This window comes from Eumetopias jubatus, unplaced genomic scaffold (assembly GCF_037043125.1).
Source record: "Eumetopias jubatus isolate StellerSeaLion01/CBP00866 unplaced genomic scaffold, mEumJub1_p1.0 scaffold_14, whole genome shotgun sequence".
Lineage (NCBI taxonomy): Eukaryota > Metazoa > Chordata > Mammalia > Carnivora > Otariidae > Eumetopias > Eumetopias jubatus.
The window spans coordinates 10,658,620-10,730,216 of NW_028274820.1; the positions used below are offsets into that span (position 1 = coordinate 10,658,620).

Sequence of the window (71,597 nt, forward strand, 5' to 3'; positions counted from 1 at the left end):
CTTGAGTGTGGGTGTGCTTAGTGATTGCTTCCAAAAAGCAGAGTATGGAAAGAGGGGAGAAAGTAGCTTGACAGTGGAGGAACTTGGCAAAAATTACCTCAGCTAGGTATTTTGTTATAGCAGTCTGAAGATAGTAAGCCTAGGTATGTGTATGTGTGTGTGTGCGCACACACTCACACAGGCAGATGCACGTGCGCGCACACACACACACACACACACACGTATATATGAATTAATTATAAAGAATTGGCTCTTGTTATGAAGGCTGGCAAGTCCAAGATATGTAGAGCCAATATATGTACCAGTTCAAGTCCAAAGGCTGGCATGGCAGACTACTGTAGAACCAGGAAGAGCTGATGCCCTAATTCAAAGGTCATCAGGCAAAAGAAATTCTATGTCACTTGGGGGAAGGTCATCTTTTTGGTATATTCAAGCCTTCAACTGATTGGATGAGACCCACCACATTGTGAGGGCAATTTGCTTAACTCAGTCTACTAACTTAAATGTTGTTCTCATGTAAAAACACCCTCACAGAAACACCCAGTTGGTTTGCTCTGGGTTTCAGCACAAACAAACAAACAAACAGAAAAGCAAAAATAAAACCATCCAAACAAACAAAAACACCCAGAATAATGTTTGACCATTAAATTAACCATCACAGAACCTAGGGAAACATGATAAATAACTGTAATGTGGTTTCCTAAATTGGATCTTGGAACAGAAAAGAACATTAGGCAAAAGTAAGGAAATCTGAGTAAAGTACAGACTTTATTTAATAATAATGTATCAATATTGGTTTATTGATTGGGACAAATGCATTACATTAATATAAATTGCTAGTAATAGAGGAAACTGTGTGAGGGGTATATGGGACTCTCTGTACTAATTTTGCGATTTTCCTGGAACTCTAAAACTATTCTAAAATAAAAAATACGTTTAAAAAACTGATAGAGTAGTATGTGTATAGGAAACACCACATCTGAGTAATGGTGTCAAGAAAGGTTTCCTGGACAAGGTAGTTTTTGAGGTATCTATTTCAAATGCAGGTGAGCACCAGAACATGGAAGCCCTTGAATGTCAGGCTGGAAAGTTTTTATCTGAATGTCTTAGTTGGAGCTCTAGATATTAAAAATTAAATCAGAGAAAAAAGTGGGGAAAGGGAAGCCAAACAGATTATTGCTGGGTCCAAGGGAAGGTATGGAGGGATCCAGTATGGTGCTAACAGTGGAAGCAGAAAGAAACTAATGGATTTGAGAGACACCAAGGAGTGAATTGATGGGATTTAGGAGCAGACTGGATATAATGAAAGATCCAAAGGATTTTAAAGGATTTTTCAGGGATTTTTAGCTTGAGAGATCTGAAGAATGGTGGTGACCAAAATTAAGGTAAGACAAGACCAAGAGCAGATTTAGAGAAGAATGAAATTTTACATTTGCGTTATCCTCAAACTATTCTGGACAGGACATCTGGAAAGCCTTGGAAAATATACATGTGGTATCTGGGACGGTGCCTCTGGTATTGGAGTCCTTGCCAGAGGTGGGAAATAGCTGGAGTCCCGGACATAGCAGAGACTGCTCAAAGGAGGTGGAAGGAAGAAGGTAAAGGACACAATGCTGGAGGACATGGATCTATAAGGGGAAATAACATAGAAACCAGAGGACTTTAAGAGGTCAGAGGAGAAATAGTGATGTAACTGAAGCTTAGTATAACCATCTGCCCCCTCCTTGAAGAAATAAAGCAAAAGAAAACCAATAGCCCTGTAAAATATGCTGCAGTTGATCAATCCAAACAAAAAAAAAAAATCAGGAAAGGAGAAGTTATAGCCTATTGGGAAGTCCGTTACTGTTAAGTAAAAATGACCATTGAAGGTGTGTTTAACAAATTGAATGCAAAGGCAAAAAGAAAAAAAAAAGATTTGGGGGAATGGGCAGTTGTTGATATAAAGAAGGGGACATTACAATAATAATCTAGACCTGTAAGTCAGAAATAAAATAGTGAATCATAGAATTAAAGGTACCTTTATAGTTAAAGAATAAGTGGGGCCCCTGAGTGGCTCAGTTGTTAAGCGTCTGCTTTTGGCTTGGGTCATGATCCTGGGGTCCTGGAATCGAGCCCCACATCGGGCTCCCTGCTCAGCGGGGAGTCTGCTCCTCCCTCTGACCCTCACCTCACTTGTGCTCTCTCTCTCTCTCTCTCTCAAATAAATAAAGTTTAAAAAAATAAGAGAAAAAAGAATAAACAAAATTTATCATATTATCCTGATACAGTTTATTATTTACTTTATACTCAAGTGCAAATGGTATTAAGCTGATGGTTTAAAGCATGTTTTTTAATATCTGTTACTTCAAAAGAGAAAATAAATGAAAATATATATCAGATAGAAAACAAATTATACAACAAAGAAGAATAAAGAGGAAACAATGTTTTAATATGCTTTAAGAAGTACCAGAAATATAGAAAATTTACTAATTTGATTGCAAGTGCAACTCAGTTAATAAACACTATTAAAATGCAAAAATATCAGATTAGGCTAAAATGCTAGTTCAAAAGAAAACAAAATATTATAACACAGAAAAGTTAAAAAACAAATAGGCAAAAATGTAAAATGTAAAATGATTTGTACACAAGGTTGTTCATCACGACATTAATAATACCAAAGCAATACAAACACCCGGTGTCTACCACTATGACATTTGTTGGATGAACTGTGGCACATCTACACAGTGCAGAACTATGTGCCCTTCAGGCCTTTACTGGTATAAGGATGATCTCTCTATCCTGCTGCAGAGATGCTTCTGGGACACATGGCTACAGGAGTCATTGAGGTATTCTCTCTCCCCAGACAGTGACAGGAGTGCACTTCCATGCCCACTTGAATTTTGCTATTGCCAATTCAGTGTGAGTGGAAGCATTGTGCCTCACCTCTGCGTGGAGTTGCTGCGAGGCAGTGTGTGACTGGACTCCTTTCTTTTCCTTCTGCTGAGCCCACACAGTGGTTCCAGATGGTAGTTAGTCCTTTAGCTTGGGGTTCCTAGCTGACTGGCAAGGGGCATGTAACATGGGTGAGACACAAACTTTTGCTGCATAAAGCCACTGAGATTTTGTGTCAGTTTGTTGCTGTATCTTAACACAGTATCTTAGCAGATACATAAACTTGTAACCAGAAGTAGGGTGCCTTGGGATAGGATATTGTCTAAGGCCCAGCAGTAGAGGGTTTGGAAACTTAGTGGAAGCTGGAAGGATGGCGATCCATACTATGCAGTGGTAAAACATCTGGTCACATTTGATCAAAGAGGATAATGCATAGAGAAGGACCTTCTCGAGGTCCAAAGAGTCATAAAAACAGTGGCCAGGGAGCCCCTGCAGAGAGCAGAGCAGTCCTGCTCAAGAAACAGCCCCTAGGTAGAGGGTCCTCATGACTGCTGCCCAGTGGGATCTCAGAGTTACTACGGAGATTGCTATGTTCCTCCCATTGGTCCACTTTCCAAATAGGAATGTCCACCATGACAATCTTACTCCATCCCTTCAGGGTATGTTGTTGGGTGTATGAGTGTGTGTGTGGTGGGTAGATGGTCAGATAACTTGTCATTTTGGCTCGTAAGTCTCTGGATCCAGGAAGCATAAAATGTGAATAAATACAACCACCTTAGAGAACTATTTGATAGGTAAACATAAATATGATATGAATTATTAAAAATAAAATATATTTATATCCCATAGCCCAGCAATTTCACTCCTAGATAAAAAACCCAAGAATGCATATAACTACCAAAAGACAGGTACAGCATGTTTATCCAAAATAACCCAAAATAAGAAACAGTCAAAATGTCCATCAATAGTAGAGTGAATAAATAAATTGTGGTAGTTTTACAATAGAATAGTATTGAACAATATACAGGAATGAACACTTACTACATAACAACATCTCACGGATATGATGTTGAGTGAAAGGAGTCAAACATAAAAGATTATATACTGTATGATTCCATTTATATGAAATTGAAGAACAGGCAACTATATTGATAGAAATCAAAATAGTAACTATCTCTGTGTTGGGAAAAGGGCACAAAGAAACCTTCCAGGGTGCTAGAAGTGTTCTGTTATACCTCAGAGACAAAATTTCAAATAAAATAAAATATAAACAAAATAAGAAAAGCCACTTCTGGATCCAGTGTAGAGACATACACTGACTCCCAGTGTAGGGGCTACCACCAATCAACCAAAGAGTCTGGACTTGGAGACTAAGTCCAGGAATGGGTTAGTTAGCATCCTCAGGTTAGACAAGTGTATTTGTATGCAGGAAAGAATTTGAAGCAAATATTTACTGCCAAGAAAAGTGGGCTCTGATAGTTATTATGACTGTTCACAGGTGTGCTGGCTTTCTCTCTTCCCAAGCATATTATAAGGTTGCACTTCTCTGAAAATAGCTATGGCCATATTTTCTACGGCCAGTGAAATGTGAGTGAAATGTGGTGAGTCCTTTGAAAAGCAGAGCAGGATCTGCCACATTCCCTTCCCTCTGCAACTCACCAGGTAGAGCTGCTCCCTCTGCTCGGGGCCAGAGGGAGCGCCTGAGAGGGACGCGGACTCTGAGATGGGAAGGCAACTTGTGTTTCAAACCACTGAGGTCTCGGTATTGTAGGCAGACGTATGCACACAGGCAGACACCAGCCTATCCTGATAGCTAGCAATCTTTAAGTAAAAAAGGCCAGTGGTAAGAAAACTATTTTTTATGTAACCTTATATGAAAGAAGGGGGAGGAATAGGAATAGATATGTATATTTGCTATTTTCAGAAAGAAACAGTGGAAGAATACCACAAAAACTAATTTTTAAAAAAATTATTGATAATGGAAAAGAAGAAAGAGTTAAGAGGACACAGGAGAAGCCAGAATTCTTTGACTATACCTTAACACACAGTTCTCTTGAGAGCGACAAAATTATTTAGAGCTAAATACACACACACACACACACACACACACAGAGTATAAACTGGCAGAACCCACAGAACAAGATCAGTGGGTTGAACAATGTTGATATTCTGGTTGTGATGTTATACTATAGTTTTACAAATGTTACTGTTGGGGGAAACTGAGTGAAACGTGTGCATGATCTCTCTGTATTATTTCTTACAACTGCATGCAAATCTATGAATATTTCATTAAATATCAAAATAAATCAAGAAGAATAAAAAGCATTCCCTATATATGAAAGCAAATTGTATCAAATGATTCAATTGTAGTTCAAGTTAGTGACCTAATCATATGAAGAACAAAATTATTTCAAATAACTTTAAATATTTTGATTGCACATCCTCAGTGAAATATATTACAGAGGTAATTTAAGCTATGAAGAAAACTTTTTTTTTTTTTTTAAGATTTTGCTTTTAAGTAATCTCTACACCCAATAGGGGGTGCGAACTTACAAACCTGAGATCAAGAGTCACACATTCTACTGACTGAGCCAGCCAGATGCTCTGGCTATGAAGAAATCTTAAACTTTATTTAGTAACCTTACCATCCTTAATAATAGTGGTATGACTATGAAATACATTTTTCTAAACTGTAAGTTAAAGCAAATAAATACTTACGTTAATACTGTTAGGAACTAAAATTCTCAGCATTCTGCAACAAAGCTGCAAGTGTAAAAATCAAAGAAATAAGAGTCCTGTAACACTGCATTCAAAATGAAAATAACAGTATGAAGTCATTATTATTTTCTTTTTAAAAACAATATACTTCTGGGCGCCTGGGTGACTCAGTTGTTAAGTGTCTGCTTTCAGCTCAGGTCATGATCCCAGGGTCCTGGGATAGAGCCCCGCATCGGGCTCCCTGCTCCTCGGGAAGCCTGCTTCTCCCTCTCCCACTCCCCCTGCTTGTGTTCCCTCTCTTGCTGTCTCTCTCTCTCTGTCAAATAAATAAATAAAATCTTAAAATATATATATATATATTTCTCAGTTTTTTTCCATTTAAAAATCCTGAAGGCAGTGACAACCTGGGAGCAATCAGCACCCCAAGCAAACAGATCAGAACCTCTAAATATTATTCTCTCTGGTGATAGATTGCTTGCAATAATGGTCACAACCATTCCCCTGGTATTCATATGCTCCAGTGTTTCCCCTGGAGTCTAGACTTGGCCATGTGACTTGCTTTGGCCAATAGGACATTAACAAATGTGATGTAAGCAGAGACTTGAAAGCACTTTCTCCTTCAGATTTATTCTCTTGCTGCCCTTGGTGACTTTGTGACTGTCAACATATGAAGAACCCCCATAAACTGACTGGATGAAAGAAATATAGCCTATTTGCCCCTGGTGTCCTAGCCTACTGCCCACCAAAAGCTTGCCATGTGAGCAAGACAATCTACATAAATTTCAGGATTAGTACAAAATGAAAATGTGGGGCCCTTTGTTTAAAACATATTAAGGAGAGCATTTGTTATGATGAGCATTGGGTGTTGTATGTAAGTGATGAATCCCTGAATCCTACTCCAGAAACCAATATTGCACTGTATGTTAACTACCTAAAATTTAAATAGAAAGAAAGAAAGAAAGAAGAAAGAAAGAAAGAAAGAAAGAAAGAAAGAAAGAAAGAAAGAAAGGAAGGAAGGAAGGACGGAAGGAAGGAAGGAAGGAAGGAAGGAAGGAAGGAAGGAAGGAAGGAAGGAAGGAAGAAAGAAAGAAAGAAAGAAAGGAAAGAAGGAAAGAAGGAAAGAAAGAAAGAAAGAAAGAAAAAAGAAAGAAAGAAAGAAAGAAAAAAGAAAGAAAGAAAGAAAGAAAGAAAGAAAGAAAGAAAGAAAGAAAAAAGAAAGAAAGAAAGAAAGAAAGAAAGAAAGAAAGAAAGAAAGAAAGAAAGAAAGAAAGAAAGAAAGAAAGAAAGAAAGAAAGAAAGAAAGAAACAAGAAAACCAGCAACAGCAGAGCCCTGGGGCCAAGTATGAGTCCTTTCAGAGCATGGGGCTCTGTGTGCCTGAAATGGTCACAAACCTGGCCCTGCATGCAAATAAGACTATCTTAGATCATCTAGTTACCTACATTGTTTATGACAGATGTGTGAAAGAGCTCAGCAGAGACAAGATGAGCAGTCTCAGACAACCCACAGAATCATGAGCTAAAATATTGGTTAGTTTCAGCCACTAGGTTTTGGGACAGTTGCAGCAGAAGCTACCTGACTTAAGCACCAGGGTCTAAAATATTATGAACTACTGTCTAAACAACATCAGAAAAAAACCTATAAATATACATTGAAATCTAATTAATAATATCCTCAATGAAGTACTTAAGGGGAAATGTACTGATTTCTTTTTTTTAAGATTTATTTATCTGACAGAGAGATAGAGAGAGAGCACAAGTAGGCAGAGCAGCAGGTAGAGGGAGAGGGAGAAGCGGGCTCTCCGCTGAGCAGGGAGCCCGATGTGGGGCTTGATCCCAGGGCCCCAGGATCATGACCTGAGCCAAAGGCAGCCACTTAACCGACTGAGCCACCCAGGCGCCCCAAAATGTACTGATTTCTATAAGTTACTTTGAAATTCACTAGAAAAATAGCAAGGATTCATGGATCAATACAGCATGGATAGATGGATACATGTGAAAAAACAAGTATACTGAAATGTTAATGGCTGAATCTAGGAGATGAGTATATCAATGTTCACTGTACAATTCTTCCAAACTGTCTTTATGTTTAAAAATTCTCAAAACAAAATCTTGAATAAGAAGGGATGCAAGAACCAAACACTGATTGAAACACATATTAAATATATAAAACCCTGTGTAGTTACAATGATACTCAAAAAATGACTTAAGACTGGTCACCATTATTGATAACAAGGACACCAACTCCATGTTCTAAAAATTGGCCAGTAAAGGGAAGGAATTCCATATCTATCCTGCTTTTCCTATATGACTAATATTTATCCTCATTGATAAGGCAAAGTTTGTTTATTTACAGGATAAGTCCAACTACTAAAAATGAGTAGGTGATAGAAACCCATCATTTTGCAAGTCCTAATGAACTAATTGATTCAGGCAAAGCTCCACTAATAAATGAAACCCTTAGATGAAAAGTTAATGGGGTACTTGACAGTGGAAGAATCAGACTGTTGCCACCAGAGCCCGCTGATCAGACTTCACATCACTGAGAGTGGGTCAAACACACATTAGGTGCCTTCTGATGTAATATATCAAGGACACAGAACTACCTATGTATTAATTGTGCCAAATACAATTGAATCTGCATCCAATCAATCACTAAGGTTAACTTCCTGTTTACATGGAAGGGGACAGTGGAACAAGCTGAATAACATAAGGCAGTGAACATAAAAATTCAAAATGTGAAACATTCTGCATAACAATAAACCAAGGCATGACAAAGATGGGGGTGGGGACCACACTAGATGAGCAATATGTAAGAGAACTAATGATCAAATGTAGTGTGTGGGTTTGTTTGCTTCCTAACTCAAACAACCTACCTATAAAATGATATTTTTAATTAATTAATTTATTCTTTTTAAGCTGGATGTGGAGCCCAGCGTGGGGCTTGAACTCATGACCCTGAGATCAAGACCAGAGCTGAAATCAAGACTTGGACACTTAACCAACTGAGCCACCCAGGTGCCCCTAAAACGATATCTTTAAGCAGAGAAATTTTCATTTAGATTGGGTATTTGAGGACAACAAGGAATTGGTATATTTTGTTAAGTGTGATAACATTGTAACCATTAATAAAAATATCCATATTTGTAAGGGTAAAATGATAGAATGTCTGGGATTTGCTTGAAAGACTTTAAGAAAAAAGTTAATTCAAAAAAGGAAAAATGAAGTAAGTATAGCAAAATCTTGATACTTGTTGGCATATGGGGGAGTTGTTATAGTCCTTTTTTTAAATTTTATTTTATTATGTTAGTGTTATGTTCCTTTTGAAAAAAAATTTATTTATGTTTGAAAAACTTTTTCAAAATAAAAATAGTAGTCTTCTGGATATTCAGGTGAAAAACAGCATCACAAGAAATTTTTAAATATCCAAAATACAAGGAGAAAACTTCCGAAACTCAATCATCACAGAAAGCTTTAACACATTACTCATAATTTGTGACGAGAGATTAAAAACATAGTTAGATTTGATTCATTTTACTATCCTTTGGATGGATGGTTATTTACAAAATAATGAAGGCAAAATTCGAATTGGACAAACAAAAGAGGGTTACTCTTATAAATGAGTAAAGTTGCTTCTTTCATTTTTAATCTTTTTTTTATTTTTTAAAGATTCTGTTTGTTTATTTGACAGAGAGACACAGTGAGAGAGGGAACACACGGAGGGGCGGAGGGAAGAGGGAGAAGCAGACTTCCTGCAGAGCATGGAGCCCGATGCGGGGCTGGATCCCAGGACCCTGGATCATGACCTGAGCTGAAGGCAGACGCTTAACAACTGAGCCACCCAGGTGCCCCAAGAAGTTGCTTCTTTTAAAGAAAACTTAATAAAACAGAAAAAAGTCTATAAAATATACTCAGGGTTGGTGATGTTAACAATGAGATGGTTTCACATATAAACCGGGGGAATTGTAAGTTAATCATTCATTTAACTACTATTGTCTTATGTATAAAATAGAGAAATGAGTACAAGATGTTTGGACCTCAACATTTTGACACTAAGTACATTTTGAAGATACTTGATAGAGGAGTGTTCAGAATAAACTCCATTAGTTCCACTTAATTCCTTGATCAGTTTCTATCCAGCAGTGCCGACCTATAGAACTTTCTAGATGATGGAAGTATTCTATATCTGCACGATTTAATATGGTAGCCTCTAGCCACACAAAGCTACTGAGGACTTGGAATGTGGCTATGGCAACTGAAAAAGTGAACTGTTCATCTAATTTTATTTGCAGGCATTATTTATTTAGGTGTAAATAGACACATGTGGCTCATTGCTACCAATTGGATAGCAGCTACCAACACAGTCAAATCATTGCCAGTTATTCAAATATTTATTTTTATTTTGCTAAAATAATTTTCACAGAGATGAACTATTTTCCATTAGTGTTTTAGAAAAAATGTTTGATTCATTAGGCTTTATTTGTTTGTTTCTACCAAATTTTACACATTATAGCTTCTACCACCGTGTGTGTTGTTTTCATTTTTGCATTCTTTCTCCCAAGTCCACTTTTCTCAAGTAAAAATGTTAAGATCTATATTTTACCAAGAAGATTTAATTCGTCAACTTTTATTCAAAAACAAAATTTACTTTTGTAGCTTTGTCTATTTTAGTGATGTTTTAGACAGTCACTATGAATTGAATACAAGTTTACGAGTTTATAATTATTTCTTAGACACTAAGAAAATTGTGAAAATTTTTGTGATAGATATAAATAAGGAGATAAATAAAAAGACACAGAATCTGAGAAACAGATGCGCATAGGGTGAGGGGTGACAGAGGAAGACATGGTGACACAGAGTGACAGATACACAGAGGAAAAGCATGAGCTGTAGCATTCTAGGCCTCACATCTGCAAACAAGGTAGGAGAGGAAAGAGATCTCCCTTGCAAGATATCCCAAAGAGCTGGCACTTCTTTCCAGAAGTCTTCTGGAAACCTATCCTTACTCCTCACTGGGTGACATGCAAAATCTCTGTAACCAGGAGATTGCCCTGATCTGACAGGCATTCCCTTTTTTTTTTTAAAGATTTTTAATTTATCTGACAGAGAGAGACACAACGAGAGAGGGAACACAAGCAGGGGGAGCGGGAGAGGGAGAAGCAGTCTTCCTGCCGAGCAGGGAGCCTGACGTGGGGCTCTATCCCAGGACCCTGGGATCATGACCTGAGCCGAAGGCAGACGCTTAATGGCTGAGCCACCCAGGTGCTCCCTGACAGGTATTCCTGAACCAATTTCGCCTGTAAGGATGAGGAGGTAATCTTCAGGCTCTTAAATTAATCAAAGCCCAGCCCTGGCATGGATGTGAATGGAATGGTTGCTCCATCTTGGGGTCATGAGTGCAACGGATGTTTGGAAGGTAAGGTGATAGGTAGGGTTGGCCTGGGGCAGTCCCTGTGTATGCCCATTGCCCTAGTGTAATGATTTATATATCCCTCCATTTCACTTTCAAAAGCAACTTGGTTTAGATGACAAATTATATGGCAATCCTATTAGGAAAAACCCACAAGGTCAATTGCACTTATTACTCTTTGTATAAACTGATACTAACTCTGAGAAAAGCAGTGTTACCTCCAGAAGTTACAATGAGAATGTGTGATTATCTCAATTTTCAATGAATCTTGGTATTTATATTGTTAAAGAATTAACATTTAAGGGAAGCCTGGGTGACTCAGTTGGCTAAGCGTCTGCCTTCGGCTCAGGTCATGATCCCAGGGTCCTGGCATCGAGCCCCGCATCGGGCTCATTGCTCGGTGGGGAGCCTGCTTCTCACTCTCCCTCTGCCTGCCGCTCCCAGTGCTTGTGCTCTCTCTCTCTGACAAGTAAACAAATAAAATCTTAAACAAACAAACAAACAAACAAACATTTTAAAAAGTCAAGCATGGCTGGGATTATGGTCCAAGTAGATAGTCCTAGACCCACCTCTAATATTCACTAGCTTTGTGATCTTTGTTAGGTCTAGGGTTAAATTTCCTGAGCTCCAAAATGAAGCCACTGGACTACATCATTTTCTTTCAAGCTCTAACAACCTATTCTACTATAAATATCCATATGCCATCTGGGAGGCTGGCCAGCATTTGTTCTATAGAATTAAAAAGTATAGCTTTTAGATTAGCACGTGCCAACACCAAGGAGGCAATGAGGCCCATGGGAGAGCCCAGGCTGGCTTTAGCTACCAGCTCCCGTCCAGAAGCTCCAGGCTGGGGGCGAGTTTGTGTCAGGTTTGCCATCTGTAAGTCCCAAGGCAGTCTACCATAGGGAGAAAGCCCCTAGGATTTAGGTTTTAGAATCAGTTTAATCTTAAACCTTAGCCTTTTTGCTCGTCTGACAATGGCAAGGCTTTGCTTGTGTGCCTCAGTCTACCTCACAGCGTGGCTTAATTTCTATTGTGAGGCTCCAGTGCTCCTTCCAGGGGTAGAGTTTGACAGGGGTCTGGGTGGGATGGGCAGGGCACAGACTCCTGCCCACTGTCTCAGACTCCTGCCCTCCTCTTCTCTGGCCTAGGGCTTTTCCATATGGTCCCTGGGGCAGGGCAGCCAACCTACTAAATAAATATGTGCCTTCCCCAATCATTTTCCCTGATTTAATTCTTTGCTTTCTCCCCTAAAGGCCAAGATTTTGAAAAAGCCTCTTTCCCTCTCTTTCTGCTTTTCCTTCCTTGAGAAAGTAAATAAAATGTTCTGGCTCCCCAAATCAGATAAAAACCAAAAGATACAGGAAGTATCACAGAAAAAAAAAATTAAGTTTTTACAGCAATATATGCTATAAAATTTTAATTAGTAGTCTATATAAAACGTTCAACACTGTGCCTCGCGCACTGTACACACGCATCTGTAATTATGAGTATCTGCTCTACAACGTTATTTTAAAGGGTATTTAAAACATATGCAAAATGCTTGACATGTTCAATAAACATCACTCATATTGAAGAAAAATGATTTTGACCTTAATATAAAGACTAAAATTGTTTTTGAAGGAGGAAGTTAACGGACATAATAATTCTTTAAAAGCTTTGAGAATTTGTCTCCTATTGCTCATTTTTATCTCCTATAAACCACATCCTATGCTAACCTCCAAAATGTACAATTAGATGTCCCCGGCCTTCATGTTCTGGAAGCTAGTATCAGCAAAAATAACCATTAAGCCTCCCAAATGATACCTGACTTATAACACCAGCCATTAAATCATCAATACACTGGACTGAATGGAATTATTTGCTTTACCTAAATCTAATGGCAGGAAAATGGGCAAAGCAAAAGCATAGATTAGGCTGTGGTGAGAACAGATTCAGAGACCTAGGCTTCTAGGCATGTTCCAGAAAAGTATGAAAATGAACCAGGCTTCTCAGATTTCTTCCAGCTTCTGGGGCTACTTCAGTAAACAGAACATGTCTGAGGGAGGTGAAAGCCATTCTGGCTAACTCACAGGACACAACCTCTCTCCACTGCCAACGGTTTGAGTCAAGGGCCCTGGGGTGGCCCTTGCAATGAATGTGTGGGACTAAGGGAGGAAAACCAAAGAACCTTCATGAAGGCTAGGAAATAAGATTGGAACACATAAAGAAAAATGCCATGTTGCTATGCAGAAAGACTATGCCGAATTCACTAAGTTTTACGGTTAACATCCCATGCAAAGTCTCAAAGAATACAGAAGTAGACCTCTGTCTGTCTGTCCATCCATCATTTCATCACCAGTCTCCTCTTTTACTGTATAATGCCCATGAGCATAAACATGTTTGAGCTCTAGGTTTGCAGCACTCTAGCTTTTACCTCATTTCTCGACTACCTTGCGGAGGAAAGCTTTTGGAAAGAGCTCTCCGGGAACACTGCTTCCCTCCTCAGTCTACCTATTCTTCAGCCCAGTTCAGTCTGGCTTCTGCCGCCAACACTCAATGATACGGGTTTTGCCAGATCACAGAAGAGATTTGTCATGATCATGGGGCCTCTTCGATCCTCATTCCCCCCGCATTTGACAGAATGGGAACTCCCTCTTCTTGACATGCTTTCCTCTCTTGGGATCTGTGGCTGGACAACCTCCTGATTTCCTCTTCAGTTTAGGGTTCCCTCCTCTCTCTTGAGTACGTGCCCTGGATAACCTCGTTCACTTCCATGCCTTAAATATATGGCTTTGGTAGAAACTGACGAATGTCTCCGGCCTTGCAGGACCTGGCGGGTTGTTATTTCTCTGAAGAGGCAATGCAGCTCACCTGCTGCCCCCTAGTGAGGCGGCTCGGGATGCCTGGTAAATTGTGGCGCTTGGCCGGGTTTGGTTTCCAGGCTGAAACTGTCAAGCTGGTTCTGAGCTTCGGTAACAGGGTCTAGGAGACCAGATCACCTTGGCCTCCTAGCTTTCCTCCTGACCTGGCTCCAAACTGCAACCCTAACACTCCCTCGCAACTTCACGAACACGGAGAGGGCGAAGGCAAAGGGCGTCAACGGGTCAGGAGAGGAGTAGGGTGACACCAGGGCATGGCCCCCGCAGGATGTGTTTCCAAGCCGATATAAACAGCCCGGGGGCGCCAGAACATGCTCTCTGTTGCCCTCTGCTGTAGAGACGAGCGAAGCCAGCGGCTGGAAGAGACGACTCCCTTTAGAGAGGCAAGAGCTGAAACAGAATGCAATATAGGCCACAGGATGACACTGCTCCTCGCGGGCTGCAGTAAAGGCAGAACATCTATTTTTGTGTGTTTGCCAGGGAAAGGAAGCACTCATCACAGACAGTAGAGTTCTTGAGCACAGATTTAGAAATTCTGACGGACTATCTTGTCCCTGAAACGTAACAACTGCGTATCGGAGGGTGGGGGCTGGGATGGGAGAGTTCTGTAAAAGGAGTGTTAGTGATCCCCACACCGGGAATGTCTGAAAGTCCCCTATTTTTGTACTTCATAAAAGAAATCTTGAATTTACAAGTCATACCTCACAAATTATGAAAGAAAAAATGGTTCATATTTTTAATAGATTTATCACAGTTTCTTTAAATGGGAGTCATCCATAGTACACCGAGGTATCAAAACTCAGTTTACCCACAAAAAACATATATATTACATAATGCAAAAGTCCTCACGTGGGTATCTGCCTGTTTCATCGGAGTTAAGGTTTTGAATAAAGGAATTTGAAGAGAGGAGAGCCAAGACTTGCCCTGTCTTGAAACGGTTCTGGCTGCTGTGTAGGGGACAGACCACAGGAGATCAAGGTGGCAGCAAGGACAGCAGTTAGTGGGAGACTTTGATATTCTAGACAAGATAATGGGGGCTCTGATGGGGGTGGAAGCAGTGCAGATAGTGGTGAGTGGTCAGATTCTAAGTATATTCTTAAATATAGAACCAGTGGGATTTGCAGATTTGCTGCTCAGACTGAATGTGAGAGGGGAAGAGAGAGAGAGATAGCAAAGCCGATGACTGAGGTGGGTTTTGGAACTGAGCCAACTAGGAGAATGGAGTTGCCATCAGCTGGAATGGAAAGTTCTAGGGAGTAGGGGGAGTAGAACTGGGAGAGAAGGAATTCGGAGTCCGGGATCCTGAGTTTAAGATATCTGCTAGACATTCGACTGGAGATGCCATGGAGCAACAGAGCACGAGTCTAGAGTTCAGGGAGAGGCCCATGCCAGAAACATTAGATTGGAAGGATTCAACACACAGTGCTATTTAAGGCCCTAAGTCTGGATGAGATCACCAAGGATGGAGCCTTGGGCACTCTAAAGGCTGGGGAGAAGAGGAGGAACAGTAAGGGAGTCCAGAGGACACTCAGGTAGGAGAAAGGCTGTGAAGCCAAGTGAAGGCGCTGGGAGGGGAGTGAAGCCTGCTGAGGTGGTGGTCAACAAACAGCTCCAGATGGTTGATTCCAAGTCTGAGAGATGGGGTGCGCACTGCCCTGTGGAGGGGGCAGGCACAAAGACTTGGACAGACTGTGAAGGCCCGGGAGGGTTTAACGAGGAGCCTGGTTTTGACCAGGGGAGTGGTACAATCACAAGTGTGCTTTAAACTACCTTGGGGCAGTGACACTTAGAAGCATATATACCAGGTAGTGGGATACAAGGTGTGGTGGCGGAGAAAGGATTTGTAACTTTCGTTTATATACTTTGCATTGTTTCATTAACTACAATCATGTATCACTTTTGTAATTTAAAAGCTATCCAAGAAAATTAATTAGAAATGTGGGAAGACTGGAAACTAATAATTGGAAAGTGCATAGTAACAACAATTCAGGAGAGAGATACGGGGTTAGAAGGAGGACACCGGCAGGGAGATGGAATGAAGTCAGACACCAGATTTTCAGAACCTGGTGATCTGCTAGGACCCGGTTAAAGAGACAGGAAGATGGAGGGGGTGCTATTATGCTGAGGTGACATGCACCTCACCAGTCTCTCACAACTACAACATAATGAGAACCCTCGTGGAGACTTACTCTCCAAAAGTGCCTGGTAAAATGTCTCCACATCTTGAGGGCAGGCGTCAGGCAGGGAGGGGGATCATTTCCAATGTTCAGAAAAATTAACAAATCAGTTACATGAGTCATTTAATTCAAACTCATGATGCTTTTTTTTTCCCTGATAGCAAAAACTGGTAGTATGAAGTAATAAAATGTATTCAAAGACGACTTTAAGGGGACAACCTCTTTAAAAAAAAAAAAAGATACACTCTTTTAGGACATTGTTTCCTAGCAGAAACTAGACATCTGGTTTTGCTATCTAATTTGGGGATGTATTTTATGTAACATTTAGCTGTCCAAACAAGAAGTGACCCTGCCCACATATGCTCCCTGGGTCTCCCTGCATGTAGAGCACGCTGATAAATCAAAGGACAATGTATTAGCTAGGGGCACACAATTCCAACACTCTGCTAAACAGGCAGCTGAGATGCTGAGTAGGCAGTGGACGATTCAGGGGTGTACGGAGATGGCTTCAGATTTCAGGACTCACTGATTCCACCTGAAGTTTATTTATCTTGAGTTTGACACACAGCACTTCTAAAGCTCGTCAAGAGTTTAACAAATAATTATCTGCAGAGGAGTGCCTTAGTGTGAATACCCAGATAACCAATTCCTCCAGAATCTCCATTTCATGCTTAGATAGGACCAAACCTTGAAGAATTATTTACTGGGATTCCAACACTTTGGAAGTTTTAAGGATTTGTTTTTACTGAATTGTACTTCAACACAGTATTGGTCTATACTGTACCTCATGAAATTGATTCATTTTCCTTCTAGGGATACTAACATGGATTACTCCATCACAGAATTGTCATGAAGTACCACAGGAGAGACGGCCCTCAGGTTTTAGTACCGAGATAGTTGTGTATTTCTGGAACATGTTTCTTACCTTGTGAAGATTTATCCATATAGGTTCTTTCAAGGGAAAGAAAACTTGAGTTGAATTCACTGTTTCCAATAAGTATTCAGGCTAATGGGGCATGCATTTTATTTAAATCTATCTCTAGGCTTTATATTATTTTACCTACTGATTTTCCATTTAACTGTAATTCCCTTATCTCAGTGTGTGTTTTTTTTAAAAGATTTATTTATTTTAGAGAGAGAGTGGGTGTGCACAAGTGGGGGGAGGGGCAGAGGGAGAGACTCTTAGGCAGACTCCCCACTGAGCAGGGAGCCTGATGCAGGCTCCACCTCAGGACCCTGAGATCCTGACCTGCCCCGAAACCAAGAGTCGGACGCTCAACCGACTGTGCCACCCAGCTGCCCCTCTCAGTGTGTTTTAATAACTTATCTCACTTTTTTTTTTTTGAATGAGGCAGGAAACACATAAAATAGTAAACTTCGGGTTCAGGATAGATACAAGAATGGGGCAGGGAGAGGGAAATTTGAAATGAATTACATTAAGTTAAAGAGACCATTTTTACAAAGAGATAAATATGATATAATGAAAAATAAAGGGATATATTAGAAAAAAAATGCAGAAGACAACATTCTTAATACATGTTCTGTATACTAGTGAATCTACTCATAACTCCTTTTAAAAATCTCTCCCCAAACTATAAAATGCAAATCTCATGAGCCGTCTAACGAATTCTGAATGTCATTTTGATTTAGTGTAAAATATGAACAACTATTTCGAAGGAAATTAACATCATACATCCCATATAAAGTGAATTCCACCAAAGGCAATTTTAATTTGCTAAAACAAAACTGAACAGAACAAACCTCCTCTTACTGCCACAACCACCATCTTAAAAAATACCCAAAATTCAAATAACTCATTTCCAGGTGTTACTTAAATGAAAGTATCTGTGTATTTTTGTGTAAGAAAAACCACTGGCTGGCAAACAAACAAAATCAGAATCAAAACACGTAATTCTTGCTATGAATTTTAAATCATTTATTTTTCTGTACTGGAAATTTTATGTTTACTTAAAACCTTACAGTATAACAGAAAACAGACATATTAACACATTGTGCCTCTGTATAAGCAAGTATTTTCAGAGTTTACTCCTGGTATTTTCTTCAAATTACCCCACAAAACTAACTGCTTTGAGAGAACATTTTACACTAGATTGATGATTTAAAAACAAGCTCAAAACCAACATGAAAACAAAGAATTCTCCTCTTTCAGGACAAATGTTTTTTATGAAGGTATCCTCTTCAAACACCTTTGGTCTTAATTCTGGGTGAACCAGGATGGTCGCTTCCTGTCTCGTTCAATGATTCTCTTACCGCGATCTTGTTCAGACGGTGCCTCTCCTGTGTACAGCACCACAGTCTCCACGGAAGGAGCCTTAAAAGGGCCCCCTTCTTGTTTCCCTATCTGTCTTCTGATTTCTGCAGTCTCCTTACACACTTTCTCATAGCAATAGCCACAAAGGACATGTTTCAGTTTCAGGTGACCACATTCAGGACAAACGTCAATATTGTTCTTTAAAAAAAACAACAGAAACATATTTTAACAAGAGGCGTAACAATGCACACGTAATCATGGACAGGAATAATGCTTGCATTTGAACTTTCTTGGACTGTTCATGTTGCATAAGGTCATATACCATCTAGTTCAACCTCACTTTACTTTTTTTTTTTAAAGTAGGCTCCATGCCCATTGCAGAGCCCAACTTGGGGCTTGAACTCACAGCCTGAGATGAGATCAAGAATTGGACACGCAACCGACTGAGCCACCCAGGCGCCCCTCAACGTCACTTTAAAAGGGAAACTGAGGACAAACAAGTTTGAGTTAATAGAAAAAGTGGGACTAGAACTCAGGTCTACCAACTGTGAACCTGGTACATTTTCACTTAAACACAGCAGCCATGTTAGATAAAATGATACTCTATTCCCCCACCTTCAAATACTAAATATCTAATAAGGAGTTCTTCAACACAATGGGAGGATCCATACAGCCAGCATCTTAATAATGAGACCAAGGGAAAGGGAACTCACTTTTTTTTTTTTTTCGGTCTACCCCTGGGGAAAACAAGGTGACAAACTTTACAGTTGGCTCCCCTGATTTATCAGTGTAACTTAAATTCCTGTATGAAGCCTCTGGTGGACTAGAGCATATGGTGTAGTAGCTGGTATATGGTATAACTTTTTCTTTTTTACGAATGAACACTGCTTATTCCTTAATGTAAAACTCCCTTGTTACGCTACAATTTGAGAATGAGTTTTTACACACATCTACCCAACTTTCATAAGACAATTACAACCTCTGAAGAAATCCTTTCAATGTGCTCTAAAGGTAGATTTGAGGTGGAAAAGAACAATTTTAAGTAGGAGCAGCAAAGAAATTCCAAACACTTCATAAGATTAACATATATACGTTTGTGAGGCAATGACAAAAAAGAATTGCATTTTCTGAAAGGAGTAAAGAACCTTGTAAATGACTTGCCTCACCAACTTCTCATCTTCCTTGCTACACTGGACATCGGATTGCATGTCTAACCGAAGGTGTGGGAACGATACAACTGGTGCTCTCTTCCTGATCAAAGCACCAGCATATTATACTATGTGTAGCTGGAAGCAGTTCAGTGAAGAAAATGAATCCACAGGGTGCTATTCTTTTCCCTCAGAATAAACGCAGTGAGGGAATTCATGGAACAGCTTACCCTCATTCTTCAAATTTTAAATTCTCTCAACCAGATTGTATATATTATTGTTTTAATGACATACTTTTCAGTTTCAGACTTTAAGTCCAGTTCCAAATGTGACTCAGTAATACTTTTTGGCTTGAGTTCTAAGGGCCTGGTTTAATACTGAATGTTGGTAGTTTATGAAGTCAATTCTTTGTTCTTGAGTTTCATCTGCAGGGGAATGTCATGGAGCAAACAGTAACTCAGATCATGGCTGTTAAAACCATCAGTTAACAAATCAAAGGTAATAAACACTGTAATTTTTGTTTACTAGATCGATGAAGAGTATTTCCATGGGGGCAGAGAGAAGGGGTGGAATGGGAGTGGAGATCTGGAATTGTCTGAGGACAGGAACACACCAGAAAGTTTCAAGAGAAGAGTTCAAGGATCAGACTGCCTAGGCTCACATCCTCCCTCTATCACTTAATAGTTGTTTGTGACTACAGGCAAATTCTTTTTGCCTCATTTTTTTTCAATCCTAAAAATGAGCAAAGCTGTATTTACTTTGAAGGGCTATTGTGAGGATTTGGTGAGATAATTCACATAAAGCACTTAGACACATCAGGGGCACTTAACAGATGTTAGCTATTTTTATTACCTACCTAAGGATTTTTTTTTCACCGTATTTTATTTGTCACAGTGAGGGATAGAATAAATATGTATGGGTTAGTACAACTTGAGATCTAATATACCTACTGCTTCTGACTTTAATTTTAGACTTTGCTATGATTAAGTTTACCCACATATGACTCCAAATCACCAGCTCCTAACAAAAGTCACATAGGTTATTCACAAACTAGTCCTCCGTCCAGACTCCAGACTCTCTCCTTGACTGTGGTCCTAATATTTAGGCTACGAGACAGTAGACACATAAACATACACAATGAGAATGCTATTATTTTATTTAGGCCAGAGGGAAGTACATGTATAAGCTCTAAGAATGATTTACCCATAGGCTACGTAAGTACCAAGAGGAGATGCAGTGGGGGATTTGAGAGAAAGCACACCCACAAAAATCAACATATTACCTTAACTTTAATAAGCTTCTGAGGGTTTCTTCTCCTACAGCGGTTAACTTCAATGCTGCGTCTGTTCTTAGGAGCTGCCATCCAAAAGATACTACTATCGGAAAGGCTGAAAACCTCCTTACTTCCATTGGTATCATTTGCTGGTTTTGTAAATATAGCTGGACCTTGGACTGCTAATGCCGGTCCTACAAAAACAAAAGGTGGAAATACACCATGGATTTCTAGTTTCTAAATGACTCCTTACATATCATCCTCCTTAACAATCAACAGTGATATGTCAATAGACACATAAAATCTAGAATATTATACTCAAGAGACATTAAACAGAAGCTTTAGCTATTGAAATACACTAAAACTTATACATAAAGCAATTTTAAACAACATGAATAGAATTTTTTCTTAGAGGCACCTGCTGAAATGAATCAGTAAAATTCTACCAAGAGTTTCTCACCTTCTGAAATACACAACTCAGGGGTTTAGTAGTAAACATGAATAAATCACTCAAACTGTCCACATTCTGCTTGGTAGGTAGTTCCTATTTACTTTACCAGTAAATCTAAGCTTGAGATTCCCAAAATATATTTCCAACCTGCACTCAGGTAACTGCCTCTTGGCACCTTTTTATTATATACCAACGGAGTTAGTTCCTTTGTCATACAGCCTGGTAGGCCCTTTAAGTCACTTAGTTCTTCATAATACTTGATTACTGTCCGTTCTCTAGAGAAAAGCACTAGCTCACCACTCATGCTATTTACTTATATGACTACCAACGTTTCAGTTTTGCTTTATCCTTTCCCTGCTCTTCCTCAGACCTAGAATATGTGGAGCTCTTAAAAAAACATACAAAGCTGTCTAACATTTAGCAACGGGTATTTCTTTTCAATATATCCGTTAAGGACTGCGAAGCACAGCTCAATGGTGACCAGCACAAGCTCTGGCCGGCCTGTGTGACCTTGGGACCTTCGTGAGCCTACTTCCTCAGCTGAAAAGCGGTGATACCTAACGGGATGGTGTGGAGATTTCCCAGGAAGCACACGTAGGCTCTGGCTTATCATGGGCTCTCCGTTCAGACTCCCTGGGTATTATGTTCGGTATACCTTAGAAATAAACGTAGACTGTAAATGACAAAACAATGACAATTTTAACATCCAAGATCCTTCTAACTAAAATTAGTTTCCGGGGAAAACAGAGGGATCAGCAGGATTCAACTGCAGAGCTCAAACACCACAAAGGAGGACACGCTGCTTCGGGGGGTGGGAGGACTGATACGGAAACAAGATCTAGATAGTGTCGAACCTGATCTAAGCTAAAAAGCTTGGTTACATTCTGTGTATGAATGGGACAATCAGTGGACTTTCTCTGTCTTCTGGGGTTGGGGAAGGCAAAACCAACCGCTTCCAGTTTCTAAGTAAGGCATTACCCCGGACAACGTCCCCCACGCGCCGCGGAGGATCAAAACGCGGGAGGAGCGCGAAATATAAGCTGTTGTCTACCAAGCTGCCCGGAGGCCCCTCATCCGATCTCTTTTCCACGGCGGCCTTCCTTACGTACCCCACGGAGGACTGGGAAAACCTGGTCCGCTCTGCCGAAGTTTCCGCTGTAGTAGTTCCCAACAGCTCCGGAGGAGTCCCCGGGCTGCCGGCCACGGTGGGACGACAAGCACCAGCATGGCCGACGCCATCTTCCTCGCCCGAAGACCACGCCCACCTCGCTGCTGTGTCCCGCCCCCACCTCGAGCATGCGCACAGACGCAGAGTCTGGCAAACCTGGCTGCTGGAACTACAACGCCCAGCATGTCCCTGGAGCGTCTCTGACTCTCCTCCAATCAGAGAGAGAGAAAGGAAATCGAGGTGAGGGGAAATGGAAAGAAACCGGCTCCAGTGCGCATGTGTGCGGATGTGCTTTGGCACTCCAGGTAAAGATGGCGGAGCGCGGTTACAGCTTTTCGCTGACTACATTCAGGTATGGAAGGGGCTCCCAAAGTCCTCCGCGGAGCGGAGGTTCTAGGAGTTCCCTCTGCCCCGTTTTTTCCGTCCTAGTCTCTGGCTTGATGTTTCCGGGGGGCCCAGTAGGAAGTAGCGATGGAAATGCGACTTTGCAAAGTCATTTTCTTGGCCCGCCCGCGGCCTGGGAGCAGCGGTGCTGGGAAGCAGCGGGAACTCGGGTTTGGGGATCCAGGGCGACCTTGGGGCTGCGGGAGGGTAAGGTCCTCAACTAGCGATTTCCTTTCGCTTTGGGGACTGGAGAATAAGGCAGTTTTGGATTAGGTGCCTCCGGGTGTCCCGTTCGGAACTCAGGATTTCCTTCCTGACCTGTAGGCCTGATTGGGGAGCTTCTGGACCTTGGAATCTTGGTCAGATCTTTGGGGTCCTTTTTTTTCTCTTCGGAAAACCGCATCGTTACAGTTTGGTCTGAGTCTTACAGTCTCCATTTGGTACTTCGAAATCTCTTCCCACTTTCGGTTTCTTCCATGCCCCTGTTAGAACTTTAAGGACTAAAAATGAAAGCGCTAATCTTCCTGTCAGCTAGTGTTTGTGGGCCCCAGACTACGAGGTTACATTTCCGTTTTGGCCATATTTTGGAGGGTGAGGAGGATATGTTTACTTTACAAAAGATTGTAGGCTTTTCTATTTTAGAACAAGGGATTAATAATAGTACATTTTTCAAAATACGGTTGAGATAAAACTATTGTTCCAAATGTAAGAAAACCATCAGCGAAGCGTTTAATAAATCGACCCGGTAATGATTTAGTTTGACCATTTTCTTACGGATCAGTAATCTCCCATTTAGTTGAAATGCGGTTCTCTCTGACAGCTGAAGGCAAGCGGGATCCAACTTGTTGAGTACTTTCTTGTGTGGGTGCACTTAACCTACTCTATTTCTTTCTACTACCATGTGTGATACATGTTATTTCAACATCTTACAGATGAATTAACCACAGGCTGAACAAATTAAAACTTGTCCAAGGTCATAGATGAGTAGCTGAGTTCACATTCGAACTGGGTTCTTTCTGATGATAAAATTAATACACTTCCTATTACTGTATGGTGTCTTTTTAAAATACTAAAATACTTTCCTTACACTTGGCAGTTTTCAATAATAAATGAGGATTTTTTTAACTTTTGTCTGTAACAACATACAATGATAGAGAACAGTGTTTGCTAAATAATCACTCTTCATGTTTGTGAACAAAGCAAACTTGGTTCTTTAAGAAGGTGTAATCCTTTCTTTAGGATAAGTGGAGCTGAAACATAAAACATCATCAGGGACTGAATACATCTGTAATAATTTATTAAAATAAACTTGTTTTTTAACATAATGGTTCAACTCTTTTGATTTAAAAATTTTGTTTCTAGCCTATTGTAATCAGAATTAAACTATAGTGGTGGAAGTTATGAGGCTATATGATAGGATGAAAAAGTATTCTTGTGGATTACATTCAGTTGAGGATATGAGTAAACAAATTGGTGTCTACTAATCTATTCTGAAAAAAAGTTTTTCTCTTAGAAATTTTTATTAAAAAAGAGTAAAAGAAGAAACATAACTGTAGATTGGATCGTCAGGAAAAGCCAGTGCTTGGGGGTGAATTGTGAGACCAGAAGGTGAAAAAAGCCAACTATTTGAAGATTTAGGGGTAGAGAGACTGGTGGACAGAGGAAAGAGGATATGTGAAAGTCGTGAAGTTGGGAAAGAGCTTGAACTACAGGAATTGATAATAAGGCCAATCAACAAAGTTGAGGATTGAGTGACAGAGTATCCATAATTTTATGCAGATGAAAGAAATGACCTTCTGAAATTCAAGGTTATATTTGTGCTAGAGGGTAGTGAGCAACGAGTTAGCGTGGGTAGGGCCACTCTCACAGAGCCCTGGTTATATTTGTGCTAGAGGGTAGTGAGCAACGAGTTAGCGTGGGTAGGGCCACTCTCACAGAGCCCTGTAGACCAGAATAAGAAGTTTGTATTTTAGGTGAACCAGGGAGTTATAGCATTTAAGTGAGAGGTGATGTGGTACAATGGTAACTCTGGCTAGGGGGATTGAAGTAAGAGTGGAAAAGAGGAAAACTGGTTAGAAGGCTGTATCAGTTATCCGAGGTAGAGATGCTGGTTACTTTGGAATGGGCTAGTGGCATGACTGACTACAAAGATTGTTGATTGCTCAGTGAGCTCAAGACTGGTGAGCTTTCATATAGGAAGATGCAATGGTAGATGTGTGTGCAGGTGATTGTGGGAACAGAGAGAAGATATATTTAAGTTTACCTGAGCCTTTAAAATGTTCCCCAGGAGTATTTGAGTTAGATTTTGAACAATAATTGAAAGCTGGATGGACCCAGTGAGTCATGATAGGATTATTGAAATAGTGACTAATAAAGTAAAATATGTGCAGTCTAATTTTAAAAATTTAAATACCTTTGATGTTATTTCACTCAAGTTAACTAATTTTGTCATTTAAGAGTCTTTAAACTGCCACACCTAGGCTTATTCCATATATAGGTCTGGTTGTGTCTCTGTCAGCCAAATGATTGTGATTCCTGGAATAGGTTATATGTTAGAATATTGACCGAACAGAGCTTCCTCACACTTTGTTGAGGAAGACAAACGTTGTAAGACTAATTTAAGCATGATGAATCTTAGCCAGAGAGGAAGTATGGGACATCATAGGCATGAGCGTATGGGATTCAACCTAGTCTGGATGGTCAGGACAGCTTCTCTAAGAACATGACATTTCTACTAAAGATTGAAGGATGACCAGGAGAGAGTTCACCAGAGGAAGGTGAGATGCATTCCAGACAGAGATGTTAGTTTATCAAAGGGGTTTTTGAATTCTTAAGAGTGGTCTGTGTGTCTGGAACAAAGTTGAGGATTGAGTGACAGAGTATCCATAATTTTATGAAGATGAAAGAAACGACCTTCTGAAATTCAAGGTTATATTTTCATTAGTAGACTGGAGATATAGACCAAGCTGTGTCATTCTAGACAAATTACTTTCACTCAAAAACTTTTTCTTTAGGGCGCCTGAGTGGCTCAGTTGGTTAAGCGACTGCCTTCAGCTCAGGTCATGATCCTGGAGTCCCGGGATCGAGTCCCACATCGGGCTTCCTGCTCAGCGGGGAGTCTGCTTCTCCCTCTGACCCTCTTCTCTCTTGTGCTATCTCCCATTCTCTCTCTCTCTGAAATAAATAAATAAAATCTTTAAAAAAAAAAACCTTTTTCTTTATCTGTAAAATTAGGTTAGTCTGTGAATTTGTAGTGTTTTAACTTAACAACTGGATTGAAATAAAGTATGATCTTAAAAGCCAGTTCAGGGCTAGTAATTGGCTACAAAACCCATGGAATCAGATATGTTAAGTATCACTAGCTCATAGCTTCTAGAAATAGCCTTACATAGAAAATACTTTGTCATGGGTGATAACAAAGTCTTACATCTTAGGCCATGCCTACTTTCTAAAATGTGTAACTCCCCTCACACGAAATATATGCTGTTGTTTAACAGACACATACATGTTCTTAATAACGTAACTGTTTGGTATTTACTTACTGCTAATTTTGTGCCAGGAACAAAAGGCATCTCTTTATTTAATCTTCACAACAATCTTTTGAAATAGGTACAGTACTGTTATCCCCACTGTGAAAACTGAGACACAGTGGGGTTAAGTAACTAGCCCAAAGTCAGAAGGTTGGGAAGTGGTAAAAGGCAAAAACTAATGATGTAATATATGGTGATTAACATAACAATAAAAATTAAAAAACTAATGATGTACTGTATGGTGATTAATATAACAATAAAAAATTTAAAAAAAAGGCAACAGTAATGATGATGTTGCTTTTAAGAAACAGACAAGAAGCGGGGGGTGGAAAGGAAAAATAAGGGCTTCACTATGAATATGTTCAAATTGCCTGGTAAACTCAATTTCTGTACAGCTTTATAATGTGAAAGCTCAGCTGTTCCTTGATATTTGGTTAATGGATTTGACCTATATATCTGCCCTCTCTCTCAGATATTTCTATTATACATATTTGAAGATATGTGAATTTAGCAAATACCTTTGTTTCTTTTTAAGCCCATCTGGTAAACTTGTCCAGATTGAATATGCTTTGGCTGCTGTAGCTGGAGGAGCCCCTTCAGTGGGAATTAAAGGTAATTAAATGTTTCATTCATTTCAGATGCCTGTTAATAGTTCTAAAGTTCTTTTGGAATTAATTAGTAATTAATACAAATAAATAGCTAGGGCAGCATAATTTTTAACAGTTCTTTCTGTTGATTTACAGTATTTTGAAGTTTAAAAAAAGTAATAAGCCAGTAAGTCTAAGAAGATGGTTAAAATTTTTTTTCAAAATAAATGTAGCTCCTTTATCTCTTAGTTGTAATAACAGTTAGGCTTTCCCATTGAGAAAACTGAATATTCTTTTGTTTTTCTGCTAATTATATATAGTTTTTATCCTTTCTATAATTTAGAAAGTTAATGATAAAACTTAATCTAAAGATATACCCCCTTTTTTTTTTAAAAGCCCGTATCATTGATTAAATTTCAAATTATAAAAACAGTAGCCAAGTAGGCAGGAGTCTATTATTTTAAAATGTATGGACCCTTAGGTGTCCTGGAATAACTTGAAGAGATGTTGGGTAATGCATTTAGCTATAGGGATTCCTTAGCACAATATAGATGACCAGTAAGGGAAAAATGGATTTACTGTTTCTTAGGTGATTTTAATATAGAAAAGGTTTTATAAGGAAGAGGAAATAAAGGAGTTTGGATGAATTGCATCCATAATTAGAAAACTGTTGAAGCAGAGTCTTTAAGTGATTAAACATTTAGCACTTTTTTTTTTAAAGCTGCAAATGGTGTGGTATTAGCAACTGAGAAGAAACAGAAATCCATTCTGTATGACGAGCGAAGTGTACACAAAGTGGAACCAATTACCAAGCATATAGGCCTGGTGTATAGTGGCATGGGCCCAGATTACAGGTACTTTTACACTATTTGTTGTTTTTTCACCATTGTACGAACTGTTTGTAATTGTACCTTGAGGAGAAAAATCAAGGGATGTTTTTCCTTTAATCTCCCAACCCTTTATTTTTGTACTTTGTTTAGCAACCGCAGCATCATTGGCAGCAGAATTTAGCTTGCCTGCATGGACTACACGAAGGGTCGCTTTAAGGATAACTCAGTGCCACTCCGTTGTAAAAGAGGAGATCCAGTACTTCTCTTAACCTCTGTTTAGTGATCTTTCCCTTCTGATCACAACCCCTCTACTATCCAAGGACGAGGCTGTTCTCTAATGCATTTTAAAAACAAAAGCAATAGAACTTATAATAAACTATATTTAAAAAAAGTTATCAGGCAGCAAAAGAAAGCAAGCATTACCATTCAGAGTTAACCCCAGTATATTTATTTGTGTTCTTAGCAAAGGGACAGAATTCTCAAAGGCCACTGGAGTGAAACATCAGGGCCTTTGTTATATAAGGGTACTAGCAAGTTGAAAGAGATTGGCAGCTTTCTGTGTTTGTCATTTACCAAGTAAAAAGGGTATTTTAATTACTTCATTCCTGATTTTTGGGAAACAACACAGGTAGAACCGAAGTTTCACTCAGAAAAAGCAACGGTGTTGCTGGAATGTGGTCAGGCTTCACTACAGTAGATCCTATTACCCTTGTATGGAAGGGATGCCGCAGTGTACTCACGGAATACACTGATAGGACAGGAGCACTGAGGATAAACTGAGTCTTATACCAAGGGGAAATGTGCATAGGTCAGATCCGCAGTACAGGAGCAGGTAAAGGTACATTCTGTTTGTCTTGCTAATGTTTTTGATTATCATACACAATATTCTTGATATTTTTTAATAATTAAAAAAATTTTTTAAGTTATGGATAGTTTCTTGCTGTTCCTTAATCTCTGAAGGGTACTCTTTGAAGTGAAATCTGTGGAAAGGATGGAAGCAGAGTGAAAAAAAATGTGTGTGTACGTTGTGTGTGTGTGTGTGTGTGTGTACGTACGTACATACGTGTACTATCGTGGGCTTTTGTGTGTTTTGGCTTGACTGAGATATAAAGACAAGATGACTGCCCTCAGGAAAGGGGGCACAATCTTGAAGAAGCCTTGGAGGGAGGTAGAGCTCCCATTGTGTACGCTAAATCTATTACTGCCGAGCTGAGTGGTACCCCTTGTCGCTAATTTTCTTCCGTTTGTCTTATCTTTGACACATCTCCTATGGCTCAGCTCCTCTGTGTTGCTCTGGTGTCTTCTTGTAAGTTAACTGGAATCAGATATCAGAGCAAGACTAGCTTTGAGCTGATTGCTACTATTACACAGATACATATAAGTCTTGTGCTGTACGTATATATCTATAGGAGGAGAAGAGTCGTTAAATAACAGAGTGTCGAGATTTTAATTAAATCTTACTTCCTTGTTTGTTAGAGTGCTCGTGCACAGAGCTCGAAAACTAGCTCAGCAATACTATCTCGTTTACCAAGAACCCATTCCCACAGCTCAGCTGGTACAGAGAGTAGCTTCAGTGATGCAAGAATACACTCAGTCAGGGTAAGTTGGTTTTATTATTTGAAATGTGTCATGAATTAGAAAAAAGAAACCATTTTAGAAGAGTGGATATATTTAAAAAGGGGACTTACTATTCCTGTATTTATTTAATAGGTAGAGAAGATCACTATGATGGATATTTCTGATCTTAATTGGATCTAGAACATTTTCTTAAGGAAAAAATTAGAGTGATTTCTTGATATAATTGCAGAAAGCAGCTTCTAGATAATTTTCTTTTGCCAGTGATTAAAACACTTCTTTATGGGCAGACAGTGATTGCTGCTTCCAAACTTATCTTTCCAACCAGAAATGATTATGAGCACATGATGAAAGCAATAACTCTTTGATACATCCATATTCTTTTAATTCTCGAATCTGGGTGTGCATGTGGATGAGATGGTATAAAGGTAGTTGCTGATACATAAAGCTAGTGGAAAAGCTGCATTTTTTGAAAGTTGTCATTTTGCTAAGACACAAGATGTTACTCCAGATTTATTAACCCCGATATTTGTGTCTCTCCATTTACCAAAATGATTTGATTAGTGTTCCTTAGTACCATAAAGAGAATTTGTTTTGAATTGATTTGTTCAGAAGGGTATGAAATCCTTCTTAAGGAATTTACAAGACTAATTCATTTTACCTGATGATATGCTTCATTAATACTTAAGAGTATTAATAAATCCTTACCTTAGGTTGACTTTAACACCATGAAGATGCCAAGTAATTTCATTTTTCTTTTTTTCAGTGGTGTTCGTCCATTTGGAGTTTCCCTACTAATTTGTGGTTGGAATGAGGGGCGACCATATTTATTTCAGTCAGATCCATCTGTAAGTATCATCAGACATATTGGAGGGATTTGTTAAAGTACTCTTTGAACATCTAATAAAAACAATAACCACGAAAAGTTTAAAATTTAGCAGTATGTCCTTTTTTCTTTTCCACTGGGGCTTTAGAATGTATGGAGTAGTGCATATTCATTTGCACATTTAAAATGTTGGTAATACAGTCTCGTGATGAAGAGGGTACATTAGTTCTGCCCTGTTTTTCTGCCTTTTCTTATTCATTAACCTCACATACTTGAATGATTTGTTGGAATAGTTGTTATCAAATCTCTTCAAGTTGGTGGAATTTTGTTACTTTGACAAATGTGATGAAAAACTTGTGTCTAGAGGACAGTGCTGTGCTCCTTGCTATCTATTTAATCCTGGGGCTGGCTTGAGTGGGACTCTTCCTGCACAAACACAGATGTAACTCGTGAAGCCAGTGCTCTGCAAAGTGGGTGAGCTTGTCTCTTTGAAAGCAGAAGATTGGTATCTGAGTTAGAAGGTGTTTGTAGATGCTGCTGCTGCTTCACAACCATCTCATTTGCTGTGAGGGAAACCAGAGGAAAAAAAAATCATGATTAGGAACGGATCTTTCCAAGTGTGTGGATCATTAAATAATTACAAGTTCATCCAGTGTCAATCTTAAACTCTAACCTTGTAATCTGAGAAAGCAAAAAAAATATTTTGGTTGGCTGTTACTTAAATGAGAAAACTTAAGTATTTTGAGAGGTAACCGTGTCTGTGACCCCATCTCTGAGCTGCTGAAGCTAAATGACAAGCCCTCTTCCCTTCCTTCCATTGGGGTAGCAGAAGCCACCGTCACTGGCATCCAGGTTTCATTTTTTGCCCTTTTCTTCCCTGTTCTATCTAAAAGGCAGCTGTTTTAAAGTATGTTTCTTTAAGTGTTTTTCTTGTGTGTGTGCATATGTATTTTTTTCAACAGATGAGGCCATGTTATACACAATTTATTGCTGCTTTCATTTAATGTTAGGTTATGAAATACCAAAACTGAAATAATTTTAATGAAATGCTGTCTCTTTTTAATTTATTCAGCAGTAATAAAGACTTGCTCATCATTTTTCATACATATATGATAGATTTTTAGAGCCCTTCAATCCTAGTAAGCTGAAATAATACTTTTGCTTATTTGCCTTAAGTTAACCTGTTTCCTTTAACTGACTTTCTCACATAAATTGTATACCATGAATTACACATATTCAAAATGTACAGTTTAATGAGTTTTGATGGGTGTAAATACCTGAGAAAGATGTCACTACAATCCAAATACTGAACCTCTCCATAACCTCCTGAAGTGTCTTCATGCCTTTTTGTTACTTACCTTTTCTAAAAATAGTCTATTTTGTGACATATTCCATTGCATTCCAATATTCTGTGAACTTAGAAGTCAGAGACAAATCTATAGAACTAAAGAAGAAATGGCAGGGTGCTCTAGTAAGATTAATGATCTAAAATATGGCTTATCCTCTTCTCTTCCTGATTAGGGAGCTTACTTTGCCTGGAAAGCTACAGCAATGGGAAAGAACTATGTGAATGGGAAGACTTTCCTCGAGAAAAGGTAGGCTAACTGTAACTAGATTTAGCCAGTTTACTTCGTGGTTCTCAGCTCTCCTTAAATCATTAATATGAATCTAAACACATTTGTTTTATTACTTTGTATTCAAATACTCATTTGTGTAGCCTACTTAGAAATAAAATAAACAAAAACTTCTCTCCACCCTGGCTTCCTAGTCTTCAGTATATTAAGTGGTAATACTAGATATTTAAGAACTTTTCTTTCTACATTCTTACAGTTGTTTCCTAAACGTTGTTTCTAATTTTTACTTTGTTTCTTCTCCTACAATCTAAAAAAAAAAATGAAAAATCGTTGGATTTGGAGTAAGAAATTTGCGAGGAAAGTTTAAGTGAGTTAAGTGATAATAGTTTACATTATGACAATTATAGAAAAAAATTGTGAAGCCAAATACCTGGTATTAATGGTAGATTAAATATATGCTATATATGCTTGATGAAAAGTGGAGTACTATGTAAAAATCTGTCACTACCATAGCACAACAACCTGCTCTTATTTCCAGCTGTGTTCTGGACTCAGCATTAGTCCACCATTTTGAATGGCAGAAGTTTGTAATTGACTGGAACCAACAGATGAACCTTCTCAGTACATTTTTCACATAATGTTAAGATTACTAAAAATCTTAAACCTGGGATTAATTGGTACACTTAAATAATTTCAAGATCTTTCTTAAAGCACTTTCCTTTTACATATTAATAGTGAGTCTTCAAACATTTCACGGGTTACAAGCTTCATGATTTTAGGAATGCACGCCAAATAATTCTTATTTGGGGACAGCTATTGCAGTGAGTGGACTAAAAGAATTAATCTGTAGCTTAGTGTTTTTAGGAGTGTTTTAGATTTTTAAAAATTCTTAATGCTGCTGTCAGGTTTAAATAATCATAAATAATGTAAATTGTGCCATAAATCATTGTTTTTTCAAAAAATTCTTTAGATATAATGAAGACCTGGAACTTGAAGATGCCATTCATACAGCCATATTAACCCTAAAGGTTAGCACAATTTCTAACAATGGGATTTATAATGAGTTTTATAAGTAAATGCTTGGAAAATTGACCTTTTGCCCTCCCTCTTCAATAGGAAAGCTTTGAAGGGCAAATGACAGAAGACAACATAGAGGTTGGAATCTGCAATGAAGCCGGATTCAGGAGGCTCACTCCGACTGAAGTTAAGGATTACTTGGCGGCCATAGCATAATAACTAAGTGACTGAAAAATCCGGAATTTCAGATAATCCCTCTACTTAAACATGTTTAAAGTATGTTTTGTTTTGCAGACTTTTTGCATACTTATTTCTACATGGTTTAATGGACTGATGTTTTTAAAATGACACTTATAAATCATAATAAACTGTTAAATCCAACTTCCAGCTTTTTAGGAGTTAGTAAAATTTTGAAATAGTCATTTCCTGCTTTTTATCACAGTTGACTTCTGGAAACTGCATTGCAGAGCAGAATGGTGAAATCACTTGTTAGTCTTCATGCAATTTTGGTTCAGTCAAATCTTGCTACACTCTTTACTGTCAGATGTTGTCTCTGTGTCAGTAAAGCAAAATGCTGATTTTGGTAAACATCACTGCGTTTAGAGCTGGGAGAATCTAATGCTTTCGTGGTTTCATGAGACGATAGGAAGCATAGGTGTTTTGTAGGTGCTGTTAGGTGTGCATCAGTGAAACCCAAGGACACAGGTTGCACTCGAGCTGTGAAGGGTGCTAGGCCCAAGAGTCTCCTATAGGAAATCCGTGATGCAAGTAAATAAAAAATGGTGGACTGGTTTCTGTTGGTTTCTCCATCACAAGTAGGTAAACGTATTTAAAAGGAGTCCCTTAGATTCTACTAGACTTTTTAAACTCAAGGATGAACATAAGTGCTGGAAATAAAATCCTAATATTTAAACATCAAAGCTATGGCTTAAGGCTCTCCCTCATTCATGTAAGCTCAGTGTAATCAGAACCTTTGCTGCAAATTAAGGCTTGTACAAGTAGGCAAATAATGTGAACTCTATTTTTATTATATGTGAAGACATACAGCTTAATTTTTTTTTTTTAAGATTTTATTTATTTATTTTGACAGAGACAGCGAGAGAGGGAACACAAGCAGGGGGAGCGGGAGAGGGAGAAGCAGGCTTCCCGCTGAGCAGAGAGCCTGACACGGGGCTCGATCCCAGGACCCTGGGATCATGACCCGAGCTGAGGGCAGACACTTAACGACTGAGCCACCCAGGCGCCCCAAATTTTGTTTGTTTTTAAGGCATTTTAGGATAAGAGAAATCATCATTAGTCTGGCCCACAGAACAGAGTTTATGAATATCATCATTTCTTACTAACAGACCTATAGTAGGCAGTTCCATGATTCAAATGTGGCTCAAAAGGTTTTAAGATTTACCTGACTGTAGGAGAAAAGAGTCTTACCTTGAAGTGTTTTGGTCAGGTTTCCCAGTTCTCCCCACCATCACGATAGCTCTGTATCTTAGTATAGGAGGCAGCAACTTTATTATGGGAGATGGGAGATGGCAGCTTGACCTCTGACATCAAGGTGTTTGTCTTGAAGGCCTTATCCAGTCATCTCTCCTGTGGGCTCTTGGTCTGTTGAGACTCCAGCACACTAGAACAAGAACATAGTAGTAGAAAGGAATGGTTTTTGGGTCAGGTCTTAACTCTCCCACTTACCGGCTCAGAGGGTTTTCTAAGGACAAAATTTGATGATGCAAATGAAAGGTCTGCAGGGTTCATGGTCAAGTATTCTGTATGGTTTAGCTGCCTTTGGATTTGTTTAATAAGCCCTCTCTAATGTCCGATATTCAAAACCAGAAGAATACCAAAATTCTACAAGTCAAAGAAGGGAAAAGTAAAGGAGGCATATTAAGGAGAAAAGTGTGTGTAGATTCCTACTAAGGGCTAACAGAAGAAGCCCACAGAATAAAGGTAGGAAAAATTCACAGAAGCAGCTCTATGTCCATATTCTGTTCTCGGGCTCTTGCTCGTTCATGCAAAGCCTCGTTCAATTGAAGCTGCCTAGAACACTTTTACCTTTGTTCTCAGTTGAGTCTTTTCATTGACCTTAAAATTAAGCCATTCCTTCTTGTCCCAGTTCTTGGGGAACTCAGTTCTTTGGTTTTGCGACCCACTGCATCCCTGAATGTCTCACAACTCTTCTCTCATTCTAGCTTGTGGAGTTGAGCTTCTTTCAACCTCCTTAAGCATCACAGTGCTCCTGATGTTCATGGCCCCTCTCTGATATTGGTTCACATTTTATCTTCCCACTCTTAAGAACTTTGCCTCTACTGGTTCTGTCCTTTCTCTTTTCTAGTTCCTCAATGAGCCATGAATTTAAGTTTCCAAAATAATTATTAGTTATGAAACAGGGAAATCTTTAAAATTCACGTGGGGGCAGGAAGGAGTGGCAAAGGGGAATAAGGAAAAGGAGTAATAACTGATCTTTATAATTATCAAGTGCTGGTTCACTGGGCTGTGGGTGATAAGGAGGATCAAAGGAGTTTTCATCTGTTCAGTGATGTTCGTGGACAAAAACCGCCAACTCAATCCTTAATCTCACCTCTTTATCAGATATCCAGGTGAGTAATAGCTTTCCAAGCATGAGCATATTTTACAAATTAGATAATTTTGGGGTACCTGGGTGGTTCAGTCATTAAGTGTCTGCCTTTCGCTCAGGTCATGATCCCAGGGTCCTGGGATTGAGCCCTGCATCAGGCTCCCTGCTCGGCGGGAAACCTGCTTCTCCCTCTCCCACTCCCCCTGCTTGTGTTCCTGTTCTCACTGTGTCTCTCTCTGTCAAATAAATAAAATCTTTAAAAAAAAAATTAGATAATTTTAACACTTCATTTGAGGCCATGCCCCTGAGTTTCATTACTTTTAACTTTTTTAGGTATTCCAGCTGGTACTCTCCATATTTTAAGTAGTAGGCTTATACAGTTATCTCTGGATTCCTGAAGGTTCGCCACTATATAAACTTTATATTCTGCAAGATGAGAATTTAGAACTCTTATAGCATCCTCACTTTGTCTCAGTTTAATTAGATCACAGTGTTCAGTTTAAAAGTTTTTATTATGGCTTTGTAAGTATACTGTTATATTTCCTAAATAATTTTCCTGGAGATGATAATTGCTTCGCTTTTCTGTATTCTGTGTAGCTGTCACCAGTTCTTCCCAGATTCCCCCAACAGGATTGTAAAACCTTTTGCATACTGTTTTTCTCAGTATATCGTGTCAAGTGAGTTTCACGGTTCTCTCCCTAATCCTCCAGTACCCCTTCCTCCCCTCCAAACACCTCCAGAAGTTTCTCTCTTGGAACCCTCTTTCTGCTCTGCTCCAGGCTAGTTGCAGGTTTGAAACTATATTCTCAGTTGGCTGGGTTTAAAAATTCTAGGTTAGAAACGGTCTCCACATTTTGTAGGCATTACTCCTAGATTCCCGTGTTGCTGATGAGAAACCTAATGCTGTTGTGTATGTGTGCCAAATCCTTTCTTTAAACCTTTTTTCCCCCTCTGCAGTTAGGACCTTTTATTTGCAACATTCTGAAATTTCACAGTGATGTGTCCTTTTCTGTGGGTTTCTTAACATTGTGCTGAGCATTCAGTAGGCCCTTTCACTATAGAAACTAAAATCTTTGTTTTTGGCAAATTTCCTAGTGTTTGAGAAATTTCCTTTTTGTTTCTGCTGTATTTTTTACTTGTCTTTATTGTACATTCTAGTACAGTTTTACCCACCTTTTCCTACTCTTACTGATATTTTAAAATTGGGGATATCATTTTTAATTTTGAAAAACTTTTGTATACTCTCACCTCCCCTTAAAGAAGTCCTAAAATCCCCATGTTTCATGAAAGAAATACATTTTATCTGAGGATGCTAGTTATAGAATATTTTTAAAAGCCATTCTGTTCTGCTTTCTGGTTTACTTCAATTCCAAACAGAAAAATGTTTGGAAGTGCTATGTTTGTGAGTCCCAAATCTATTTACTGGGGGATGTTGCTGTAAACCATTGCTCTATGGTCTTTCATTTGCTCCGTTTCTCCAGAGAAGAATAGGGCTTGGGGAGAGGAGTGTCAGCATTCTGGGAGGGGCAGAGAAGGAACTAATAATAGTATTTCACATTCCACAGAAAACTGTTACTCTTCATAATGTGTCTGGAACCCCTCTGACTCCCTTGCCTTCAGCCCGGTAAACTCTAGTTTTTTGCCAGGGGAAGGATGGCTAACTGCCTAGCTGCATTGGACCTGAGAGAGGACTTGGATGTTTGTTCTTACAGGCTTGTAAGCAGTGCCCATTTTCATTCTTGCCTCACTGCTCCCCTCCCTTCTACCTTCTAGGTTAACCTGCAGTTCCAAAGCCTTTCTGGGGTTCTGCTTTGTGAGTCACTTGCTGCAGACACTTTTCTCCACCGCGCAAACCCCTCCGTTTACAGAGAGGCTGCCTGATTTAAATAACCTCTCTGTGGTGGACTTAGCTTTAAAATATATCTACCTTTTGCTTTGTGAAGAGGATTAAATGAGTTAATATGTGAAAAGCACTTAGAATAATGCCTGCCATAAAATAAGCATTGAATAAGTGTTACTGCTCTTTGTCTTCCAAGAATGTGTTGACATCTCATGCAGTCATTTCTTGTTCTTGTTACTTTTGTGGGTTTATTCCTTTTCCTTTCCCAAGGCTGTCAAGTAAGGTTTGGGAGTAGACGTACATAGGATTGTTAATTTGAAGTCCTTTTTTAATTTTTTTAAAATTAGCTTTACTTTATCAAAAGTCCTATTCTTTTGGTTGACTTTGGACACTCTTACTAGGCTAATATAAGTTTCTCCCTCAGAAGCCATTCGATCATTTGTCCTCCAGAAAGGGAGCACATCTCTGGTATTACACTTTCTATGGAGAGTCCAGAATCGCGCAGTAGAAAGTGCTTTGGCTTGGAATCAGCAGTCCCAGCTCTAGCACTTAACACCTGTGAAACCTTTGACAAGCTTTCTACCTGTTTCCTCTTCTATTAAAATGAGCTGAAAATTTTTCCAAGACAACCAGTGCCAGCCACTTGGTTAGGGGTTTGAGCTTGACAGCAGAAATAAGGTAGTTGGGCGCAACCGGGAGATACTCTCCACCAAAATGCACGACTTCCGCCCCAGGAAAAGTCCAAACCGAGCCTAAGGGCTAGGGCGCGGGGTCATCCTGCCCGGGACCGAGTGGCCGGCGCCCTACTGGGAGTGATGTCTGGCCCCGAGAGCTCCACCTCTGCTTCCCCCGGGCGAGGTGGCCACGAATTCGCGGTCTCTTACAGCCGCGAGAGTGGGAGGAGCCGGGTGCCCTCAACAAACATGGCGGCCGCGTTAGCGTCAGCCACGCTCGGGAGGCCACGCTGCCGCCTGGGACTCGCGGACTCGGCGTCACCCGGCGCGGGGCCACGTGACGCAGGAGGCTCCCGAGGCGACGGCGCTCGCGCCGGCTGAGCGGCGGCTAGAGTGGGGTGGGGTCTGCCCGGCGAGGTTTCCCGGCGGGTCCCGGCCTCGCGCGCGCACGTGCCTGTCTGCTCGCGCTCGCGGTCCTGGAGCTGCCGGTGAGGAGCCGGGGAGGCGGAGGGAGGGAGCGGGACGCCACTTCCGAGGCCGGGAGGGGGCTGGGCCGGCCTCCCCGGCCGGGAGGGGGGCCGGCTGCGGGCCGCCGCGCGCCCCCGTCCTGGCCTCCACGCCCAGCGCTGGTCTCGGGGGCTGTTTGAGCCTGAGTCTGCGTAGCCGGGCCCAGCTGTGCGGGCGGACCCGGTACGGCTGCAGGGCCCGGTGCCCGCCCGGAAGGCCCCGCCGACCTCCGGGTAGCCGCGGGCTGCACTCGCGGGGTCTAGTTTATCCTCGGGCTTTTCCTTCCTGCGAGCCGGAGCCGAGTTGGTGGGCCCCTTCGGTCTTTTAAAATGTACTGGGTTGACGTCAAATGCAGGAACGAGGCGGTCTTGATGCCTTGGCGGGTGTACCGGGTGCCCGTGGGACAGCACGAGGCAGTCGGGTAAAGGAGACCCACTCACGAAGGAGGAAAAGGTTAGAAAGGCTTAGAGTGGTCATTTGAGGAGACATTTTTGGTTTGGACAATTTGCTGACCAGCTAGTCTGTGTGGATATTTTTAATTTAATCACGTTCTCTTCACTTTCCGAGCCTTTTATTAAAATTGTTCTACAACCAAACAGTAAAGCTGCTGATGAGGGGATTCCTTAGGTAGTAGGTTGCCGAACTCCTGCATTTATCCTCACCCGGGACATGTTGAACATGACCTTCAAACTTTAGAGATAAAGGTCTAAAAAGTGTGTCGGAATCCAACATACCAAAAGAAGAGTTCTGAAACGTAGGTATCATCCTTTCCTTAGTTGTCACAGGAGGGAGTCACTCCAAAATCAGCCATACAGAAGTCCGGGTTCATAGATTCAGCCCCCGTAAGCTTTGTTGCTAGATTGAAGTTTAATAATCCTCAGTGAAGAATTGATTGCCATGATTTTTGAGGACTGTTTCGATTTGCCTTCTTTTTTTTTTTCCATAGGAAAGGAATAATGCTGTCAGCATGTCTGCACACTCCATGCTCTGTGAACGAATCGCCATAGCCAAGGAACTGATCAAGAGAGCAGAATCACTTTCTAGATCAAGAAAAGGTGGCATAGAAGGTGGTGCAAAGCTGTGCAGCAAATTGAAGGCAGAATTAAAATTCTTACAGAAAGTAGAAGCTGGGAAAGTAGCTATTAAGGAATCCCATTTACAGAGCACTAATCTAACACACCTAAGAGCCATTGTGGAATCAGCAGAAAACTTGGAGGAAGTTGTTAGTGTTCTTCATGTCTTTGGTTACACAGATACCTTGGGAGAAAAGCAGACCCTTGTGGTGGATGTAGTTGCAAATGGTGGTCATACTTGGGTGAAAGCCATTGGCCGAAAGGCTGAAGCCCTCCATAACATTTGGCTGGGCAGGGGCCAGTATGGTGACAAAAGTATCATTGAACAGGCTGAAGACTTCCTCCAGGCCAGTCACCAGCAGCCAGTGCAGTATAGCAACCCTCACATCATCTTTGCATTTTACAACAGTGTCTCCAGCCCCATGGCAGAGAAGCTTAAAGAAATGGGCATTTCTGTGAGAGGAGACATAGTGGCAGTTAACTCTCTGTTAGATCACCCTGAAGAGCTCCAACCGAGTGAGAGTGAGTCAGATGACGAGGGCCCTGAACTTTTGCAGGTGACCAGAGTGGACCGAGAAAATATTCTAGCAAGTGTTGCGTTTCCAACGGAAATTAAGGTTGATGTGTGCAGAAGAGTAAATCTGGACATTACTACTTTAATCACATATGTATCTGCCCTCAGCTATGGAGGCTGCCACTTTATCTTCAAAGAGAAAGTGCTTACGGAACAAGCAGAGCAAGAGAGGAAAGAGCAGGTTTTACCACAGCTGGAAGCATTTATGAAGGACAAGGAGTTGTTTGCTTGTGAATCTGCTGTCAAGGACTTTCAGTCTATTCTAGATACCTTAGGAGGACCTGGGGAAAGAGAGAGGGCCACTATGCTAATTAAACAAATTAATGTGGTGCCAGACCAGCCTTCTGAGCGTGCCTTGAGACTAGTGGCCAGTTCAAAAATCAATAGCCGCTCATTAACAATTTTTGGGACAGGAGACACTCTAAAAGCCATCACAATGACTGCCAATAGTGGTTTTGTCAGAGCTGCCAACAACCAGGGTGTTAAGTTTAGTGTGTTTATCCATCAGCCCAGAGCACTTACTGAGAGCAAAGAGGCTCTAGCCACCCCCTTACCAAAAGACTACACAACTGACAGTGAACACTAATGATATCCTTTAAATATTGTCATGGAAAACCAAAGGCTGGGTCTTCCCATCTTAAATGGGGAGGAGGAAAAGGTCTATAGTAAAAATAATACTCTTAAAACCAGTAGAACTCTTAAACCAGTAGAGTTGATTGTGTGTGTCATCTATAAAATATATAACCTAAAGTAGAAAAAGCACAAGAGACAAGCTCATTTATCAAACTGCCTACATTACAGCAATTAAGAACAGAACTACATCCATACGAAGCTTTTAGCTGTGTTGCAGTAGTTTTATTTGATTCAGTAGGGCAACAACCGCCTAGTGGTAATCAGCATTTCATGGGGTATGGCTACACTGCGTCTCGCATTAAATATCTGGAGAAAACTGAAGCTTGTTTTTCGTTATATTGGTTCATCCGTTCATGTGGGTTGAGGCTGGGAAGTTTATAATTAGTTTTTGGTTATAAAGTTATGGCCATTGTTAATGAAAAGAAACTTCCTTGATTGCTATATGTCAGGCATACTCTGGTGGGTGTGTTTACAAAGAGTACGTTAATATAGAAGAAAATAAAGTGAATACTGGTCACGTGAGTCCCATGAACCTATGTATGCACCTTTGTGAAAAGAAAGAGCAGTCCCGCTACTGTACACCGGGGACATTTAATGTAAAATATTAATATGAATAAATTGTAAAAGAATTAGAGAAAACATTTTAAAGGAATTCAAATTTTAAGTACAAATAGTTCCCATGTTGGAGGTATTTGACTTATAAATACTGCCTTTACTCTTTCTTTTGCAAGTGGCAAGTGACAACTGCATTACTTCACTCTTGTGAAATGGTGGTAGGAGATTCCATGCCTGTTGCATGACACAAGTTGTAATGAAAAATAAATTTTTATGTCCATGTTGCCCTAGGTGCTTTATTTGCAACAAAGCAAAATAGATTAGCAAAGGGGATATGTATTGACCGTATTTTAAAAATTGGGATATTAGAGCTTAAGTATTAATGCAAGCTAAGTGTAGGAGCCGGTATTAGGACACATTGCCACAGCCTGACCTCGTTATCTTGTGCCAACTTTACTGTTTTATGAGAAGGGAACTCCGTTTCCGGCTACAGGTTTGTTGGCGGGGGGAGGGGTGGAATTTGATTATAGGATGTCAGTGAACACTGCAATGAAATGGAAAAGTAAACTTGGGGATGTTTCTCTTGGGAGAGATTGCATTATTAACTTGAACACATTTCCTAGGGGAAAAGGCTCTGACTGGGATTCCAATTTAGTAAAGAGAGGTGGATTTAATTTGTATTGCACCTGAAATTGTATAGTGTTAAAAATTGGGCTTAGGCCTTTTTGAGCACCTATTAAGATACTAAGGTGCTTGGTACTGAGCATTTAATAATTTGGTTTAAAAAAATGAGTAATTGGTCTTTGCTCTAAGGAATTCTTAGTCTGATACGGAGTTGAACAACAACTGAAGTGTAATTTATTGAGTGTTGTCATGTGCCAGGCGCAGTATGAAAGGCTGAGCTTTTAAGGAGTAGCAGGAAAAAGGTAGATTTCTATCCCTTTCCACGATGAATTAATACCGAAGAACTTGAATCTTTGCCAACCAGAATGTATACAGCCATGGCACTCTTGGAAGAGACTGATTTCTGAAGTGGCCATGATCTCATGATCATTTTCCTTTCCTAGACATTCAGTGATTACGGTTGCTAACAATATAATCAATGCAAGCAGTAGATATGGACATGTGGTGGGGCACTGGATCCTGGAATATAAAGTAAGGAGTAGTGCCTTCTCTAGAAACACACACACACGACCTGCGTGTATCCTAGACCCACCACAGCTGACCAAAATTATATATATATATCGTGCATATACACAAAGGTAAAATATAAATAATAAAAGAATTAGCAAAGTTAAGAGAATGTTGTTAAATACTAGTTAAAAACTGTCAAGTCCAAGGAATCATGGTTTTAAAGCAAAGCGAATGTCCAAAAGATTATGAACGTGAAGATGTATAATGTAAAAGCTATGATTAAGACGAAGAATTGGAAGTGGTGGGTGAAAGAAAAAGCATGTTAAAAATCCTCATCTTACTTAGAAGGGAGTCAACAGCAACTTTGTGATTTTTGCCATTGGAAAATAGTGCAATATAATTTGAGGTGTCAAACAGGAAATGTGACTGATGGTACAAGTTAAACCAAGCTGACTCGCTTTCAAATGAAGGGTGAGTTTGGAGAATAAATGCAGTTCATATAGGGAAAGACAAGTCAAAGGAGTTCTCAAGGAAGCATAAAAACCAGAAAGCATTAAATAAGAGACATATAAGACCAAAAAGGATATAAAATAGCTGGGGAGAAGATAAATTATTACAGGGAAATATACTGTATCTGCATACTGTTTGGGTAAATTTGGAAACCTCAATGAAATAGGGATTAGAATTAAATGGAAAACCTAAATAACCAATGACCATTGAAAAAAATTGTTGAAGTTATTCAATAATGACCTCCAAAAAGATGTCCAGGCCCAGTTAGCTTCATTAGATAAGTTTTTGCTTACTTCTAAATATCAATTAATGCTCTTGCTCTAAAAAGTAATATGGAGCGCAACACCATAAGCAAGGTGGACAGTATTCAACATGGTAGCTGGGGTGTTCTCTTTACCTCCCCACCCCTGTCCTACGAGGAGAACTCTGGGTGCTCCTGCTTGAGGACAGAGCCTTGGTGGAGGACTGGAGCCCATTTGTGTAATAGTAGCCTGGTCACCTCAGATCATTACTGTATCGGGAATGTTTTCAAATTCATTTTATGGAATATAAACATAATTCTGATACTAAAACCTGACATAGTGTCCTAAAAAGAAAGCTGCCACAAAATTTCAGGTGAATATATGCACGAACATCCCAGTTCAAATAGAGCCCAGGCAGAGAATACCTCACCCTGGGGGATTTTGTTTCCCAGAGGATGAAAGGCAGAGATGAGTCCCCAACCTTAATCCTGGGGACTTGGGAATTAGACTCCATGCTGGGTTAGAATCGGAGTCATAAAGCTTGCTTGAAGCGAGGTAATCCCAAGAACCCTGCACGAAGCCAGAACGTTTGAAACTCTGCGGCTCCCATGAAAGAAGATCTTGCAAACATCGCCCAGGGAGACAGCAAGGAAATTAGACTCTAGTGACTCTGAGTGGAAGAAAAAGAGAAATGAAGCCCAGCCCGTGCTTTGTGTGGGTATAGAGTCAAATTCTATTAGCTTTTGAGGGAAGACCCAGTTATGAGAAATTAGTATAAAAATTGTCCCAGGCAAGTACTGTCCTGCAGACACCTGACAGAAACACACAGGGCATCATTCTGGATTTGGGGACACTTCAGTTTCCCAAGCCTCACAGAGCCCAGTGGGAAAATGAAACTGCTTTGCAGAGTTTTTTAGTGAGACATGGTAAAAACATATGAAGAAACCTGCCATGAGTGAGCTCCTCAGTATTGGAGTCTTCGATGTGTTCCACATGTATGTTCTGAAAAAAAAGTACTGAAAAAAAAGGAATATATATGTTCTAATATATGTATGTTCTGAAAAAAGAAAAGGAATAATTCAGAGTGGCAGATGGAGGCTAAAATACCACTTGCAACAAAATATTGCATATAGCTAAGTTGGAGAATGTGGTTTCTATCTGCGGAAAGAGAGCAGAACCCCAGGGTTCTGTAGGTGCTACCGACCTAGTCCCAGGTAGTGCTGGCTATGTGACGGGAGCTTGTCCCCTGCAGAGCACACCTCACCCATGGGAAGCTCGTTCCCAAGAGGAAAAAGGACCAAGATGAGCCATCCATCCCAGGCTGTCCTCTCAAATTTGGTGATCACACAAATGACTCTTTATTCCCATGGCAGAAAAGGGACAGAAGTGTACTGGTGTGGGAGGGAGAGAACCCCCACTCCCCCCCCCATCATGGAAATCACAGTAGGAAAAAGGCATTTCTGTCTCCACGTAAATAAAAAATGTTTACAGAACATAAACCAAAGAGAGCAGTAGGCAAACAGGGCTTCTAGAAATAGGAAAACTGTCAAAAAAAACAAAAACAAAAAAGCTGAGAAATAAACTTTTAAAGAGTTGATTAGACAAAACTAAGCAAAGATTCTGAACTGAAATATAGATCTTAATAAATTTCCCAGAATTCAGCGAAAAAGTGAAATGATGGAAAACAGGAGAGGATGACACTTGAGGACACCTAGAAAGGTCCAGCAAGGGGCACAGCAGATATGGCTGGTGCTCTGAGCCGGGTCCCCGTTCCCTCTTCCTCTACCTGCCTGTCCTGTAGAGAGTGAAAACCCTCATTCCTCCGTTCATGCCTTTATCCAGAAGTGCCCGAATTCCTTGCTAAGGAGACAGAAGTGGACCCCTGTTCATCCGCCTTCTCCTCATGCCTTCTTCCTGGTCAGTGTGGGTGATGGCAAGGCTCACTTGCAGGAAAATTATAGCTAATAAGCGTAAAGGAGATGGTAGAATTGGGGAAATCACCATGTTTCCATTCTAAATTAAATAACTTTATGAGACGAGAGAAAAGCCAACGGAATCTTGTAGACTTTGGTGCCGACTGGCATGTGCTTTCTTCAAGATTTGTTGCTGTGTGAAAAAAATAAAACCCCCATGTGTTGAAGCCACTTTGGCTTTTTCAGTTACCTGTAGTTGTAATATTTCTAACTGAAGTTAAGGTCGGGCAGGATTTCCTTCTTTTTTTTTTAAGATTTTATTTATTCATTTGAGACACAGAGATACAGAGAGAGAGAGAGAGAGCATGAGCAGGGGGAGAAGCAGAGGGAGAGGGAGAAGCAGGCTCCTGCTGAGCCAGGAGCCCGATGTGGGACTTGATCCCAGGACTCTGGGATCATGACCTGAGCTGAAGGCAGACGCTTAACCATCTGAGCCACCCAGGCGCCCTGATCTCCTTCTTTTTTATGACTAAATAATCTTCCATCGTATGTCAGTGTGCCACATTTTCTTGATTCATTTATCCATAGATGGACACTCAGGTTGTTTCTGTGTCTTGGCTCTTGTAAAAAATGCTGCTCTTGCTATGAGCATGGGGGTGCAGATATATTTGCAAGCTGATTTCTTTCTGATGAATACCCAGAGGTGAAATTGCTGGAGCACATGGAAGTTCTATTTTTATTTTTATTTCTTGAGGAAGCTCCATATTGTTTTCCACAGTGGCTGCACCAGGTGTGCGATCCCACCAACAGTGCACTATGGGTCCCTTTTCTCCTCATCCTCGCCAGCACGTGTTATCTCTTGTCTTCTTGTTGGTTGCCATTCTGACAGGTGTGAGGTGATGGCTCACTGTTCTGATTCCTGAGCTTAGAGGAAAAGTCTGTAGTTTTTCACCTTTAAGTAGGATGTTGCCTGTGGGCTTGACATGTAGGACCTGTATTATGTTGAGGTACAGTCCCTCCAAACTCAGTTTTCTGAGAGTTTTTAATCATGAATGAATGATGAAATTTGTCAGGTGCTTGTTCTGCGTCTATTGAGGTAATCATGTGATTTTCAGTCTTCATTTTGTTAATGGGGCATATCACATTGATTGATTTGTGGATGTTAGACTATCCTTGCATCCCTGGAATAAATCCCACTTAATCATGGTGTGTAATCCTTTTAAGGTATTGTTGAATTTGGTTTGCTATATTTTGTTGAAGATTTTTAGATTTTGGCTTGTAATTTTCTTTCCTTGCAATGTTTTGGTATCAGGATAACACTGGCTTCATAAGATGTGTTTGGAAGTGCTCCCTCCTCTTTAGTTTTTTGGAAGAGTATGGGGATTGGTATTAATTCTTCTTTGAATATTTGCTAGTAGTCACCAATGAAGCCATCTGGTCCTGGATATTTCTCTGTCAGGAGGTTTTTGATTACTTATTCAATCACCTTATTAGTAATTGATCTGTTCAGATTTTCTATTTCTTCATGAATCAGTCTTGGTAGGTTATATGTTTCTAGGAATTTTCCCCATTTTTTCTAGACTGATCAATTTGTTGGTGTATAATTGTTAGTCTTTATGATCGTATGTGTTTCTGTAGTATCAGTTGTCATGTCTCTTCTTTCATTTCTAATTTATTTATTTGAGTTCTGTCTCTTTTTTCATGGCAAGTCTAGCTAAAGGCATGTATATTTTGTTTAACTTTTCAAAAACCCACCTTAGTCTCATTATTCTTTTCTATTGTCTTTTTAGGGTCTATTGATTCTGCTCTGATCTTCCTTCCTTCCTTCTTTCTACTAACTTTGGGCTTAGTTGGTTCTTCTTTTTAGGTTGTTTATTTCTGATTTCACAATTCAAGGGTTACCTCTTCTGGTGTCGAATAGGTAGATGCAGTTTCTTTAATACATTGTGCCACGTTGTGTCTGTGGGGAGGCGGTGTGTATGTGTGTGTATCTGTGTATGTTTGTTATGGATCCCTCTAATTCTTCAGGGTTAGCACATTTTAGTAGGGCCATTACCAACAGCTTCTCCCTTCCTTCCTTCATCATCAGATTCTCTCTCCAAGCGATTCCACAGCCTTGCTCTCTTCCCAAACTCAGTGCCTGCTCAGTACTGCCATTTCAAGTAAGGAGGACTTTCCAAGTCTTTTCTTTTTTGATTCTGCTATTCGCAGCCCTCAGACCCTCCTGGTCTCAGATTGGCTCTCCATAGTTCCCACTTCTAGTGCTGCCCTCTGCTTTTGGGAATGGAACCTTTTTGTCTTTCTCTTGGGTCTCTTTCCCCCAGGACCCTCTCACCTCTCTGCTTTTCCATGAAGTTTCTGCCAAATCTGCTGGTCTTAGATGTGTATTTCCCCCCATTCATTTCTAAAATGATATTTATGTTCTTCTCTGTATTATAATTATGCTATAGGAAGAGGTTGTGTTTTATTTGCTCTCCTTTCTGTTCCATATGGTTTAGAGGAGAACATGTAGTGAAAATGACAGCAAAGCTGTCACTAATTGCTTAATAGCCCTCCATTGAACAGATATATCATAATTTTTATGAACTTCTTTACAATCTATTGATGAACTTTTAGGAAGTTTGTAGTACTTGGCTTCATAAACAGTTCTGAAAAAAATATGTCCAACACTAGGGCTATTGTTGTGTAATTCTAAACCAAGAAATTTGAAAATAAGATGCTAAGACAACAGGACTATCTTGTTGAACCTGGCTGTCCTGGGAAAATTGGACTCTCTACCTTGCACAGCATATGAATTCCTAATAATAGAAGTAAAGTATTGAATGTTATGTGCCTATACATTTTACAATTTACTGCCAAATTGCCCTCCAATAAATGTCACCAATTTACAATTGCAGAAATTATTTACAAAAGTGTCTTTAACCTACATTCTCACCAATGCTGAGTATCATACAAGCTTTAGAAAATTTTAATAAATACGATAAAAAAGATTTCATTATCTAAAAGAATGTATTTAATTGTGAGTCAGGTTGCTGATAGGTTTATTTGCCGTTTACACTTCCCTTGCTCTGAATTGCTTAATATGTTTTGAGCATTCCTTTCTCTTTCTTTATTGATTTATAGGTGCTTTTTGTATAAGAAGGAAATTAGTTTTCTGTGTGTTATGTATTGCTAAATCTTCTGGTTTGCCATTTTGTTGTTGTTGTTGTTGTTACTGAGAAAATGCTGTTATGTTTATCAAACACCATTGCCTTTTTGCTCCTGAGCACACAGTTGAACCACATTCTTTCAGCCTCCTCTGAAGTTAGATGGGGCCATAGAATATGGGTAGAAGTGAAATATGCCACTTCCATGCTCGGCTTTCAACCTTCTTGCCTAATTCTTCACATTCTTTTTCTCATCTCTGGCCAGATACAAAAGAAACTAGTGGAGGATTCTGAGTCTGTGGGTTGGTGAAGTTACCAAATAAAACAAACTGGGTTCATGATGTCCACGGTGTTGAAAAAGAAATAACAGGCCCCAAATGGAGTCACTAGTGCCAAGCCTCATATTAGTAAACCAAGATTTAATACCCCTAACCTAATTGCAGCTTCAACCTCTTTCAGGATGTAACCTGTAACCAGTGAGCCTGGAATTACCCATTCAGCACTAGTGAGATCATCTACCCAGTAGACCCTTTCTATTCCCCCTAGGAGGGTGACCTTGCCTGAAACAATGCATTCTTTGCTAATAACTTCCTTTTTCTGCCCCTTTCCACCTTTTTTTTTAGAAGATTTTATTTATTTATTTGAGAGAGAGAGCACGAATGGGGCGAGGGATAGAGGGAGAGTGAGAAGCAAACTCCCCTGCTGAGCAGGGAGCCTGACACAGGGCTCTATCCCAGGACCCGGGGTCATGATTAACCAGCTGAGCCAGCCAGGTGCCTCTCTCTGCCCCTTTCCACCTTTAAAAATCTTTCCTACAGCTCAGCAGAGCTCCTTCCTATTCCTAGATGGGATGCTTCACAATTCATGAATCATTGGTTAAAGCCAATTTGATCTTTAAATTTACTCAGGTGGATTTTTGTTTTTTAACAATGGTGAGCAGCATCTACCTGCTTACCTCCACTGTATGGTGATTTGAGCAAGAAATAAAAAACTGATAATCCACTAATGAATATACGCTTTGCCTTAATTGATGGTATTTCTTTTGTCTTGGAGGCGTTTTGTATTTCATACAAATTATTAGTCTCTCTTCCTTCCTGGGTTCTGCATCAGACTTGAAAAGGCTTTCTGAAAATCCTATTGTCAGATTGCCAGTTTCCATTTCCTTAAATAATATATGGCAGTGCTTAACTCCCTATAGCCTTACCGGAATTAGGCCTCTTTAATTTTTTCAGTTGTTAAAAAAAAAAAAATGAAATCCCATTTATTTGATTACCAGTGAGTCTGGGATTCTTTATATATGTTTAATGGTCATTGTGTTTCTGCCATAAATTGCTTGTTAATTGCTTCTCTCCCTCACCTGATTGATTTTATTGATCTTTTCATTGATTTATAAAATCTTTATATAAATTAAGGATTATACCAGTTATCTATTGTTATATAACAAACTATTCCACAATTTGGTGGCTTAACATAATCACCATTTTATTGTATATTATGATTTTATAGGTTAGGAATTCAAGCAGGGCTTCCCTCTGTGATTCTTCTCTTCCAAGTGGCATTGCCTGGGGTCACTCAGAGGTGCTTAGCTGGAGGACCCACAACGGCTCTGCTCACAAGGCTGTCACCTTGGCTGGGACGACTGGAAGGCCATGCTCAGCCGGTCCCTCTCCCTCTTCACGTGGTCTCTCCAGCAGGGTAGTTGAACTTTTTATGTTGCAACTTAGGGATCTAAGCGAGAGTGTTCCAAGAGACAGGAAGTGAAAGCCTAAGGTCTCTTAAGGCCCAGCTAGGCCCAGAAACCAGTATAGCATCTTCCCTATTCTAGCGGTTAAAGCAGCACCAGTAGCTCACTTCAGTGGGAGGCGAAATAGGGGCCAGCACTTGATGGAAAGCCTGTTATAAAATTTGTGAGCATTTTAAATCCATCATGAGGATTCAAACCTTTTCCTGTTAAATACATTGCTGATATCTTTTCCTGATTCTTGATTTTTTTTTTTTTTTTTGGTCTTTCAGTGTTTTCAATGTTGTGGTTTTCTTTTTTTTTTTTTTTTGGTTACACAGATATGTTAAATTTTTATGTAATAAAATATGTTGTTTTTTTATTTTTCATTATGGCTTCTGGATTTTGTGTCATGTTGAGAAAGGCCTTCTCCATCCAAAATTATTTTTTAAAAATTCCCCTATACATCTTTCTGGTATTTGGTTTTATTTTAGTGGGCATATGTTTGATATATATGTAACCTATATATGAAGTCAGAACCTATAAAGTATTTTCCAAAAGAAAATGAATATCAATATTTTAGCTCTTTTTATTCAATTATATTATTGCTCCATGAACAAAATTCTATTTTGTGCTTCCATATTATACTAATAGCATTTTAGATGTACCTCAACATAATTTTAAGGACCAGCCCAATATAAATGAGCTCTACTCATAGATGTTTAAAGTATTCTGCTAAACTGTTGAAAACTATTTTTTTAAAGATTTTATTTATTTGAGATAGAGTGAGAGTGAGAAAGAGAGTGAGAGCGCATGAGTAGGTTGGGGGCAGAGGGAGAAGGAGAAGCAGGCTCTCCACTGAGCAGGGAGCCCGACACAGGGCGCCATCCCAGAACAAGGACAGAATCTGAAGGCAGACACTTAACTGACTGAGCCACCCAGCTGCCCCTAAACTGTTGAAAACTATTTTAAGAGCATTTCCACTGGGTATAACTGAATTGTGCTTCCATTTTTTTCCTCCCTTGCTGAACTCCATTCAGTTTTTTTTTCCCCAACTTGATTTTTTTTATTATGTTAATCACCATACATGACATCATTAGTTTTTGATGTAGTGTTCCATGATTCATTGTTTGTGCATAACACCCAGTGCTCCACGCAGAACGTGCCCTCCTTAATACCCATCACCAGGCTAACCCATCCCCCCACCCCCCTCCCCTCTAGAACCCTCCGTTTGTTTCTCAGAGTCCATCGTCTCTCATGGTTTGTCTCCCCCTCAGTTTTTAGGGATATTATCTTCACACTTCTTTGTATTTTGAAAGATTCTTTGGATGTGATCTGTTCTTTTCTCTCTTTCCAGAGTTTTGGCTGATTGTTTGGGTCATCCTAAGAAGAAAGCAATTACAGATATCACTATAAAAGATTTTTCAACTTGGATGTTAAGATTAGCTCAGGAGACAAACACTTTTACCACAAAACATTTCATTTTAGGAAAGACTTTCTTTGTACCTCCAACTAAGGATACGTAAACAGAAGGGCCATACAAAATGACTTTAGATCCAAACTAAAATTAATTTCAATTTTTTTTTTTTGGTGGACAACTGCATATACCAGTGAACTACAGAGCAAACACAACACACACCCACAACACAGACATACGTGGTTATGCACATACACACCTGTATGTATATATTTTGCATAGTTTTCTCCCTTTAAATAAAAAAAGCAAAATGAAATTTTTTTCTACAAAAGTCTCCTCAAAGAATCTCTGCTAAAGAAAATAATTGTCCATAACTTCTGAATTAAGGGTGGAATTCTTTTGGAGTGGTGTGTGTGTGGAGGGCCATCCCAGGACCCTGGGATCTTCACCTGAGCCGAAGGCAGATGCTTAACGACTGAGCCACCCAGGCGCCCCTAAATAAATTATTTTAAATTTCAATTCTAGCTCCATTGTTTTCAGTTTTTCTTTTTCTAAAAAAAAAGGGGGGGGAGCACAGAGGTGGTTTAAGATTTAATGATCTTACGTTAATCTCTGAGGATGCACTAGTCATTCGGGAGCCCCCCTGGTGTGAAAGACACTGTTCTCCGTGCCAGGAATGCACAGGTGAATGAGATTCTCTTGGTTCTGGTCCTCATGGAGCTTTATGTATATCCCGATAATTATAGTCTCAGGACCAACGTGCCAGACACACTGACTAGCCTTAATATGGAATTTATAAATCCAGGCTGAATGAATTGCCATCAGTTTGGTCAGAAAGTCAGGATACTTAAGAATCAGTTTGCTACGTGAATGTTTTCCTATCTCTGGTGCAAGTAAGAATGCTGGAAATAAAAAGGACTTTGCGAATCATGTTTGCCCAACCCACCTCTGAGGTGAAAATAAGGTTCTAGAGAAATGAGTAAGAGAGCCGGAATTCCGATTTGCTAATTACCAGCTCCTCCCACTGGGGGGCAGCACCATGCAATGGTCAGACCTTGGGAACCTCGCAGGCCCGGATTTCGTTTCTCAGTGGGCACCTTGTGTGAGCCCTGGGCAAAGGACTTAACCTCACCAAGCTTTAGTTTCCTTATCTGTAAAGTAAGAAGAGTACTTATTTTGTAGGATTGTTATGAGGATTTGAATGAAATAAGATACTGTATGCACAGCATTTAAAACAGTAACCATCAGTTCTCACGATCATACTTCCTATACCTTTTATATATAATTGCCCTTAATTTTTGTGCTACTTACAGGTGGTCGGCACCCCTAACCCCCGCGATGTTCAAGAGTTAACTGTACTCCCCTTTCCTTAACTCCTGGTAGTGATTCTGGCAATAATTCAGACATGGCCAGTGGAAGATTTTGTGAGGCTTGAGATTGGCACTCCATGACCACACAGCTCCCCAAACAAGGTCCTAACGAGTTTTAATGAGGGCTATTGTCCTTTTCTGTGATGAAGAGCACATTGGCCTGGGATCTTTCCTGTATGTCTCTGTGTATTTGGGGGTACAAGGGTACGGAGTGGAGGGGAGCATGGGACCTTTGTGGGCAGGTAAACTGTATGTGGGGGGGCAGTTTCAAAGCTGGTGGCAAACAGTTCGATGGTGTTCCCCAGATTCAAGACCATTCATTTACACGTGTGCTGCTTGCTAGCTGTTCAGTGAGTTCTGGGATTTTCCTTTACCCACCAGCACACATGAAACCTCTGGTAGGCGTGGTGGGAAAGAGGAGGCAGCCCCTTCTCAGCTGTGCACACTAACGCCACCCAGAGGAAGCATGCAGAGCTACCGTGGCATCTAGTTAAGATGAGCTTAAAGTTCCTATCATTCGTCCTTCTAAACTTATAAACTGCCTGAAATCCTTTTTTGAATCAAAGTGGTGATACAAGTAAAATAAGATCCTACTAAATATTCTGTGATTTTAATACCCATCAATTTATTATTCAAAGGCACGTATGACAAGAAGGGTGAATCACACAGTGTCGTCAGCGAGCATTTTTAGATGTGATGTGTGATTCCATGTTCCATATTTTACCACGAACAGTACAAAGGAATTGAAAATATTTGGCTAATAGACTAATTTGGGATGGAGGGAGCCACCCCACAATATTTATATTCTTTGTGTCATTTTCTGACTTTGTCATCGGTTCTATTTGCTCCATTACTAATACCACCATCTGGTGAGATTCTAGCCCTCTTGGCCTTTCTTCTGTTGAAGATTCTTGTGATCTTAATCTATAAAAGCAAAACAAATGGGTAACGTGTGAGTTGGGATCAGAAACTAAATTTAGTTCTGCCTGCTTAAGAGGGTACCTGTGCATTCTCTGCTGTGCCTCTTTCTCTTTCAATTTTGCACAATGCATATTGAGCTAAGGGAACTTACTCTTCCTGCATAATTCTTAGAATAAAGAACATTGGTTCAAAAGAAAAAAAATGTGACAGTAAGACAAGGTTACATTCCTGAAGAAAATCCTGCTGGAAGAAAATCAAATGGGAGATGCTAATAGATCCTATTCCTTTTTGAATTTCTGAGATCTGAGGCAGGCTATGGCTTGACTACCACAGACAGGTTGTTCTTATTTCCACATTTATCAGGGTGATAGGATGGGAGCCAAGCAGAGTGGTGGCTTGTAAATGGTGCACAAGTGAAGAGGGAAAACCAACAAAAATAGGCTAATCGAAACAAAAGCAAAATTTGAACTGGAAAGTCAACCAAGTGTGTCTTGTGTCCAGTCAGGGAGCAGAATGTGGTTACAGGCAATGGAATCCTCAAGTGGGTCTGTGGTTGGTGCTTCACCCAACTCAGTAACACTGCTGGCTTGGTGCCTGGGTTGGCACTCGACTGGTTTCCTCAGTAGAGAAGGCAGATGGCCCCTCTGTGGTTGCTTTGTTTTCCACTGGCGCTGTAACCACAGCCTAGTCATTCATGGAGCCTTGGCTAGCTGGAGTAGTCATTTCTTCTGTAAGCAGTGGACTTAGGGTCTTAGGTGGCAAAGTTCAAGATAACTGAAAAATAACAACAATGATAACAACTATAAGGACAACGAATGAAATGTGGCTCTGTGTTTGATTGTTTTCTCCATTCTGCTGAGGTTATCCTATTTTTTTTTAAGATTTTATTTATTTATTTGACAGAGAGAGACACAGCGAGAGAGGGAACACAAGCAGGGGGAGCGGGAGAGGGAGAAGCAGGCTCCCCGCTGAGCAGGGAGCCCGATGCGGGGCTCGATCCCGGGACCCTGGGATCGTGACCTGAGCCCAAGGCAGACTCTTAATGACTGAGCCACCCAGGCGCCCCAAGTTTATCCTATTTTTAAATCAAGGAAATTAAATAATAGAAAGGGGATAATGACAGAGTATTTCAGGAAAATTTTGCTTTCACTTCAAAATCATGCCTGCGTCACAATGGTCCAGTTAATGTAAGCCCTCCTCCACTCTTGTTCATAGGGATTGTTTTTGGCCTCTAACTGTTGGTACAAGTGATCAGACTACCAGGTATGGAAAATAGTGAATTTACCAAATTTGTACCTTGTGAGGCATTTTATATGATAAATCAAGGCATCGTCTGTCCATAAAATCGGCACTTGTATTTGAACGTGTCCTAGGAAGGAAAATAATCTTTCCTAACCCAGCATAGTTAATTCCCAAAATAATTTCCCCTACCACCCTTGCTTTTCCTGGTTCAAATCTATTCAGACAGTGGTTTAGGTGGCTGGAGTGTTCTGTGCTTAGCCATCAACGGGGCTGTTGCAAACTAGCAACACGGAGAATAGACTTTTCATTCAGGAAGAAACAAAGTCCTACTGAGCATATTTTCTTATTAATGAACTCCTAAACTGAAAACTATAGAACAGGAAGTTTTCAACTTCAGGATTGATATAGCAAAATACAAGCCAGTAAAGAGAAATAAAGGTTATACCTACCTCGCCCCTTTTACTGATTCCATTCAAATCAGAACCCGAAAAGCTCAAAGATGCTTCAGCATTTGGGCCAGTTTTTGAAAGTGTGAGTAGTAGGAGGAACCTGAGGTCCGTAGCAACTAGTTGAGTCAAATTGGTCATCTTGAGTGAGCCCAGGCTTGAGGTGGGAAGGTGTAAGAGAGGAGCACAGGCATGATCTGCAGTTACAGAAGAGGCCAGGAGGTGGGGCTGGCCAGTGGGCAGGGCATCCTCCCGGGTCCTGCTGTCGAAGGCTGAGTGCCAGTCCCACCCTGGATGAGGGAGGCCGAGCTTCTGGAAAGTCAGCACCGCCTGCTGAGAAATGGACCTGCCTCGGCATTTCAGCTCTGCCTCTGGGAGCTGGGTGGCCTCCGCCTGGTTGTTGAGTGTCTCCTTCTTGGACCCCATCCCCTCATGTAGAACCTGACTGATGACAGGTGGGGCATAATTCAAAGATAGCAGGACCTAGTTTCCAAGTACCTATTTGTTCCTGTAACACATGGAATCTACACAACGTTGAAAACTGGGCGTATACCCTTCAGCTTTTAATCTTTGGTCATAGCCATAGTACCAAGGTTCTGATTTCAGCTAACACTTTGTAACGTAAAGAAAAATTACTTGTAAATGATACTGACAGAAATAACTTCATTCAACATGAAAACCAATGTTCTAATCCCATAGGCTTCCTTTCTAAAGACTTTCCTGGGGGTGGCTACTCGACAGCAAGAGTTATCATGTCCACTTAGCTCTAGCACCTTCAGACTTCGGCTTTTTTGCTTGTGCACATTTTAAACTTGAGAAAGAGGTGTGGCCATATGACAAGTCTGCTAGCTCATCTCAGGAAGGTGTGGTCTACGTACACGGTCCAAAGGCAGGTATGGGATCAGGGTGGAAGATCACATGTTATGCTATTACAGGTCGAGAACAGACAATTGGTGAAATTATGGTCACACCAGGGACTGAGAGCAGGTTGTTGAATAGAAGCATCTGATTTTACATGTGAGCATTGAAAAGGAGATAGTAATTGTTATCGTGCAATTTAATATTGATTGCAATAAGCGGTTATAATAACTAAGTCTAATTAATACATACCCTAACAATTTAAAACTACCTGTAATTCTAAAATGCGCATATGCAGTTTATCGCCCTGCTGATGGGGGATAGGTTTCCAAAGCAAACTAGTAATGCGAAACGGGAGAAAGTGAACAGGATGTTCTGGGCACCGTGCCAGACACTCTTCTGTCTCATTTACTCCTGACAAAAACTCTGTGAATTGTTACACTTACCCATTTTTTACAGATGGCAAAACTGATGCTCAGAGAGGCAACTCACTTGCCCAGTGGAGCCTGAAGCCCAGGCCAAGGACAAAGCCCAAATCTAATATTTTAAGAATTAAGGGCAGCCACCTATTTTTAGTCACTCTAACGGTGGTCTCTACTTGATAACGCAGGAGGTGCTCATTGCAATATTTTAAAATATGGTCAAAAGAAAGCGAAGATGTCTGGCAGCCCAAAGGACTCCAACATAAACTCATTTGTTCTGAAAATAGGAGCCTCATTAAAGGGTTCCCTAAAGGGAATTAAAAATTCAAGTTCAAATTTGGGAGGATGCAAACTCAGGTGCCGGGCTGGAGGCATTAAAGCCACCAAATGTAGGCAAGAGGGATGACCTTGCCCAGCAGCTGATAATTATTAGCCCTGCATTTGGATCACAATGTCTGTGACTTCTGTCAGCCCAGGCCCGAATTAGTCGTCCACCTTTCTCTCCGTGTTTCCTTGGTGCGGCATGGAGGAACCACCTCCAAATGTATCCTGGGAGGATGTGTCCAGAAGGCAGAGGTTTGAGGGAGATAAGGGAGGGGTATTGTCTGAGCTCACCCTCCATTCCCATTGCTTCTCTACATTGGATATTTCTTCTCAGATCTAGTTAATAATTTCTCCTGCCTTAGGACCATTCCTGAGGCCACCCGGGGTCTGGGCCCTCTCCAGGACCTGGGCTCACTCTCCTGTGGGGCACAGGGTAGAAGAGACTGACAAGCACATGACTCTCTGAGGCAGGTAAGAGTTGGGCAGACTGTGAACGCCCCCCGGGGCTAATGAATTCATTAACAAAGGCCTGTTGGCAAGGCCATTGTGCTCCTTTCCTAGCTTGGCACTGACCTCACCCTGTGGCTGTCCTGCTGGGTGAACTATGGTCAGGGCAGGGCTGGGGAGCAGAGGTATGGAGTGCGCCATCTTGCCCCCTCGGTTATTGGGCAGCTTTTCTCTGCTAGTTTCATTTGTATGGGCAAATCTGTACTTTGAAATGAGATTATCAAAATAACCTACTTCCAATACCCATAGGATAGAGCACCTCAAAGTAAAGCCAACTTTTTGTTCTGATTACAAAAGCTTAAAAATGAAAGCTTCACAGAAATATGTAACATAAGAGCTTGAAAGGTCTTTGTCAACCATTTAGTTATACACCCACCCCGATATGTTCATGTCATGTGCTATGTCATCGTTATAAATGAGGGGAATACTACAGATATCGCTGAGGAATCTCAACCCAACCTCCAATTAAAATGCATATATCTTGGGCTTTAATTATGTCAATTCCAAAAACCTGTCTTCAGCCACCCCAGGGCAAAGGGCCAATTTTTTCACACACACACAAAAATGTTTTGCTTTGTTTTGTTTCTGTAGAAATGTACCTTTTCTCTTTCTAGATCAGGTTTTTGCATTGTGTAAATAGAATAGTTTTTGGAGGAAATCACCATTGTGTGGTGCTAACTGAAGACCCTGTGTATCTCTCTTTTATCTCCAAGATAAAGAGGCTCGAACAAGGATAAAGCAAGAGCCTTTCTAAGGACAGAGCCTACCACCTCCCCTAGAACTAGTGCTGCACATTTCTGAAAGTTTTTTTAGTTTTCGTTCCTTGAAATTTCAGGATGCCATTAAGGATTTAGAAATAATTTGGTCCAGTCTTTAAGTAGCAATACATTTTCATAAAATATACAATATTAATAAATAAACATTAGACAAGGAGCTCAAATCCTAGACTCTGCTTTGTCACAAACATGAAAAGAAATTCATGAGAATTCTAAATTGAGAAAAGAATCATTGTCCTACCAAAATAATTTCTGGTCTCTTTGCTGACACTTTTGTTATCTATTCTGTTCAATGTTTCTGTCACAGCCCGTGAGATTGTTACTGATCATGTAGTTTCTGTCAGAGAAACCTCCTCCTCATGGAGATTATTCAAGACATTTTTAAATAAACAAAAGGGAAGTCAAAAGGGCCTGAAGACAGGGGATGTGAAATGGCTCACCAATTAGCCATCTGGGTTAGATGTTCAGGAAATGTGAGTGAGGGGATTTGGTTTATGAGCACTTTATTTTTCTTTTGAAGGATTATTGTTGACTTCAACAAGCCCTAATGTGCATCTGATCCCTCTACAAGGTCTCAACTGTTGGGGGGTTTGTGTTGCTCCGTAGACATAATAGTAACCTCTTATTGGATTGGAGGTGTCGCTGCTCTGACCAGCCCACTGACTCCATCAAAAGGTTTCACATTTCTCTTTCTTCTAGGCCCATCTTGCACCTGGGAAAATACACACAACCTACATCCCGGAGCGTCCTACCAACAGCTTTCTTATCACAATATTTTAGTAAGGTGTCTGAGGAACCGGGCATAGCAGCCCCAGATGCTCACCTGCTAGTGAACCCGAAATGCTCACCGTGTCCCCTGGCCCCTCAGGCTCCCTCCCGTCTGAGTCACGGACAGGAGCTGGGCCAGACGTCTGAGCAGCCTCTGTAAGAACCTCACCAGGGAGCCTGCTGGCCACTGTCGGTCCTTGTTGTCCCAAACACCATGGCCGTGCTCTAGCACGTCACTGGTCTTAACGGGGACTGTTTTGGGAAAGGAGAAACAAAGATTCCTCCGATGCATCTTTCATTTCTCTGTTCTCTTGTCTGCATCCATCAGGTCTCTAGGGCTCTTCCTTTTAGGGGCTCTGAAGCGTCTTCCCAAAGCTCCTTGAGAATACTGTCTGCTCCCCGGGGGCTGTGTGCCTTCCCCTGGACTTGGTTCACTTCCGAGCGAGCGGGACAGAGAAGGACAGCCACACCAGACGTTAGGGACGGTGCTGTTAGCAGGCGTGGGGCCCACACGGCCACGCACCGAGGTGCTCTGTGCTGTGGAACTCAGTCTTGGTGAGGAAGTGGAGTCTCTGGGCTGACGAGTGACAAACCCACAGCGACGGGGTCCTTATCACGCTGCTGGGACAGGGGACCAGCTCTCCTAATTCCTGCCCACTTCCGTGCCCACCCTCTACAAAGACAGCTCTGCTGGAAACAGATACAACCAGGCAGGATGGGAACATGAGTGGTACAGAGAATTTTGAGTTAAAAACACATTTATGCTTCAGAAATGATGAATATATACATGTGTCTTTAGATCAGGAAATCCACCAAGAATGTAACACTTCACCAACTGAGGTAACTTTCTATGACTTGAGATATATATCTACACAAGGGTTTGTTTTTCTAAGAATGAGCTAGAATTTGTTTCTACCATAGATAATCCCTGGGAAGATAACTTTTCTATAGTCTCTTAATTATAGACTTCTACCACTCTGACAATTTCTAAATTCCTGTCATATTTTAAAGCATTGTAATAGATATTCCTGTTTTTGAAAATCCAAATTTGGAGCTTTGGCTCTAAAAGTGCCCTTGTTTTACTTGTTTTAGCCAGCTTTCACAGATAACAGGCATTAACATATATTTTAATATAGAATTACACTTATTTTTATTTTTCCAATTATAAAAGTAATATGTGTTATAAGAAGAAATCTGGGAGCCCATAGAAAGTAGAAAGGATTTGAAAATATCCCATAATTCTAGTCCCATAGTTAACATTTTAATACTTCCAGTCTTTTTGTCTTTTCTGATGATACTTAATATTATACATGTGTAAAATCTATACTGTATGTAATATATTATATGCAATTTCTTATATGTAAATTTCATATATGTGAGCATCACTGTATATATAAATATATATGGTAATTTGTACATTTGTAATAGCAACACTAATAAAGATTATTCAAATGGTATTATAAAAATATAGATAGTAAAGACTGTTTTTAAAATAAGGAATATGGTTAAAATGATGGGGCTTGTCTTCAGATTCAATAGTGACACTGAAAGACTACAACAGCTATATTTAACATAGGCTAAAAACCAGTTTTGCTTAGTATGAAGTATCAGTATATGCATACCAGAACTTACGGTGAAATTTATAGTATCTGTTTACAAAACACTGTGTTCCAAAAGGTCGTTTGTAGATTGTGCTAGGGGATGGGAATTGGGAGGCAGAGAACACAGCCCCTGCAGAAGGGCAGGTCCTCCCATGTCCACCCTCTGGCTGAGGGTCCTGCGCTGGGCTGGGGAGGCTCTCAGGTGGAAGCAAGGAGCAGGCAGAGGGGAGGAATAGAATGGGGCTCCACGGAGGGTTTTCTCTGTGGCTGCTTCTCTCTTTCCTTTTGCCTTCCTCCTCCCTTCCCCCATCTCCTCCAGGCCACTACAGAGGGCAGCCCCGAAGTGAAAGGGGGTCAGGGAAGGGAAATAGCGGGGGGGTTCCCTTCCCTTTCTTTCACTGTCTTCTCTCTTCTTCTTCACTTTTTCTACAAGATCTGCCTCCAGGAGACTAGGAGGGCTGGGCCTCAAGACCCAGGGTAATGGGCAAAGAGGAGTAAGCACGGTGAGGGTGGGCTTGAGTTTGTACAAGGATAGCGGGGTGGAGCACATAGAGGAGACCCTCTTAGCTTCTGAGAGAGAAGAGATATATGCAGGTCAGCAAACAGCCACTGATATGTAAGGGTCACATGTGATTTGTGGCAGACAATCCAACTGGATCACTTTGATTGAAATTCTGATCACATCGGTCAGTAGAAATATACCCAGCTCTCGGCGGTGAAAAGAAAAAAAAGCTAAGTTCTGTGAAGTGCAGGGAAATGAGATGTTCTTTCTTTTGTTAAATTGAAAAGTTAACATACAGTGTTAGATTAGTTTCAGGTGTACAATATAATGATTCAACAATTCTACACATTACTCGGTGCTCATCATGATGAGTGTACTCTCAATCTCCTTCACCTATTTCACTCAACCCCCCAGTCACCTCCCTTCTGGTAACCACCAGTTTGTTCTCTGTATCTAAGAGTCTGTTTTTGCATTTCTTTCTTTTTTTCTTTGCTCATTTGTTTAGTTTCTTAACTTCCACATATGAGTGAAATCATATGGTATTTGTCCTTTTATGACTGACTTATTTCACTGAGCATTATACCTTCTAGATCCATCCATGTTGTTACAAAAGGGCCAACTCTCATTCTTTTTTATGGCTAAGTGATATTCCATTGTGTATATGTACCATATCTTCTTTATCCATTCATCTATTATTGAACACTGAGTTGCTTCCATATCTTGGCTATTGTAAATAATTCTTCAGTAAATATAGGGGTGCATATATCTTTTCAAATTAGTGTTTTCATTTTCTTTGGGTAAATACCCAGTAGTGGAATTACTGGATCATAGGGTAGTTCTATTTTTAACTTTTTGAGGAAACTCTATAGTGTTTTCCAGAGAGGCTGCCCCAGTTTGCATTCCCACCAACAGTGTAAGAGGGTTCTCCTTTCTCCACCTCCTCACCAGCACCTGTTATTTTTTTGTCTTTTTGAGTCTAGCCATTCTGACAGGTGTAAAGTGATACCTCGTTGTGGTTTTGATTTGTATTTCCCTGATGATGAGTGATGTTGAGAATCTTTTCATGTGTCTATTGGTCATCTCTATGTCTTCTTTGGAGAAACGGCTATTTAGGTCCTCTGCCCATTTTAAAAGGATTATTTGTTTTTTTGGTGTTGAGTTTTAAAGTTTTTTATATATTTTGGACACTAAGTCCTTACCAATATGATATTTGCAGATATCTTCTCCCATTCAGTAGGTTGCATTTTTGTTTCATTAATGGTTTCCTTCACTGTGCAAAAGATTTTATTTTGCTGCAGTCCCAACACTTTGTTTCTATTTTGCTTTCCCTTAACCTAAGGAGACATATCTAGAAAAATGTTGTAACAGCTGATGTCAAAGAAATTTTTGCTTGTTTTTTTCTAGGAGTTTTATGGTTTCATGTCTCACATTTATGTCTTTAATCCACTTTTTAGTTTATTTTGTGTATGGTGTAAAAAGTGGTCTAGTTCCATTCTTTTTTTTTTAAGATTTATTTATTTATTTACTTGAGAGAGAGAGAGAGAGAAAGTGAGACTGGGGGTGGGGGGGCGGGCAGAGGGAAAGAGAGAGAATCTCAAGCAGACTCCCCACTGATGAGGGAGCCCAACACTGGGCTCAATTTCACGACCCTGAGATCATGACCTGAGCTGAAACCAAGAGTTGGATGCTTAACTGAGTGAGCCACCCAGGCACCCCCTAGTTCCATTCTTTTGCATGTAGCTGTCCAGTTTTACCAGCATGATTTGCTGAGGAGACTGTCTTTTCCCCGTTGTATATTCTTGCCTCCTTTGTCATAGATTAGTTGACCATAGAGTTATGGATTAATTCCTGATCTCTCTGTTCTGTTCTATTGGTCTATGTGTTTATTTTTGTGCCAGTACCATACTGTTTTGATTATTATATTTTTGTATTAATATCTTGAAATCTGGGAATGTGAGACCTCCAGCTTTATTTCTTTTTTTTTTTTTTTCAAGATTGCTTTGGCTATTTGGGGTCTATTGTAGTTCCATATAAACTTTAGTATTATTCTATTTCTGTGAAAAATGCTGTTGGGGGAACTGAGATATTCAAACAGTTGAGAGCAAATTGGAATGTTCACCAATTTAGAAGAAAGTGACTCAGACCATACACATTGACTTGGGAAATTTTAACATTGGTTCTTCCTCAGTGGTTCGTAGACTTCCAACCTGAATGCCATTTTCTTTTAAGAGATTCTGGTGTGTCATCTCCTTATTCATTGGTGCTTCCTATCATGTTTGGCCAGGTGACAACAGGTCATTAAATGTATCCAGATTAACTCTCCAACACCACTGAGGGCTTAGGTGGTCAACCCTTCAGTTGTGTCACCAAGCATTAAAAAACAAATTATAGTGGTATAGTTGGGGGAAGAAAAGTTATATGAGACATTATATTATTTCCAGATTGTCCTGAGGGCAGGAGGAAGGCAGAGACCAAGTGATGATGTGGCTGAGCAGTGAAAATTACAGAACTTTTGGGGAAGAGTTTCACTTGCAAAGTTGAATTGGGACCGACACAGAAAATGTGAAAATAATTAAAATCAGGCATAAACAGTCAATAACTCTTATTGTCTACAGGATGTTTAATATGGTTCCAAAGATATGACATAAAGTGTGAAGAAACTGTCCTAACTAAATCTTTATAACATGATTTGGTTGGTTTCACAGTGTTAGGAAGAAAAAAAGGCCTGGCGTCTATACCAACTCTCAATTCTGAGGCAAGCCCATTTTGTTCTTGGCTGGAAAACGGGAGTGAGTAAGTCAAGTCTAAAACAGTGAGACCTTGAGAAAGCCCTGGCAACTGCCTGAAAAGATGGGCTGTCCCTGATGGGAGTGGAGGGACAGCCTGGCCCCAGGGAACAGTTGCCACAGCAAACCACTGGGTTTGGGTCTCCACTTCTTACGTCTGGAAATTTGGTCTCAGGGGCCAGAGCAAGGGCAGAATTGCCCAAACAAAACTCACAGGAAAATGATGACAGGCAGACATGCTCATGTGTTAGTCAGTCTTTATGGAAGACTGACTCTCAAGCCGCCAGAATGCTCTTGTCAGCTGGTCATATGGTATCAGGGAGGTGGCGACACCCACGAGGCCCCGCGCTCCCCTACAAGTGGCCCAGGAGCAAGGGTACCCTGGTTAACCCAGGGGATGCAGGAGGCAATGCTGGTGCCCTGACTTGCTTTTCTACCTTTCATCCCTTTAGTTCATACTGCCTTTCTTCAGAGTAGCAAGAATCTGATTTCTCTTCTGTTTGGTCATTTCTTTCGTGTCTTAGCCTGGCTTCTTTGGATTCTGCTTGGGAGGTGTTGTACTTTTTAAAAAGTGCAGATGACACTTTTGAACAGATCGGGATTGTTTTACTAGTGAACTCTCAGATCAAGGGGCTTGGCATGCTGAGTCACAAACACTGGGTACTGACAATAGGGAGCATAATCACAGAGAATGTATCCTCTGTTCTTTGTTGGCTATGGAGAAAGAACTTTCTGCTGAGGAAAGTTGCGAAGCTCTGGGAAAATGTAGGGCAAGCTCTAGTACACTAGTTTCTTGTTGGAGACTCAGCAGGAAAAAGTGAACAAGCAGGGATCACTGACCGGCGTGCAAAACAAATTCAGGGAATCCACACACCACGAGGTAGCTGGGCTGCAGGGTCTCCTCAAGGCACAGCTGCAGGTGGATGTTTCCATAGATGGGGGCCCCAGAGATTAGTAGAGCTGTAAAAAAGAAGAGTTGATGGTTGATAAGAAATCATATAGTAATATACTCTATTATCTTGCTAGAATAGTCCACACAATCCCAAACCTCAAATCTGTGCAGTCAGATGTCTTTTGGTTTTCAGAATATTTTGGGTTTTAGGAAAAGGCGTTATAGCATGTATTATGTACCCCCTAGTAGCACCTGGGACAGCACTTGGTTAAAAAACCATATTACTATTTTAGCAGTGAAATATATAGTCACATTAAATGGGATATGTAAAGAATATAAATCGTTTCTCCTCAGTCCAGTCCAGGTTTTGTGGCCACTTGAGATCGTTTTTATGCAGCCTTAAGGGCTTTGTGGGTCTCAGAATTTCAGATAAGGGCCTGTGGACCAGAGTTACTGTTTATGTACCATTTGAATCCTGGACATATTTCTTAACAATAATGAGCTACAAAATTAATATCTTCACACATTTACCTAAACAAAATCCCAAAGTGTTTAATTCCAGTGTGTTTCTCTTTTTCTCATCCTATAACATTGGTTCCCAAAGTACATAGTACATGAAAGTTATCTCAAGAGTTCGCTAACCGTGTTTATTCCTTGGCTCCACACCCAGGAATCTGCATTTAAAAAATATGTCAGATGACACTGATGCAGGTTGAATTGGACCCTATCAAAGAGGCATCTCTTCCATTTGTTGCTTTGAGGTGCAACCTGGAAGCCTGGAGCAAAGGGCCATGCTGCAGAGGCCACTCCATTTCAGTGACAGTAGACGTCATCCGTACATATTGAATCCCACCCACTTCTGGGTCCTAGACCATACCTGCGGGAGCTCATCCCTAGTCTTCCTGGGTAGGTTAGCCAGGAAGGAACCAGGAGCCAGGAGCATGAGGTGGGGACTTGATCTCAGAAGAGGAGACCGAAGGAACTAGCCCTGGACCCCTACCATGTGCCAGACACTTTTCAGAGGCTGAGTCCCTGAACACCCACAACAGTGATGCTCAGGGGCATGTCTCCACTTTTGCTGGAGAGACAAGATCAGAGAGCGTGAGTGAAACGCCATCACATAGAGGTGGGATTCAAGCATTTTGGTGTCTAATCCCCCTATCCTTGCTTCCCTCCTCCCTTTCTTCCCTTCCTTCCAACTGCACATACAGAGTCCTGTGTCAACCATACTCCTCAATTCATTTCCATCCTTGGTCCATGTGGGGCACTTTTCTGGTTTCATTTCAATTAATTAATTAATATCTTTATTTTTCCTCATCCTGCATTTTCCCCATCAGCTCTCTGGGTAATTTTGATGTACTAGATAGTTTAAGAACCAATGTTACAGGGTGTGATAGAGAGAAACAGACTAGAATCATAAGCTTTGTTTTTTTTTAATGCAAATGTTTAAAAATATTAATGTTGCAGACGAACCATGAGAGACGATGGACTCTGAGAAACAAACTGAGGGTTCTAGAGCGGAGGGGGGTGGGGGATGGGTTAGCCTGGTGATGGGTATTAAAGAGGGCACGTTCTGTGTGGAGCACTGGGTGTTATGCACAAACAATGAATCACGGAACACTACATCAAGAACTAATGATGTGGGCGCCTGGGTGGCTCAGTTGGTTAAGCGACTGCCTTCGGCTCAGGTCATGATCCTGGAGTCCCGGGATCGAGTCCCACATCGGGCTCCCTGCTCAGCAGGGAGTCTGCTTCTCCCTCTGACCCTCTTCCCTCTCGTGCTCTCTATCTCTCAGTCTCTCTCAAATAAATAAATAAAATCTTTAAAAAAAAAAAGAACTAATATTGTAATGTATGGTGATTAACATAACAATAAAAAAATTAAAAAAATATTGTTGCATCTCCTTATTGATAACAAATATGTCCTTCCTGTTTAACTACTCTAATGGTCTCATGTGTCCTTGTGAACTTTATTGTGCTCTGGTGTGGGTATGAATTTCTGGGAAATATGTATAGAACTGTGCTATAAAGCTCTCATTTTGGTTCCTAATGTTTCCACTCAGTACTCTTTTGATCAACTATTCATGTTGCTTTATTCACATTTAGGTTATTGCTTCTAATCGCATCTGTCATATGTCATATTTATTTATCAGTTCTCCTACAGTGGACTTCTCTGCTGCTTCCAACTTCTCATGACTACAGAGAACTCTGGGATGAGAATCCTGGTGTGTGTGAGAGTTCCTTGGGGTACATCCCAGAGAGTGGGATTTCTGGGTCCTGGGAAAGGAGCATACTTAAACTCCAGAGTGGTTGTTACCCTTTACACTCCCTAGTTACACTTACCTATGTTCTCAACAAACGTATATTCTCTTCACCGTATCCTGCGATCTTCTGGAATAATGTGGAAACCCCCTTTCTAGACCGTTCTAGAGTGTGTGGAACTATTGTGGATGCGATTAGAAGCAATAACCTAAATGTGAATAAAGCAACATGAATAGTTGTGTGTGGAAATGCCAGTTTAATCCCTTCAGATCAGGGTCAGGACTAAACCCTGGAGTCAGCTGAGTCTGTAGGTGGGGCCTCAGCTGAAGGAAGCCATGTACTTGGGTCAGTTATTCTAAGTGCTGTCCAGGGACCACTGTATCACCCAGGGCTGTCCTAGAGCCACTAAAAGACACTCTACACCCACCCACCTTCACCTGCTCTGCATCAGAGCTTGGGAACCACTAAGCTGAGTCAACGTTTGAAAGAACAGAAATAGTTAACCTAATGGGTGGGACATTAAGCCATTAACTTTCATTCATCATCATCATCATCATCATCCCATCATCATCACTGTCAACATCAACACCATGGTAATAGTATAAGGAAAAAAAATGTTATCGAGCTGTCTGTACTATAGTCCTATTTAATTCTTATGAGAGGCTTATCCCCAAGGATCCCCCCACATTGGAGATGCAGACCCCTCCCCAAGGAGATAAAGGGCTCAAACATACAACTAATACACCAGGCTCCTGGGATCCCAGAACCTGACTCTTATTCCCTTGGTGCTGTCTTTAATGAGCTCCTTCTGAGATTGGGGTATATCCTTGACCCCAGGTTCTGACTCCCCCACTGTGAGGAGTAAAGGAGTTAAGATTGGGCAAAGGGACTGGTTAAAAATTGATAAGCCACAAAGGAGGCACAGGGAGCCCAGGAGCAGGGGCAGCCCCGTATTTGGGGCAGCAGGCCCTGGTCTCTGTACCCCTCCTTGAATCATTGGGTGTGAGTTGCTCCCAAGTAAGGGGTATCCCTCTGGGCAAGGAGGCTCCCCTGGCCCAGAGCAATCTGAGGAAGGGGCTCATATCAAAGAAAAGCCAGAGTTGGACAGTAGTTAAAGTAGTAAAAACAAATTTTGTTCGGGACTGTAGCAATAGAGGAAAAGAGAACTCAGTTTGAAACCATGCTCGATTCTGAATATTGCATGGGTGGGGGTCAGTGGATAGAAAACTACTAAGAGGAAACATCAGAGGTAGGGGGAGCTTCTGGCTAAATGACCGTAGCAGGGTCTTCGCTGAGGGTAGGCTGGGTTGAGCCATGTCTGGGGAATGGTGGAAGGTGAGGACTGATCAGATGTTAAGGGTGGGGGGCAGTTCTTGCTAAAGTGCAAAGGTGGGCCTACGAGGAAGCTCAGGAGCCTGACTAAAGTTTGGTCAAGCAAAGAATCTTGGACTCTACAAGCATTAGAGAAATGATAAGGGCTTAGCTTTTGAACAGGATGACCGTCTAGCCCAGTGCCCTCAAATTTGCAGGAAAGAAGTGGACGCTGAGGGCAGCCACGACCTCCCTGAGGCCTCATGGAGAAAGGGAACTCCTGAGGGGATCGTGCTATGGGAAGAGCGCGCCTGGGGTGAGGAAGGCCTGGCCTTGGGGGTCCGCTCTGCTGTGTGTTCCTGGGCGGGTCAGGCCCTCTGCATCCTGGAGTCAGAAACATGGTCCCTCTAGAGCTGCCCTGAGGACGGAGTCCAGAGCGGTCACTTCCTCTTTCCTGTTCTAATTCCCAGGGAATTATAGGAAGTCAGCGCTGTCAGAGAAAGCCAGATTTTTCACATGGCTCACTTTTTAGGATTGTTCTTTCTCCATTTGGACACATTAATAATTTGCTATGAAGCAGAACAAAGTGTCTACACCCTCTTACATGCCAGACTTCAGTGGAAATCTCCTAAAACATTTGCACAAACTGACACAGAAGACCATAAACACATATAAAATATCAAACCCTTTTAGGACTATTATTATTGAAGAGTTTTTGATTGTTGTCCTCTGACAAAGGAAACTTATTTCTTTAGAAAATTTGTTTTATTACTATTAGGATGGGAGGGCTGGATTAACATTCGGGAGTGTTACCAGGCCTGGCAAAGCGAAGCCTCTGAGGACATCTCTGGCTTGTTTTAACCCAAACTAGCCACACAGGGGAGCTCTCGGCCTTTTCTGCACAGCACTGCCGTCCTAATGGGATCGGGTGGGCACCGTAGCCATGACCACGTTTAGACCAAATGGATAATCCCTCTTCTGGCAGGACCACCAAATCTGGTCATCCGAGGTGGCCTTGTCACCAAAAATTAGTGTCAATTTAAAGTTATGTAGGAAGACAATGCAGACATTGCAAAATTCCCTTGTGGAAATTTTGGCTTGTGTGTAACACGTCATCTTTGTAGCCAAGGACAGATTTAAATTTGCAAGTGAGCCCCAGACTGCATATGTTCTATTTTACAGGATCAATACATATAATTTGTTCCCAAGTTTGGGTGAGGGAAAAGATTTGTGGGGGTCGGTTGAGCTCTTGTAAAGCTTTTTTATTATTGAAAATTTCAAATATATGTATTTGAAATATATATTTCCAAAAATATATATTTATTTCAAAATATATAATATACATAGGTATAAATATTTATATATATATATAAAATAGTATAGTGAACCTTATATATCATTGCTTATTTATACATATTTATACATATCATACACAAATATAATTATTAATGCCTGGGTAAGCTTGTTGGAACTACACTCCCTTCAGTGTTATTTTGAACTAAAACCCAGACCAAATCTTCTAATTTTGTCTGAATATTTCATTATGCACCTCTCAAAATAAAATAATCAAAATACTATGATCCCACCCAAGTAATTAACATTCGTTCCTTAATATTGCCAAATATCCAGTTCGTGTTCACAGTTTCCTGATTGTCTTGTTAATTTTTTAATAGTTTGTTTAATACAACCAAAATCTAGTCCATACATTGTGATATATCAATATTTCCCTTGTGTCTCTTATGATCTATTATGTTCTTTTTGCTGTTGAATAAACGGGGTCTTTTGTCCTGGAGGATATCCCACAGTTTTGATTTTGCTATTGACTTTTGGTGGTGGTGTTTCACATACTGTCCTATCCCCTGTAATTCCTATAAATTGGAAGTTTAGAGTTACAGGCTTGGTTACAAGCAGATTTTCCAATCGATCGCCGCTTGAATTCATTAATACTGAGAAGTTGCAAAAGAGAGATGCTCTCTTTCTTTTTCTGTTTATTAGCTGGAATAACAAGACTTTCCCCCTCATCAACTACATGGAGAGCTTAGATTCCAATTATATAAAAAAGACAAGATGAATGGTTGAGGCTCTCTTTTTATTTACCAATTTTCTCAACAGTGTGTTGATTCCCTAACATCCACTAAAGGTGACCAATAAGGTTTTTGTTATTGTATCATTATGAATTCACGGATTTGAACACATTTGATGTGTTTCAACCCACTGCAGTTATTGTGTGATCTTTGCCAGGTGGGGGTTTATTCGTGTTGACTTCTGAGCCCCTTTGTCATCATCCTAGTGGTCACCAAGAGCTTTGTTGCTGTTTGGTGAGGCCAGATATCCAGGCTCATCTTAGACTCCTGGTTCCTTTGGGGAGATGGTATTTGTAGACCATAAGCTGGGTGTGCCACACGTTTTTTGAAGAGAAGCTACTTTTCGTCTCCTGACCATCATAAGGAGAAGGGGACCAGGCATCATCAACCACTCGTAGACTTCCTAGTAAGGTCAAGTGGCAGTGTGCCTTGTGCTGTCGTTCCATTTCTTTCTTTGTGTAGCCAGCCAATGCCACTAAGATGGTGCAGTGAGCAGGGGCTGAGGGCTGCTGCTGGTCAGCTCTGCCTAAGACATTGGGTGCACTTGTTTCTTCCTGGAAGCTAAGGGGAAACCAAGTCAACTGTAAACGGTAGCTTGACATGGTGGGAAGACGGAGGAGCACGGGACTCACTAACACATAAACCCAGACCATGGCCAGCTGCTAGCTAGCTCTGCGCTTGTGGCCAAGTTATGTAAGCTCTCTGGGCCTCAGTCTCTTAATCTATAAAATGGAATTGATAGCATCTACCTAATACATTTTTTATGGGAATTAAAATAGATGACCTTTTCTAGCTTAATGAATTTAACCTGTAAAGAGCCTAGCAGAAAACTGGATACACATTAATATAGGCTATTACCTCACACCCCAAATAGTAATTTGGGAATGATTTTTTAACCCTAAATAGTAATTAGGTACCCTACTCCAAATTAAATCAAGCATAGTGCGGTTGTGAAAGCAAACAAATAATGAGGAAGAAATATGGAACAAAGAAGCAGGAAAGCTATGGCTGGTCTGGTGTTAACCATTAGAGTAAGGTCTAAAACATTTTCTGTCTTTAGAGAAATTTGTTAAGGGTAAGTACCTTGCCATTTCTCATTTCCCAAAAATTAGTGGCAAATGTATTATACACCTTCAATTTATGAAATCAGGCAGGAGTCCATTGCATAAATATTAAGCTAAAAAGGCCATGTCCGGGGGCGGCTGTGTGGCTCAGTTATTAAGCGTCTGCCTTCGGCTCGGGTCATGACCCCCGGGTGCTGGGATCGAGCCCCGCATTGGGCTCCCTGCTCCGCGGGAAGCCTACTTCTCCCTCTCTGATTCTCCCTGCTTGTGATCCCTCTTTTGTT

At 40.7% G+C, this 71,597-nt stretch overlaps 3 protein-coding genes and 1 long non-coding RNA gene across 4 annotated transcripts; 2 read left to right on the top strand and 2 right to left on the bottom strand.

Annotated features, from left to right (window-relative positions):
* Nucleotides 1-17,963: 17,963 nt before the first annotated feature.
* MRPL32 (mitochondrial ribosomal protein L32) lies at nt 17,964-22,427 on the bottom strand. The gene is made up of 3 exons (XM_028108868.2): nt 22,289-22,427; nt 20,738-20,922; nt 17,964-18,505 (listed from the first exon to the last, which is right to left on the bottom strand). Exons 1-3 carry the CDS (start codon nt 22,416-22,418, stop codon nt 18,251-18,253), a joined length of 570 nt encoding a protein of 189 aa, XP_027964669.1. The 5' UTR covers nt 22,419-22,427; the 3' UTR covers nt 17,964-18,250.
* Nucleotides 22,428-22,603: 176 nt separating this feature from the next.
* Nucleotides 22,604-33,051, top strand: PSMA2 (proteasome 20S subunit alpha 2). Its single transcript, XM_028108949.2, has 8 exons — nt 22,604-22,699; nt 26,797-26,873; nt 27,570-27,702; nt 29,155-29,277; nt 30,020-30,101; nt 31,601-31,674; nt 32,624-32,681; nt 32,770-33,051. Exons 1-8 carry the CDS (start codon nt 22,659-22,661, stop codon nt 32,884-32,886), a joined length of 705 nt encoding a protein of 234 aa, XP_027964750.1. The 5' UTR covers nt 22,604-22,658; the 3' UTR covers nt 32,887-33,051.
* Nucleotides 33,052-38,102: 5,051 nt separating this feature from the next.
* Nucleotides 38,103-41,379, top strand: CUNH7orf25 (chromosome unknown C7orf25 homolog). Its single transcript, XM_028108867.2, has 2 exons — nt 38,103-38,241; nt 39,207-41,379. The coding sequence occupies exon 2, from the start codon at nt 39,228-39,230 to the stop codon at nt 40,491-40,493; it is 1,266 nt and encodes a 421-aa protein (XP_027964668.1). The 5' UTR covers nt 38,103-38,241; nt 39,207-39,227; the 3' UTR covers nt 40,494-41,379.
* Nucleotides 41,380-53,171: 11,792 nt separating this feature from the next.
* LOC114213680 (uncharacterized) lies at nt 53,172-59,379 on the bottom strand. Its single transcript, XR_003610249.2, has 3 exons — nt 58,867-59,379; nt 55,160-55,601; nt 53,172-54,242 (listed from the first exon to the last, which is right to left on the bottom strand). It is a non-coding gene; the product is annotated as an uncharacterized LOC114213680 (long non-coding RNA).
* Between the last annotated feature and the right edge of the window lie 12,218 nt (nt 59,380-71,597).

Bases quoted from the DNA above. Each gene is read 5' to 3' on its own strand.
- MRPL32 (XM_028108868.2), bottom strand. From the start codon at position 22,418: ATGGCGTCGGCCATGCTGGTGCTTGTCGTCCCACCGTGGCCGGCAGCC. The intron at 20,923-22,288 runs GTACGTAAGGAA...TTGTTTTTGTAG, and splicing joins TTTTCCCAGTCCTCCGTGGG to GACCGGCATTAGCAGTCCAA. The intron at 18,506-20,737 runs GTAATATGTTGA...TTTTTTTTAAAG, and splicing joins AGAAGCTTATTAAAGTTAAG to AACAATATTGACGTTTGTCC.
- PSMA2 (XM_028108949.2), top strand. From the start codon at position 22,659: ATGGCGGAGCGCGGTTACAGCTTTTCGCTGACTACATTCAG. The intron at 29,278-30,019 runs GTAAGTTGGTTT...TCTTTTTTTCAG, and splicing joins CAAGAATACACTCAGTCAGG to TGGTGTTCGTCCATTTGGAG. The intron at 30,102-31,600 runs GTAAGTATCATC...CTTCCTGATTAG, and splicing joins TATTTCAGTCAGATCCATCT to GGAGCTTACTTTGCCTGGAA.
- CUNH7orf25 (XM_028108867.2), top strand. From the start codon at position 39,228: ATGTCTGCACACTCCATGCTCTGTGAACGAATCGCCATAGCCAAGGAA.